A 60948-nucleotide genomic window follows, 5' to 3' on the forward strand; every position below is an offset into this window, starting at 1 on the left:
TCTGGTTAAGTATTTTTGCATCATCAATAATTGACCACTGTTACAAAAGTTCAGCACAGTCAATTATCAGGATACATTGACAGGGTCATGCTGAGATCTTCTCCACGTATACAGAATTGAATGAAAGGCCGGATCCTCTTGACAAGGAGGTTTAACAAGTTCAGAAGTTAAGAAGTTAAGAAATAACGGAGCAATAGATACACTGACACGCCTGATATATTTGCCTTTTTCTTTGGCTAATATTTCGTTCAATTTTTGACCAGCTAGTACCAGTAACGTAGGTAAGAATTCGTCCCGATAAAAAAGAGCTTAAATAAATTGTAGATAAGCGCTCTGTAATTCAGGACACCATTTCTAGAAGAAATCAAATCGACCATTCAAGCTTTGCAGGATCGTAAGGCTCCGGGCACGGATGGCCCAATATAGAGGGTCTGTTAAACGGGCATTCATTGCCGAGTGCTTGTATGAAAAAATTCAATGCTGGCTTCTTTGCCTTTGCTTTTTTTGTAATAGACTTACTGTACCGGAGTAATTCTGTAGATCACTGACGCACATCAAGTGAGAACGACTAAGCGTATTGTTCAATATCTTTATGCAACATAGCTTATATGATAATTTCCAAGGCTGCATGCTTTTCTTTGCAGACAGTAGTATTTAATTTATTATGGCAGAGGCAAATGTGTGGAATGAAAATCAGTAGTATCCAAATCCTGTTCATAATTCACATGCAGTACTGCATGCAGTTGGGGTCTGTGTTGACCAACTAACCCTTATTCATATTTATCTGGCAAAGCTTTCAATATGGTGAGTCATTCTTTTTTCTTGTTTGAAAACTTACGCCCGCTTACTATTGTGTAACTTATTCATTGCCGAAATTTTATTAGGTTTCAATTTGATTATATCTTTTTCTAGATCCTCTGCCACACTTGTGTATTTATACTCATGTATTCCTGATGGGAGGTCGCCCAGACAGTCTTACTTCGGGACCTCCTACTGTACAAACTTTTTTATGCACTTATAATTGACTTGTATTTCGTTTTAATAAATCTTCAAACCTTCATGCTTTTTATCAGTCTTCGGGAGAGCAAATATTGCGGTTGACGTCCTTGAAAGCAAACGAAATTACAATTTCGTAAGGAGCCCATTATAGGACTCATTGTCAATCAAAACTTTAGCAAAATCACTAAACTTATATCATCTGTTCGACAGAAATACCCGCAAATAACTTTTTTGCCGATTCGTAACCTGATCACTATAATCTATGTGTTAATAGCAATAATAACACAGCTTTGCCTGACTACTTGTCTTTGCAATATGTAATACACGTTTTGCATTGGACAGATCAAGTTGCCTTTCTCTGTTCTCATAAAAAAAATGTAGGAGTTGGCATGCAATGAAGCAGATTTGTGATATCCAACGTGCGGCTCTTGAGACTGGAAATTGAAAGGGATTTTGGAGAACAAAATGAAGTAAAATACGTCTTTTTAGAGGCATCAGGTGAGACCCCATAGACTTAAATTCAAGGGGGTATACTAGCACCAATATCGTATTAGGGTCAATTATTACAATTCACGAGTTTGGTCTGCGAAGCGCCAAAACTAGGCACTAATGAGGCAGAGCTGTCTGCGTTCACAAAACCAGTTGTTGTCAATGTCCCTTTGGTTGCTACACCCATCTACGTACTGCAATATTACTTTGGCAAGTACTAATGTACGGGTGATGCAAAGACGTTTGACAACTTTCTGTAATGGTCTCAATCAGTGACTATGAGTCGAGATAATGCCTCCCGGCCACGAATAAAACATGAACCCGTATTGTAGCATATATATTTAAATTCCATGGGCAGTGTTCTGATCTAGGCCTGCCAGCATGGCTCAAGCATAGAAAGTATAAGCGAGCCAAGAATAGGGCTAGAACACGGGCCTATCTAGCAAAGAGCTCAAATCATAGGGGCCCCTGGTTCAGAGGGCTCTGGCAGTGGCGATGCACAATGGTATTCTAAAATGAAATGCCATCCAGAACCACAACCATCCCCATCTCCCTTTCTAAATAATTTGAGGCCATTAGGCATTTTACGTTCTGTGCAGTTTCTCCAAAAGCTAGACTACAGAGGTGTTCATAGATGCCTTGCCTCTGGCAGTGATAGATTGGCAGCTTATTTCGCCTTTCTTGGAAGCCTTGCAATAATTCGGATGCAAAGAACACAAATGCAGTTGATCCGAAAGCCCGTTTTGAACTCGAAATTCCACGTTGAATTTCAAAATTCGCCTCTTCCCAAGGGAACTCATGTGACATGGTTGGTGAAGTGCCGCTTGTGTCAATAGCAATATTAATGTGTATCATTTTGTGTTCTCTCATAATTGAGTGCTTTCTTGAATGATATTCAACACCCTCTGAAAGGACGTTAAGATCATCCCATATGATACAAATATTTTACATGTAATAAAAGGCGCTGGGGTTCCATCTTATATTTTTCTCTGGTATGTCTGTTGAGACGGCGAAAAGCCGCACAACACATCGGTGCGTTTAGAATCCATGTTCAATGGGACGTTAGAGAAGAGTATGCGTTGGTGCTGAGCAGGGTGGAGGTAAGCACTATGCAAGCCGACTTCCTGTTTGGCTGCCCTTACTTGCACTGTGTATGTGTGTGCGTGTCTGTGTGTCGACCGGAAGTTTGATGTGCGGCTGAGCGATAGCAGGATGTTGTTATGATTATTTCTTGAAGCCTCGCAGAATGCGACCCAGCTAAGCACGGCTAGAAGTCAGGCAGCATTGGGGTACTCACATGCAATAATAAAAAAGGGCAGCAGTTAAACTGTGTTCCATCGAGTTTGACGAACTCTCGAGAACTCAGTGCAGCTCGCATCGAGCACCTTCTTTAACGTTGTCATTCCTTGTTTACTACGGGCCTAGCCTCTAGTTCTTCCGGTGTCTCTGCGTCTCGCTTCGCTTGATTGCTTTGCCGTTGTGGGCCAATTAGTTTTCCCGACACGGTATACTGGCTGGATGATCCGGTTTCATTCTTTGTTTGCCATACTTCCAATGTAAAGCCTTATAAACCGCATGGCATGGCTTTCTCGCTCAAGAATGGCGAAACAGTAATCGTCAGTTGAAAATAGTCGGCAAATTCATTTGTCCTTAGGAGCTAAACTGAAGGTCAAAATTATGAATCTGGCAAAGGTTGCCCTTCGTTTCCACTGCTTAGAGCTATTGATATAAAAACTGTAAGTGATATGCAAGCAGTCCGCCTGGCCCCAGATGCTATGTTTTAATTCTCCTTGGCCACTTTTCTTGTTCTGATGAAAATAACGTTTCATTTTCGGAGGAACTGTGCAATGCTGTTAGGCGAAGACTGCTGCCAAGTGGCAGATGCACTACCTCGCATGACCTTAGCGTTTGGCAGGCCAATTGCCATCTTGCAGGCCATCAGTCAACATGGCAACAAAGTTCAATGGATAGTCCAGATGTTGATAACGTAACGAATCCATATAACCTGTTTTAATGCTGATTGGTAGGCAAGGCGTGAAATCATGAGATGAAGTGGTCTTTTTCAAACCAATAATTACGGAAATTTTGTAACTTAGACCGGCTCTTTTTATAAAGCCAACGTGAATTATATCCCATTATGTAATCTTGTGTTGGCATTCAGGAGCCATTGCTACCCAGGCACTATAACAAAATTTAAGGCTCATTAGGAGGACATGCGGAAAATGACAAATATTTCAGCTGTATTATTTCTTTCGTTTGTGTGCAAATTTGTTTCTCCATTCATAAGTTCATCACCCAACACCAATTGACGTTTGATATGGAAAAAGGTGGCCTAAGGGGGCCGTTTCCTAAAAATGACTTTGAGTGGTGCACCAACATTGGTCGTTTGCGATCACGTAAACTTTATGCGCCTTTGACCAATCAAAAAATTTTTGCCTCTGACGACCGGGGTGTTTTATGCAATGGGAGCTGCAATAGCCTGGCATTGGAATCCTTCATTGATATGATTAAAATAATCAAAATAAAAGAGAATCCCTGCTTAACCTGCGTCCAACTTGTTGATAGTTGAGCCGTATAGCCTGTGGCTACAAACCTCGCCCCGGATGCAGCTACTGCTTACCGTGGTTAATATCGGGATCAGGGCAGGAGCAAACTATTTTGATAAGTGTCAGGAATCTTGGGGTTGTGTTAAGGTGCCAACTCGAAAACGCTCCTCATTCTGTAAAATAACTGTCGTACTTCATTTATTAGACCAAAACTAGAATATGCATGCATAGCATGGGAACCGTACACCAAGTGAAATATCAACCGTTTTGAAAAAAATTGGAAAAAAGGCAGTTGGGTTTATATTTAATAAATTTTCCAAGCTTTACTCTGCTTCTCAAATAATGTTAGAAAGTTCTGTTCCCACACTTAAACCCCACCGAAAACACGTGGTGCTTGAATATTGTCGGTCCTTATTATTCACAAGTGTGAAATTAACCCGCTTATTTATATATTGCCTGCAGTAACACGTCGAGGTAGGCATCATCATGCTGATTCACTGACCCCCTAGCTGGAAAATAATGCTGGAATGAATGGTCAAGTTCTCGCTTTTCCCTGGGACATATGAGACAAGACTAACTTTGACAGAGGGGAATGCAGTGTGACTAAAACTATATAAGCTTATATCACTTTTTTTATTGATTCCTTTTTTTATATGCATCCATGCCCCGTGCCTGGACCCATGGGTCTACAATATGTAATATATTGTAATTAATTGTATTGTAATTAATTAATAGGACAGTTGTAAAATCCCAGCATCTTCTAATGCTGCAAGTTTTGCTTAGCACTACTACCTCCATTTGAGGCTCAGTTTACGCGGATTATAAATAATAATAGCTATTATGATCTGAGCGCTAAACGCTTATCAGACTTGCTAGAATATATAGAAACATAACAGTGAAGTATGCATAAAACTTGAGCTTGCATAGGCTGCGCATAAAGCGGAACCGAACAGAAGTCTGCATGCAACAGCAACTTGAGCTGCACAGGTCTTCGAAGGTTCCTTTTACGCTCAAAGCTAGCGTGGTTTTAATACGCTGATAGTGTCTCCTGAAGTCTAAGAGTTCATAGAATATAAAGATAGGTTATCGCACGTATCCTTCTCGCCGATAGGTCTCTGACTTATTTTTAAAATGCCGCCCATTTTTCATCCATTCTGGTGCGGTCCTTGTCGTGGACTCCAACAGTCATGCTAAAGTAGGATGAGGTGCAAGAACTTCATCACTGTAAGACTGTCAGTGTGATATGAAGAATTTTGTGAGAACCTAAGTGTAGTTAGATTCCAAGTGTATAACCGAAGTGTAGCTAGTAGTTAAGGAGCCTTCTCCGCAAACCCAGACTGACAAAGGCAATAGCGCTCACTGTCCGTGCAGATTTATCTTTATAATATTAATCATCATCGTCATCAACACGTCCACATAAGCAAACACTATTCCCGCACCTCTCCAGTTAACCGAAATGTACACCGGCGGAATCTTTTTATATCAGCAAACGTTGAGATTCCATCCCTACCCCTTTCTGGAACATTTAACGATATGTGACGATACTTTGTCGGCGGGTTATCGGGGTCGGAATTACAGAAAACGTGGTGGCTCGCGTCGGTTGCGATGCCGCCAGCGTCATTTCAACATGACGGTCGCTATTAGAGGAAGAAGTTTCAAACCCAACCCAAATCCTGCCCGGGAGGACTGGAAGGCGACCCTACTCATCTGCTCCGTCCTAAATCCCGAAAGGCATTGGTCAAACTAGCAATGATGACAGCGAAAGCCACTGGGGTCCTACCAGGGCTCTGCATAATGTTTGTGAGGGGAAGGGCACTAAGCCTGACCGCATTGCAACCTCTATGTAAGTCTTTTAATAAACGTTTTACCACCACCACCGTGGCCTAAAATATGTCGCTTATTTCGAAACAAAAGTGTCTGGAGAGCCGAAATGGAAATGAAACCATCTGGGACGCTATTATCGATAAAAAAACAAATTTTAATGTTGCAATATGTTGGACGACTGCGGCGTGCCTTTTTCATTTTCTACATATTAGTAATTGTATCGCCGGACTTAACTTGTGAATGTACGGTTGAGCTACGAAGAGGACAGATGGCGAAGAAAACATGTTCGCTTTCAAGGGTAATGTCTGTAGCACCGGCGTACTGTGACAAGGATAGCAATGTTATTACCAATATCGTCAAAACGAAGTGGTCATCACAAGGTAGTCAAGCATATTGCAGCTCTGTACGATAGTATATAACTGCGCACTGTAAACAGCAAGTTTTCATGTCTGTCTTGCTTGTCTCTTCATGTCTCTAACGCATACATGTCATATGTGCAGGCTAATTTGGGATCTTATCTTTCTGCGGCGAGTACACATGAACAACTGAGCACGTACTGATTCTACATGATACCAGTATGCGGAATTTAAATCATGCCTATTTCATCTGGCGCCTCCGTATTCGTGCTCTACCGTGTCCATAACGTATATCTATTTTTTTTTGGAAAGAAAGTATCCATGGCCCGAATTTTATATCGATAGGCGAGGACCCGCTAGCCATTCCCGTAATAAATGCGCAGAAGAATGGAATTCATAAAGAGCACTAAGAGTACAAGCAGTTTAAGAAGTCTTCTTTGGCTGCGCTATCAAAAATTGAAATTCACGAAGGTTACACGAAGGAGGAAAATTAGATTTACGCGCTCTACAATAACAGTAAGGAAACCACATGCAAACTTACATGAAAAGATACCTTAAAGACAACAACAATACATACAAAAGAGCATGAAAAATATTTGTGATGGTTTTCTCTCCAAAGCGCAGCGGCTCCAAATGTTTTTGGCATAAATTATATACTATATTCCACATGTGCTTCTTAACGTTTACTATTCAAAATTATTGTCTCATAGCCTAGCTGATTCGGTTTGGGACGCTAAACCCATAAACCTAACAAATTTTCAAAGTAAAGCACTTCTCAAGTTGTGCCAAGTGCCTAGGAAGCCTTTATATAAAATATTGTGCACATATAGGGTTGGAATGTCGACACTTTAAAATCCTACTTAATATCCTTTTCTTACCCAATTTTAGAGAGGCGACAGGTAAAGCGGGCTGTATCAAAATGTATGTGAAGCTCCAAAATAAGAATTGGGCTAGGCAGTCTGTCTGAGTGTGTCTTGACATGTTCAATTGTTTATTGTGTATTCTCCTCTGATTTAAGAGTTTTGCGCGAGCTATAGGACAAAAACCATAGCCTTACATGTGAAAAAAAATATTGCACAGTAAAAAGGAAATTTTTGCCGTTGGATATGAGCCTCTGTTTATGCATACTGTTACAAATTATATCAATTTAAATCAAATCAAATTTTATTTTCCTTTTCACAAAGTACAAGGATAGAGCAGCTACAAAAAAACTACTGCTACCAGCAGTTTGACGAGGCGACTGCCCCCCTCACGACAGCAGCAGAGGCATATTATTGAACAATCTCACTATCAAAATAACAAAGGAGCGTAAATATATACTGTCATACGAGTCAACTTACACAATGTCACAAGAAGGGAACTTGGGATTGACAGGATGAAGAGGAAAACCACGCTGAGTTCACATTTCACATCGTTGCATTATTTTACCCCAGGAACAAATGTTTCAAACATCGTTTAAACATCGTAGTGATATCAACGGACTGATGAACATAACTGTTGAGGCGAACCGGCAGAGTAAAGGTTAATGACTGAAGAACATAGTTGTTTGTCGGCGTTGGCATATAGAACACATCTGGGTGACGTGTGTTATATTTCTGAACAGTTGGCTTCAGTGTGGCGATGTTGTAAAAATGGTTATTATTTTTTACGCCTGTGGTGTACGAAACGGTAAGACGGTAGTTATAATAATCACAGACATTACTGACTGCAAATGGTTTAAAACGTTCTTCTGTGTGGGAATCATACTTTACGTCAGCTATAATTCTTATTACTTTCTTTTTTAACAACAATAATTTGTTTAAGTTTGGTTTGGTTGTAGTTCCCCATACCAAATGAGCATATGTCATATGGGGTAGAATTAGAGAATTTTAAAGCAGCAGCTTAATCTTCTGTGGTCACGCATGCCTACATTTGTTTATTTTACAAATAGCTCTGCAAACTTCGTTGTTGTTTGTGGGGTTTAACGTCCCAAAGCGACTCAGACTATCAGGAACGCCATAGTGGATGACTCCAGAAATTTCGACCACCTGGGGTTCTTTAACGTGCACTGACATCGCACAGCACACGGGCACCTTGCTTTTCGCCACCATCGAAAAGCGGCCGCCGAGGCCAGGATTCGATCCCGCGTCCGTGGAAACATAGTCGAGCGCCGTAACCACTGCGCCACCCGGGCGGGGCAACTCTGCAAACTTTTTTGTAGGTGCCGTCAACATGTTGTTGAGATGGATGAAGAAGATGAGAAACTAGGAGTAGCAGAACGAAGAAGACGTGTGTATTAGTTGAGGTTCCGTCTGGCTCGAATGTACCGTTGTTTTGTCTGAGTAGCGTTGCTTTATGTGGTCTCATCAAGAGTGTTACATTTAGTGAGAGTACGGTTTGATTTCCCAACATCGCCCCGCCATTGACACACCCCTGGAGCCTCCTCGTAGCCGCCACCTTGCCGAACTTCCTCCCCTGCTCGTTAACATACCGTCACCGACTGGGCCTAGCTCTGTACTTGTCACCCCTTCAAGTTAGGTGGCTTCCGGTCTTTATCCACCATACTGGGAGTCTCCCCTTTTGCTGGCGCAGCAGGAGAGGATGCTGAGGACTAGCTCCGCCACTACCAAAGGGGGAGCCGCTAGATTTTTTGGACTCCTCCACTCAATTTCACAACGTCGTGTTTTTCCAGACTGAAACTGCCCTTATCTGGTTTGAAAATCATGAGGACACGCTGATGACCAGGAAGCGCTTTATCACTGAACTGAAACAGTGTTTCGGCGCCTGTCAGCGCAAGAAACGCGCCGAGCAAACCGTCGCCCATCGCGCCCAACTACTCGGCGAGACCTGTACTACCTATACCCAAGAGGTTCTGAAATTGTGCTAGACCATCTACTCTCGTATGTCGGATGCGGACAAAGTAGGACATCATTTGAAGGGCATTGCAGAGGATGTTAATAACTTTCTCATCGCCAAAGATAATATTTCGACTGTCTCCGCTGTCCTCCGCCACATCCGCACTTTGGAAGTTTGGAAGGCTGACCAATGTGACAACCGTCGCCAGCGTTGATGAGAATGTCTCTGCGGACCTAACTTCCACTGTCCGGCAAATCATTTGTGAAAAACGCATTCGGCTCAATTCCTACGGTCTCCATACCTCACTATGGTCCTGCCGGTCGTCTTTTCTGTAGGAACTCTCCTACACGCTGCAATCGCAGCCTGAATACTCTTCTGTTAAAGCAGTACATCGTGCCTCTTCCAAAGAATGGTCGCGCCAACATTTCACAAGCCCTGTTTTTTTTAGCCATCCTGATCAGCGTAACGATCTCCGCTCATGATGACCTAGGCGCCCGCCCAGGTTTACAGATCAGCGAGGTCCTGGCTATTTTCGCCACCATAACTTTGAGGCCTTCCCGAATCAAGCCCTTCTCCGCCCTGTTCCTGTCTGTTACCGGTGCGGTATCTCGGGCCATATTTCAAGACAGTGCCGCCGTCGTCCACCACCACGGTATGACCGATCCACGTACCCAGACATGCCCAGATATCACCACTAACTTGGCTCCCCTCGGTACTGGTCGCCTTTTCTACACGGCCAGTTTCTGACTGGTGGCGTACACAACCACTGTTCGGCTTCCAACCGGAGTCCGACTCCACCGCCCGCATTTCGTGCCCGCCGCTCGCCGTTACCGGATCGTCGCTCCTGGTCACCACCCCCGGAAAACAAGGTACCGCGGCAGATGGAGGTGAGGACGCCGGAGCGTCGTCACCGCGCCGTCCCTCCCAGTACACCACATCCGGAAACCTAGCTGCCGAGGCCGATGGAGGTCAGGCCGCCGGAGAACGATCGCTACTCGTCGAAATACGAGTTGCCATAAAAATGCTCAAAAATAAGATATATGTTTCTGTTGACGGTATTTCCACAACGTCGTTAGTGGACACGGATGCAAATGTTTTGATTATGAGCTTACCGTTTAAACATTGCTGGGGCCCAAAGTAATGTTTTCTTGGGGCGCAAATACAAATGTTCATAGAGTTGGTGATGGTTTGTTATGCCTTGCTGGAGTATGCAGTGCTAAGCTGTATCTTGGAGGAACCGTGTTTCGGCGGAATTCGTCTTACTGTGCCACTCCACGCATGATGTAATTAGCATTGATTTTTTGTGCCTCTACCGGTTGCCACTTGCCACGACGGATTATGACGCGGACAACCTCGATAATTGCATCGCTGCCTAATATGATCAATTTCCAGATACTAGTGCCTTCCGAACAGAGCAACAAAACGACCAGCATGTTGAGCCATTCTTTAAAGCCGCTCAGGACACAATTCCGTATAGCCAACTATTTTCACGTGACAGCTTACGATAAAAGAAAGTTTACTCAGACACTGGTCATCGATTCTTGCGGATAGTGCCTGAAAGCATCCATCTTTCTGCTTGAAGCATCATGCAAGATGATCCAGCTTAGGTACACCCGGGATATTCAAGAACTTTGCACCGCACTCAGGAGTGATTCTACTGGACATGGATGCGCCACACGATTGACAAGCTGTCCTCAGTGCCAAAGCCACAAAAGTCCTACTGGTGTGGCCCTTGGATTGCTTCCCCTTATGCAGCCACTGAAGGCTCCTTTTGATAAAGCCGGAATCGGCCTTTTGATCCCTTTTCCAATGTCGCCAAACGACAATCGTTGGATTGTTGTATGTGGGGATTCCTCTTATTTTTCTTCTCTACTTTCTCTCTTCTGTCCGCACGAGCAGTAGAGGTGTCTCAGCTACAGATCCAGTTGCAGGTCGGCACGGAGGCTAGGCCTAGTGCTGCCGCTGCCACGCTGGCAGAGGCAGCTTCGCCGGAGTTGCTCGCTGCAACTCCTGCCCTGCCGTCGACACCTCAACCTGACCATCGGCCTCAAGTCCAGCTTGGTGCTCCAGGTTCTTCAGCACCAGCGCCCATTCAGCCTTCCCAAAATGGACAACAGCCCGTAAGTGAACTGTTCTCTGGGCGGAGCACGGCTATGGCCACTCAGCTAACACGACGAGATGCACATCCAACAGTGCGTCCTGAGGAGACAAGCTCTTCAATGGACCTATCGGCTCCACCATCCGTATCAAAGAGCACCCGTGCGCCTTACAAGCGTCCTTCGGAAGATAATCAATCGAATTCGTCCTCGGCAAGTGGTGGCTATCAAGGAAAGCGCTCCTGCTTAACTATCGAAAACCAGGTTGCACCTACACCGGGATCGTCATCTTATAAAGTGGCGATTAAATCTCTAGCCAACAAAAGCCTCACCGATATACCAAACAGGATCATCCAGGCCAAATTGGACGCGTGCCTCGGAACCAGAGGTTTTCGGGGCTTCACGGCAAGGAAGAAGTCAAACACTATAGCTGTGTGGCTCCCGACACTTACTGCGGTGGAACGTGTCCGAACGCTTAGTTATATTTCAGTCACAAGTGAGATCTCAGTGCCTGTGCAAGTGTATCTAGTTGAAGGCTCCGACTTGCAGCGTTGCGTTGTTTACAACGTCGACATAAACGAAGATCAAACCACCCTTCAACGTGAGCTGTACTGCCCAACGCACCGAGTCATACAGGCCCGACACATAGGAAAGGGGCGTTCCTGCATGATCACCTTGCAAGGCCCTCCGACACTCCCAGCTTGTCTGTACTACTACGGCTGCATATTAAGGCCACGGCCGTATAAACCGAGTGTCGTTTACTGCTATAACTGTTTTCGGGCAGGGCACATGCGCAAATCTTGCCCCTTTGCTACTGCCGATGAAGGTGCGTCTGAAGGAAAAGTTACGTACCGATGCGGCCTCTGCAAATCGGACGACCACGAGATAACATCTCCAAGTTGTCCCACAAAGCAAAAGGCAACGCAGAAGGCTCGTATTCGGAACACTAAGCGTTGGCCAATAGAGGACATGACACCGGTGCAGACATCCAATCGCTTTGCAGCTCTTCAGTGGAATGATGACGAGTGGCCAGAGCTTCCTGAGCCCGCTTCGAATGCACCTCCAGCTAAGACAAAGTCTAATGATACGGTGCTCAAGAAATGCCGTCGACAACAGCCGATACAGCAGTGTACTGATCTACCAGACGACGATATGGCTGTAGTGGATGAGCAAATCAATCGTCTCTTAGCAGAGGTCTCTAAGCTCCGACAACACCGCGAAATGCTTGCTCGACGTCGGCGAGTTGCAGAAGTAACCGCCAAATCTAGTAATTGCCCAACACAACCGCCTTCATTCCGCGCAACAGGGTCATTTGCTGCCTCTTCCCAGTGTACCACAACGCCCAATGATAACTCTGCAACATCGCTGCTCCGCTATATGGTCAACCAGTTATCCAACCTGACATCTGTGATACTACAGCGCTTGGACTAGCACACAAAAATGGCGAAATCCGGTCGTCCTGGTGTACTACAGTGGAACTGTAGAGGCATTTCCACGAAGGTTGCCGAGCTCAGGACCCGACTGCGATTTAACAAGCTTCGGGTGTGGGCTACGTTACTTCAGGAAACGAACGCCTTGCCATCTATTCCTGGCTTCAGCGGCTACGTGTCTCCTTCAATGACCGACCGTCGCGTGCAGACTGCTTCTCCCCCGGGAAAGGCGGCGATATATGTTGAAACGAGTATTCTTCATGTACACCTTTCTCTCGAAAACTGGTGCACATCATACCAAGAGGTAGTAGCAGTTGCTGCGAAATTTCTGAAAGGAACCGTTGTTCTTGTTTCTTATTACGTTCGACCAGCTGGAGGCGCCTCTTCCCGTATTAATCTTGGCTGGTTATTAAGTGTTCGTCGGCAATACCCCGGGTGTCCAATTTTAGTCGGAGGCGATTTTAACGCCCCTCACCCAGATTGGGGTATCCGACTGCAAGCCCTCGTGGTAGGCGTGTGCGGGACGCCTTCACTGATGCCCTGTTTGTTCTGCTTAATCACCCTGGGACAGCAACATGGCCTGTGCGTCACACACATAGTGCTGCCTATGCTCCAGTCTTGACGTGGTGGTTGGGCGCAGGAACTCCCTCATGGCACATGGAGCCGGACTGCTGGGGAAGTGATCACCACCCTATCTTCATCGGTCTCCATCCCTCACGTCACCGCCATTTACGCCTCAAATTTCCTGAGATTAACTGGGACAGCTTTCGCTCATGTCTCGACAGTATGTCTTCAGATTCGCCGTCACTCCTTGTTGACCGTATACAGAGAGCACTAAACAGCGCTACGACTACTACCTGGATTGATGTAGGTCGACCGGCACCAGATCTCGGCCTGCTTAACTTGTGGGCAGCCCGCCGTCAAGCTGAGCTGGCTGCTACGCGAGACCCTACTTCGGGGCAGGCACGTACACGACTGAATTATCTTACCGCGAAGGCTCAGAGATATGAACGCGATCTATCGTGACGCCAGTGGCATGCATGGTGTGAACAATTTTCTGATAAATCATCGAATGCCTCACTATGGCGAATGTTTCGTGCAATGGAACATGGTCGTCGTTCTACTGACGCATCAGCAACAGCATGCTTTGCGGCTAATCTGTCGCCGGGTGATTTCGCCAAAGAAGCTGCTCGAAAATTTTTCCCAAAATACGATATACTGCCTCCTTCAGCTGTAAACCTTAATTTGGCAGGTATCCCTGCAGACGTATAGAAATTACCATCTGCTGCCGACGCAGATGGAATTGCGAGCCCCTTTTCGATGTGCGAGCTGCTGGCTGCAATTGACGATGCGAAACGGAAAACAGCGCCCGGCCTGGACAAAATTCAGTATGAGGTTTATAAGAACCTCAGTACTGCTGCACTTCCTCAACTACTAGACACCATAAACAAAGTGTGGCTTGATGGTGTCGTACCCGAGAGCTGGAAAACCGCTGTCGTGATCCCTATTCCCAAACCTGGGAAGCCTCCAACGGACCTCGCCAACTTGCGACCAATCTCCTTAACATCAACGCTTTGCAAGCTCGCAGAGAAAATGCTAGCCACACGACTTTCTTGGTGGCTTGTACAGCACGGTTTTTATCACCCTGCTCAAATTAGATTTCGTCCATACATAGGTACAAAGGACGGGTTGGCTGTCTTGGCCTCAGCAGTTCTGTCATCTACCCGCAGCCGCGATGTACGTACGATATTAGCAATGGATGTTGAAAAGGCATATGACAACATCAGTCATGCTGCAATCCTGAATGCCATTGACATGCTCCATCTCCCTCCGAGAGTACGCACTTTTGTCGCATCATTTTTGGACGGACGAAAATTTGCAATACGCCTCAGAGGTGACACTGTTGATTCATTCGTTTCACTACGTGGCGTGCCCCAGGGATCAGTATTGTCTCCGACGTTATTCAATATTACTTTCATCCCATTGGCGTGGCGCTTACATGATATCCCTGAAATCAAGTTTTTGCAGTACGCAGATGATATCACGGTATGGAGCACTCACCATGATCTTCTCACTCAAGAGGCCGCCCTTCAGTCTGTATTGGACGTAACCTCTGATTACGCATCCTCCATTGGCCTTCAACTTTCTCTGTGTAAAACTTCATACACGTCAGTCGCCAACCGCTGGGGACGCCGTAAACTTGCCTCAAATCCAATTCGTCTCTCTCTATCAGGCACCCCAATACAAGAAAGTTCGAGCCTGAAAATTCTGGGCTTAACAATTCACCAATCAGGATCAGCGACTGCTTGGCTCTCTCAGGCAAAAAAGCAAGCACTTCAAACTATAAGTTTAATAAGAAGAATTGCACCTAAAACAGGTGGCGCTGGCTCGTCTGTTGCACGCCAGTTAGTGAGGGCGGTTCTGCAGCCCCGTATTGTTTATCAGGCCCAGTTACAGCATCTTACAAGGGCACAATGGGATCGCCTTGAAGCCGTAAATCGAGAAGCTATGAGGACCATAACATGCCTTCCACGAATCACACCGGTCGTAGCGTTACAGGAGAATGCGCAGCTCAACACCATCGATGAACTGGTGCAGCAGCGCCGAGATGCTCGCAGACTCAAGGCCACGTTGTCACATTCCACGCAAGCACTGAGGGCGTATGCAACGTCACACATTATTCTTCAGCCACCTGCGCCAGTTCTCCCTCCCTGGAAATTTATACAGTTAGGAGACAACAAGCCAACTGACATCCGCAGACCGACGTCTGCCAACTCTGCATCGTTGCTACGCCAGAGATTTGAAGAGCAAGATACTAACCTGCCTCAAGATTCCATAGTAGTGTACGTAAATGGAAGCCTGCAAGGCTGTGAAGCCAAAACGGCAATCCACTGTCCACGGAGACCTAGCCTGAATCAGACAACTACGTTTCAGCTTTCGGAACCACTTACATCTTTCTGCGTTGAGCTTGTGGCAGTTCAAGAGGCACTCTGCTCCGTGACTTCTATAACCATGCTCCCTACAGCCAAAATTGTCATCCGCACTGACGCACTTCAAGCAGTACGTCTGCTCCGACGTGTCAGCCGCTGCCCTAAAATTTGCCAGGACATCCACCAGCTTGCGGCACGCATCCCACAGTCAATACGCATTGAGTGGGTCCCACGGGATCTGCTGCCTTCCCAAAGTCAAGCTGATTTTGCAACCCGCCTCGTGAACCAAGACGCATCAATCCCACGGCTTCTCGAAGTCGACGACGCTACCCTCCTTTTGTCAAGAAAGGAGCACCTCCGGCGCCGCACACGTGCACTTATCCCTCCGTGTGCGATATCCCTTCCCTGCGGTCTCACCCGTGCAGAGGAGGTTGCGCTTAGGAGGATCCGAGTCGGTGTTGCCCTTACACCAGCAGTAACTAGGACGTGGTCATACTTCCAACACTTATATCCTGACCCAGGATGCCCGATCTGTAACAACGAAGATGTCGAGGCCGACATCCACCACTTGCTGTGGGACTGCCCAGCACTCAAGCCAACACGAATCCGGCACCTGAGAATAGCTGGCCTTTCAGCAACCAATCCTGCCTCATACGTCACTTGGACGCAGGGACCTCATCATCGCTCACTTCTGGACTTCATAAAATCAGCCAACCTTTTTCCATTGATCTAATCATTTATTCATCCTTCATCTCATAACCTACTGATGCCCTGAGGCAATAAATATCGACTTAAAAAAAAAGAAAAAAAAAAGATCCAGTTGCAGTCCCGCGCGTTTTCGTTTCCTTCTTCTTACAGCCACAACAACAACAACATAGTGCCTTTCGTCGCATCGCGCTTTAGTGGCCAAAGGTGCCCTCTACAATTTTTTGATACAGACTTAATACGACGGTAAATCCATGATCCAATACATTATAGAATGGGAACACGTGAACTAGAGCACTTCTAGATATTTACTAAAATGCTTGCATTAAGAAAAAGTATATTTTTGTAATAGACCAACAGTAGCTAGCAGGTGTCACGTTTTCTCTATTTTGGTAAAATCTATTCTGGTAGATTAAGTGAAAGGCTGCTTGCTGAGAATTTGTTAAAATGTCCTTTGTACGTAAATGAAATCGAACAAGAATGGGTAGGATTTTTCAGCATGTAGAAAATATGCGGTGTAGACGTTTTTTCATTATTTGCTTAAAAATTCTTGAAAACACTTTACGCCTATAACTAAAAATGTGGAACGCTGAAGCTTTTGTAACCAACTAATTAAAAAAAATGAATTTACGGTCGTGGCGGACGATAATAATTCGATATATGAATTTAAACGGCTGTAATTTCTACTGGCTTCCTCAAAAAAGAATACCGAACACATGAATGGTGCCATTGAATGGTTGCTGAATAAAAATTTCCTTGCTCGCTGTGAGAAAAAATTAGAGTTCAATTGTATTTATTAATTTTTTGTGTTGAGAAAAAATGCATCATAAAATATACCCCCACGCAGCTGGGGATCCCACAAACGCCGAGATCTCCGCTAACTCCCATAAATTTCTGCCTTAAATATTTTGTTGCTACTCTATCCCTGTGATTGAGCGCCAGGTTTACTACAGGAGTGCATGATGGCTACAGCCGGTGTGTTGTTATGGCATGCACTGACGGCCCACAAAAGGGCGCTGACACCGGCGCTGCTTTCTTTTTTTTTGTTTTGACACGACGTGAGCCAGATTATTTGATGCATGCAAAGTACTGTAAGAGTTGATTACCGAGGAGGCGGCCCCGAGAAGAAACGTCTGAAAATACAGTGTGTGCCGCTTCTGCAACCGCCGACTCTCACACGAATTCCTGCACTCAGCGCCGTGATCTCCAGCTGTGCCGCTCAGCGCCCGCACTGCTTCGTCAGACGAAGAGGAATACAGAGGGCTTGCTGCATCGGTTAGCGACGGTCGCTCTGCTTTGTGTGTGCTTCGACTGCTCTGGATGCGTGCGAGTCTGAAGGTTTAGCTTGAGTGGGTAAGTATATAAATTGGCTTTGTGCCTGGTTTGGACCGGAAGCTGGAAAGTAAGAATACTCTGCCTCAATTCGGTCATTTTTTATTTTTCCTCTGAGGATGCAGTGTTACCCGAAACTAAAGCTCACATACTCAAATATCAAGACCGAGATCAGGGGCTCTCGGATTGCTATTGCTTATTTTGTTTCTTTGCAGGAGAAGAGGCTTTAGTTGTAAATGTGTTGGTCCTTCTGAGAATGGAGTTATTGTGATGAGCATTAGAATGAGTATGTTTCTTTTGCGGCTATATATTTTCCAGCTGTTTTATATAGTAAGCGCGGCATTAAAAATAAAGATGCTTTTTTATTAGTTAGGAAATTGCTTTTCCACTGTGTTTATCGCAGCCCCTCGCACTTGGAAAGCAAGTACAATTTTATACAAATAATTTAAAACTTACGTGAACAGCGACGACTACGGAAGGGCTTTCTTCCGTGTTGCGGATGCTATTGCGCTATTATTTTGTTTAGTCGGTGCAATTTACAAGTAAGAATAACGTGTCACCTTTTCTGTACAGCTAACGGAAAACAAGAAATCCTTGTTTTTTTTTTCAAGCAGGCGTGAAAAGATACAGTTTCGTATAGTTGACTCTTTAATTGTTGTTGTTAACTTCATATTCAGCTAGGTTTCTTTTCTCTCGCAATGGTTCGGGCCTTCGCAAGTGCGTTTATTTCTATTAATGTGATTTATTCTGTTTAGTTCATTACGTATTGTGGCATCCAGTGGTTGGTCGTCTTTTTTGTTGCGTAGGTTTCGGCGCTGTCGTCGCAATTGTGTTCGGTGTTTCCCGTCTCTCTTCTAAGAAAATTATTTCATGGAGCGAAATAATGATCACCAGAAACAAGAAACTAAACGTTTATCCACCATATGTTTACGTACTCAGTACGTAACGGGGGTTTTTATTTGTCGTCTAAAGCGCAGCGAGTTCATGGCTCACCGACAACGCTAAGAGCGGGAGCCTGCTCCGGTTCCTCACGGAAAACCATTTACATGAGTTTATATAATATGTCTTATGGCAAGTTTGCGTACAAAAAAAAAAAAAAAGAAAAAAAAAGTTCCCCAAGGAACATCAGCACACACCACTATGGCTTCTGTTTCTTCTTCTTCTCCCCAGCTTCTTCTTTCGTTCTGACGACCCGAAGCACGTGGCACTTCCCCCCTCGCAGACGAAGCCCCAGGGCAAGCAGTTTAAGGAAGGTACCGGGGATGGAACCTTTTAACCGAGCCACATGCACCACCTGAGTCCGGCGTGAGCATCGGCCACTTTCGGTGCGGCGTGAAATTGCATAGTTCACGTCACTCAGGCGTTCTAAAATGACAAAAGGGCCGCTATAGCGAAACAGCAGCTTCTGGGCTAAACCACGCTTGTGCAGCGGCGTCCACAGCAACACTAAATCAGCGGGCTCATAAGCGACATGTGGGCGCCGGTTGTCATAACGCTCCTTCGAACGTTCCTGTGAGTCCAGGATGCGGAGGCGGGCAACGCGGCGAGCTTCTTCGGCTCAAAGTGGGGGCGACAGAAGGCTCGTTGCGGAGGGAGAAAGGAAGGATGGTATCAAGACAGCTGCGGGGAACTCTAGCATACAGGAGGTAAAGCGGACTGTAGCCAGTCGTCTCATGCTGTGCAGTGTTATAAGCATATGTAATGAAAGGGAGGATGTCATACCAGTTTTTGTGATCAAAGTCCACGTACATCGCCAACATAGTGGCCAGAGTGCGGTTGGTCCGTTCAACAAGTCTATTCGATTGCGGATGATACGGCGTAATGACGGTAATAGCAGGTGCATAGACGAAGGAGTTCTTCGATAACTTCAGCAGTAAATTGGCGCCCACGGTCACTGATCAGAACTCGAGGAGGGCCCTGGCGCATGACGAGAAATCGTAGAATAGGGATACTTCGTAAGCAGTGGCTTTGGGTATTGAGGCTATTTCTGAATATCAAGTGAGATGGTCAACACATACTACTATCCACCGGTTACCGTTCGAAGATCGCGGAAAAGGATCCCAGAGGTCGATGCCCACCTGCTGAAAGGGTGAGGTTGGAGGCGCAATAGGGTGCAGCGGTCCCGGTGGACGGGAAGTAGAGAGCTTGTAAGGCTGGCACTTGACACAACTAGCTACATAGCTCTGAATGGCTTGACGCATTTTCGGCCAGTAAAAGCGTTCCTTTGTGCGATGAAGGGTACGGGCGATATCGTCGTGAATCATTTCAAGAACGGAAATACGGAGGTTTTCCGGCACGACGAGAAGAAAGCGTGCACCTCCGGAGTTGAAATTCTTCTTGTAAAGCAGGCCGTCATGAAAGCAGAAACGCGCATCTCTTGAACCTTGATCGGCAGAGAAGAGCGGTGCCAAAGTCTGATCGTTGCGTTGTTCTCTCTGGAACAGTTGAGGGTCAGGAAATGTTGCCGAGATAAGAATAAGAATAAGAATAAGAATAATGTTTATTTAACATCTTGAGGATGTTGGGTGCGCCGGCAAAAAGCCAGTAGAAAGGCTTGACGAGGCCGACGCACCCTACAGAGGCATTGCAGTGGTACATAGCATAATATTATTTTTAGAAACAAGAACAAACATAAAACAATCGAGTTTTCATTATTTATACATTCGTTCATACTGTTTATTTAATTCATGCGGGAGAGTGTAGCTCAGCATTTGGTAACCATAATTTGTTCGGATCTTAGGTACAAGCCATTTGGGTGTCGTTTGTGTAGTGTATATTGACTCTTTGCGTTGCAATCCTGACAGTTTTATTACCAGGCAGTTATTATTGTGAACACCGATTTCATACCGCCGCAAGAGTAATGTTTCGTATAATTGTGGCAAGCGGATAAATTGAAGTTCATTGAAAATTGGTTCAGTGTGTCCAAGTCGGGGAGCATTCATAACATTTCGAACGGCTTTCTTTTGAAGGAGGTATAAGCGGTTAATATTAGTAAACGTCGTGGTACCCCACACCAAAAAGCAATACTTAACAACAACCAGATAGGCGCCAGGTAGTCATCATAGTTGTCATGATCACTACCAGTTAACGAAAGCGGCAAGCGTGACAGACAGTCAGCGTCAGCATGTGGATGGCCGCTTTTGTATGCCACAGTGAAGTTAAACTCTTGTAACTGCAATGCCCATCGAGCGAGCCGGCCGCAAGTGTCACGAAGATTTACCAGCCAACAGAGCGAATGGTGGTCAGTGACGATGGTAAAAACGCTGCCATATAGGTAGGAACGAAATTGTTGCATCGCAAAAACTATTGCGAGGCACTCTTGTTCAGTAACGATGAAGTTACGCTCCGCCTTACTCAACGAACGACTAGCTAAGCTATCACGTGATGATCAGTGCCATGACGCTGGATGAGCACAGCACTAACGCCCACGCCACTAGCATCGGTGTGAACTTCGATGGGGCAGAAGGACAGAAGTGACGTAAGATAGGTCCCGATGTCAGAAGGAATTTGAGGTGGCGGAAGGTAGAGTCGCAGTCAGTAGTCCAATTGAATGGTGCATCTTTGTGCAAAAGGCACGTGAGCGGGTATGCGATGTCAGCGAATCTGGGCACAAAACGACGAAAATAGGAACACAGTTCTAAAAAGATCCTATATATATATAGGAGCAGATTTATATATATATATATATATATATATATATATATAGGAGCAGGTTATATATTACTGAAGAAAACAGTCTAATTATGTAATGTTAACATTTTTTCATTTCCCGCGTTTTTGTCTGTACTACCTTCCGCCTACCTATACAAGCTTTAGGACCGTCATTCGTTGCTTGTCGAGAGTGTAAATGAGTGAGTCTATGATGAATGAGTCCCGATGAGTCGAAATGAGTGAGCTCGAATGGATTATGAGTTGAAATGAGTGAGTCCAGATGAGTCTGAGTTCCGATGAGTCTTGAGTCGAACTGAGTGAGCGCAGATGAGTCGTGAAGTAAAAAACTGAGGGAGTCGAGATGAGTGAGTTAAGATGGGTCGTGAGTTGAAATAAGTGAGTCCATGATTAGTCGGAGTTCAGATGAGTCGCGAGTCAAAAATGAGTGATTCGAGATGAGTGAGTTCAGATTAGTCGTGAGTTGAAATGAGTGAGTCCATGATGCGTCCGAGTTCTGATGAGTCGTGAGTCGAAGTGAGTGAGTGCAGATGAGTCGCGAGTCAAACATGAGTGAGTGAGCCCAGATTAGTTATGAGTCCGAGTGAGCCCGAATGAGTCGCCAGCTTGCGTGAGTTTGAGTTCATGAGTGTGAGTGAGTCTGGGCCTTGTGAGTCTGAGTGAGAGTGAGCCCGCAGATGGACCAAATTTTTCTAAGTGAGCCTGAGTTAGCACAAATGATTTTGCAGACCTATGACCGACAAAAAACCCAAACCTTTAATTTGATGCCAGTCTTAGATGTTCATATCAAAGACGGTGGAAATACGACAGCTCTGAATACCAACGCATTAAAATGCTCCTTTATTATTTTTCTTTATTTCTAAACTAGAAGAAATCACTCATAAAAATAGCACTTTAAAGTAAGCAATAATAAAAATATGGTAGAGTAAAACAATAAAATGTCGTTAGGCTCTTAGGGCTTCCAGTATGTAAAGTTGCATCTCTTCCTCTAACAGACACGAAGCTCAAAGAAAACTTTTGGGACTAGAAAAAAATTTTCATTCGTAACCAACACCGGCAGCTTGTTGTGACCTTTTGTAATTTGAAGGCCGAGGGAGTATCGACACTATGCAATTAATGAAGATGCGTTCGGTTTTTTCTAAAATGTCACTGAAGGTAACAATTGATTGAAACCGGGAAAATTGCATTCTTCCATAGTCAGGTGTTCGTGGCAGTTCTCTTTTATGCACTAAAGAAGACATGAGAGATGAGAACAAAGTGCATATAGGTGATATGACAAGGGTTTCGCCTTCGTACGAGCTAGAGCTACAGCGGCAGATAGGGAATTTAACATTACTTAAAAAAGCCACTAAAAATGAAACTCTTGAGGAGTTTTTAAAGCGATAGCCTTATTACCCCAACTCGTGCCAATTCCGGCGACGGCTAGCGTTTTAACTTCAATGAGACAGAGGACAAAGTGCGGCAATTAGCAAAGAGCTTCCACCACTCATGTCGTGTCGCACGTCCTTTGACATTTGACTCGAAGTGTGGCCACAAGGAAAGACTATACAGTTTGGTTTATGGAGTTTGACATCTCAAAGCGGCTCAGGCTATGAGACGCCGCAGAGAAGGGCTTCGGAATTTACAACCACCTGGGGTTCTTTAATGTACAGTACATTCAGTTGCATACGGGTACCATCCATTTAGCCTGCATTAAAAAGCGACCGCCGCCGGCGGCCGCGAGTCGATCCTGCGAAATTAGGCACCACAGCTGAGAGCTCTAGCCATTATACTCCAGCGGCGTGTTTAAAGACCATGAAAACTGTCTCCATCGGGAAACTAACTACTATCCTCCGGTCCCCAGCCGAGCTTGAAAACCATTACTCCCCACTGTGCTTGGAAGAAACTGGTGGTATGTCTCCTTGTCTAGCATACTGATGAGAGTAGTGCTGACAATGAGGATGACTTAGTTGTAATGATAATTGTGATAGTAGCAATGATAATGACGCGGTAGGTAGTGTTAACTATATCGATGGTGTAATTGATGAGAACGACGGGGCCTTAATTGATAATAACGATTGTGATGCTTGTGAGCAAAACGAAACGTACCCAAGCCTAGCGAAGGTTTCGCTTCGTTTGATTTAGAAGGGCTACACCACAGCACTTTTTAAGGCATGAATTGCCCGCCCATAAAATACATTCCAACATGCCAATTAAAATAATGGGCAAAAAATAAATTATTTCACCCAAACCGATCGACAATAAAGCAGCAATAGTGTGAGTACTTGATGAACGCAGATTAATTGATTGAGCATGTGATATCTACATAGGTGTGTTACTTGCAGCATAAATGTCAAGTGCCGAAAATTAATGACCAGATCACATGTAGATCTCTACTTCAAGTCATAAATTTTGAAAAATGTCTACAATGGAAAAGACAGCAGTTATATCAACATGGCACAAACATAACATCCATTAAAGGCCATAAAAAGCCCGTGTGCTGTAGATGTAAGTGCACTAAAACAATCCCACGGGAAAGATATTTCCGGTGCCACAAAACGGCGTCTCTCATCGCTTTAGTCGCCATGGACGTTAAAACACCATGAGCAAAAAACAAAAGGTGCATAAATTGAATTTTAGTTGCACAAAATGTGAGATTTCTCTACTCATCATTCCTTCAAAGAAGGTACTGGTCAGTTTGAAGACCGTACAGCATAGTTAGTGCTTTCCGTGATCAGGTCTGCTAAATGTACGGCTCGTGCTATATATAAGCCTGTATATTTGTTATAAAATGAGCCGGAATCTGTACGTTTGCTTTCCTTTCAATGATTTCTGTAAATCTGCAATTATCCTAAATTGAGAACTTATACACGCTGAGACAAATATCCGAAAAATTAATTCACAGAGGGGTCCGAACGCATATTACAGGTAATTCTGTTAATTTTATTTTGAAGCGCCTGATATAGGTATGCTAGTGAAGGTTTCTCCAAATACGAGACAATACTCTGTAAAAGGTAGAGAAATGAATGGTAAATATGAAGCTGTCTATTACTGTTATCGAATCTGCAGTATAATTTAGCCACAATACACTTGAAATTTATCCTATATTTACACAATCGCAATTAATAGATCTATATTCAGAGAAAGTTGCATACAAAGTTTCAAAGCTAATACCAATATCGACAAGGTAGCCACTCACAAAAATATAGATTTTTTAAAAAATGTTTTAAAGCGAGTTTGAAAGATAACAGCCCAAATTTTTAGGCATTTGGTAATAAATAAGTATTCAAGGCTTAATGCACTAATCTGATCAACAATTAGTCTATTTTCTGACGAATTCCTGCCAGAATAAATATCAGACCTTATTTTTATTGGTAAAGAGTCACAGTTATTATAAAAAAGAGTAATATATTTGCTAATTTATTATTTGAATTTGTGTGCAAAAGCCGCATTGCATATGTTCCGAAAATGTTGTACTTCGGATATTAAGCTGCTATCTCGATAGGATTATCGTTAACAAAGCGTGTAAAACTTAAACCGAGTTTGAAAGCTAACAGACTGAAATTTTTAGGCATTTGGTAATAAATACGTATTAAAGAAACTCCAGGTGGTCAAAAGTTGCAAAGTTCTTTACCGCGACGTAACTAAGTAGCTGAATCAATTCGCTCCAATAAACTCTATTAAACAGTGAGTCAACTTAATTAGGTGTTATTGCAATATTAGGTGTTATTGCAATATTAGGTGTTATTGCAAACGAGGAACCAGTAAATTGGGCTTCCAATAATTTTATTGGAGAGGGTAGCGAACATACATACTGGATATGGTTCATACTGACTCATAGGAGTGCCAAAACAATAAGGGCGGAAGCTCTTCAACGCCAGAAGTGCGAGAAAGTGGCGTTTGATAATGTAATAGATAGCCTTCACTTGTGGTAGCAGTCGACAAGCGTAGTCGATGACAATGTGGTTACCACGCTGCCTCTGTGCAAATATGGTACGAGTAGCATGACCAGTGACAGATGTACCGTTGCGGACAAAAGTAAACGGAGTACGCTTTCTTCTTATACCGATTGTCATGCGCTGTATAATTGAAACTGGCGGTCGTGGTATGTGCGAACCGATTGTAAACGTCAGTGCCATTTCACTAGGAGAAGTATTTTTTTCTTATCTCTAGTCTAGAAGGCGTGATTTTAAATTGGGCAGAAAAGAGGGCTCCGTTTACATATGCCCGCACCCGTAGGTGGATTCGTAGCAGAAAGAGCAATGAAATGAGCTAGCAGCGGTGGAGCCTAAATAGGAGACCTGAATGCGTGAGCTTTGTAAAGGTATCAAAAGAAAGGCTTGTTTCATCTTTAGAGTACAGGTAAGGGGAAGGAATTCCAAAGTCTGAATGAACCAGCGGAAGTACGACCAGGGCCCCAAACATCTGTGTGCATACTTTGAGGCATGTTAAGTAGGCAGCTCAGGAACGGCAGTTTTATCAGGGTTCGGGTTCACATCAGTTGCATCAACCAAGTCAGCTTGGAGTTGGATTTCGCGGCGGCTGAAGTTGCCTTTTTGGTGTTAATGTGAACGCCAGCGTGACAATAGGCAGTCGTGATTATAAAGGACGACGTAGGCCGCTTGCGAAAGTAGGCAAAAAATAAAACAGCTAGATCGTCTGGCTTCCACAAACACGCCATGGATTGTGCTCTATGAACGAGAGCCCATCTTTTCCTAAAGAATAAAAGGAGAGTTCAAGAGGACAAATGAGAATAATTTGAACTGCCATAGGACTTCAAGGGTTACAGACGTGATTTTTTGAATTGACATTCGCTGACAGCTCTTTTCCGGTAGACACAACGCATGCCAATGAAAAACAAAAGCGGGTAGTTCTCGAGTGAGGGTAGACGTGTAAGCTTTTATCATAGGAAGTTCTTAGAAATCGAAACAGGTTTAATCTTCAAGTTTTTTTTTTTCTCATTTAAATAGAATGGGGATGATCAGTGTCTGCCGGAAGGTTCAGTTATGCCCGATAGAATCTTGCCAACCTACTGATGAATGACGGAGCCCTCAGCAGGAGTGACACGATAGGGTCGTCGATATAAAACGCTTGCGTAACGCGTATTCAATCGATGGTTACCGATGGAAGTTTGCCCTTTAGCACGGTTCTAAAAACAAAATTTGCCGCAATGCCAAGAGTACGCTGTGCCCAGACTGAGGCCGTGGCTGCAGGGCAACAGCTACGAGGACTGTCAAGGAACAGAGCAATGAGTGCGACCCTATGGTGCAAAACACTGGTCGAGCGTTGGAATGTGTTGTAGGTGTTTCGTCATTTAAGGAAGAACAATATAATTGGAGAAGTGACTTAGGTGAGTCAGGAATGGCGGTGAACGAGGCTAAAGTCATACAAGACAACTTGAAGTGAACTGAAAGAAACTCGTTAAATCCGAGCTTAAGCATGGCATGGCGTGGTATTGGGGCTGTCAGAGCAGGCACCCAGGTCAATGAAGAATGCCAATGAATCAAAAATAAGGACAGCATACGCCTCTAAAAACTCGATGTCGAGGATCGCATCACGAGGGAGTGGTCGACGATGGTGAAGAGCACATTGCGGTATGGCCGAAAATACTCCGGCGCCCAATCCCACAATGGCAGCGGCACGTCCATCGCTCACACGAATTCGCGATGAAGCTGGCGTCGCCACATTCTAAAATGCCGAAGAACAAACATCCGAGTTTTGGCCGCTAGTGTCGAAGGTTGCAGTAATAGGAACCCCTTGCACACGGAGATCCAGATCGTTGTGGCGATTCACGATGGTGAGAAGACCCGTTTTGGGTCGAGTAGTGAATGCTTTGCTACCTCCGGACGATGAGTTGGCTTGCTCTACTAATAAGAGGTTGAGTAGTTGGTAGAGGGTGGACGGCAAGTTTGCCGTGAAAGGAGACGGTGTATCTGAGACGGACGGCAAGTTGGCGGTGACTGGGGACGGTGAACCTGAGATAACGGCCGCTGGCTAGAGCTGCGTTAGGCAAGAGTGTTGAAGGGAATAGAGGAGTCCTCGCGGGACGCTGTTGCGTAGGATATGCAGTCGTTTACAATTAGAGGGGTGAAAGCGAACCGGTGTGGCAGTGGCGGGAATCATGACCGGTACTTGAATAGATGAAACAGGCAGCCTGATTGTCCAAGGCGTTCCACGTTGCAGCTTTAAAGTAACGGTAGTGGGCCTATAACGCCGGGGTTTGGAGTTGAAAAAGTGACCACTGGAACAATGGATTAAAAAAAAAAATCAATGCCAGGGGGTCGGCCACAGGTAGGCCCACGTTTGCGACATCCCATATGACAACGGCTTAAATTATGACGATTGTAACCTCAGTCGGTTGAGGGTGAAGGCGACGGGTGTCATAGCACTAAGACCTCAGCGAATCATCCTGCTTAAAGTTGCCGCACATACCGCTACGTTTATGATGCAGGTCCCTGCATGAGAAGGCCACAACCAAGATGTGCATTCGCTGAAATGGACGCAATACGACGATGTTAAGGCTACTCGAAATTATGACATACCTGGAGGATGATTAAAATTGTTGTCAGCGTTTACTAGCAGAATGTAGCCCACATTAATTTTGGCGATCGTGCTGTCCACTCTACATCATAGGCCTGAGGCGTTATGTATGACTGGCAAGTATGACTATGTGAACGAATGTGCTTGGAGCTAGGTCATATAACTAGGCGGCACTGAAGGCCTAGTTACACAGAAAAACCGGCTTTGGCATTGTCGCCTTTGTGGACGTTGTGATTGAAAAATTATTGGAATGTCTCTGGCAGGTTGTAGATAACCGGTGAGTAGTCATCCAGCTGCGCGACATGACGAGATTACATGCGCTGGCAGGTGCTGCCTTAAAGCTCTGCGTCAAACAAACCTCCAAAATGTACAATAAATGTTTTCACCACCACCATCAAGTGGGGCGTCGCCTTTGAGTGGAATGATGAGATCGGAATGCAGCTTTCAGTACCATTGGGGTCCGATTTAGGCACGCTGTACCTGAGCCACTCCTACGGATTGTTCATTGGGTTCGCGCCCAATATCCTAGTAGCTTACAACTCAATGTAAATAGTTTGCATAGAATGACAGAGCGAAGCTTGAGATTGAGTAAAGAATAATCCGCAAGGGACGCCGGCATATTTAGCCGCGACAGCTGTCACTTCATATCCTTAAAGGCGCGCAGATTATGTTGAACCGCAAGAAAGAAGAATATTGCGTTCATCCGTATTAAGGTCTCATTCTAACGGGTGAGCTTGCTGGCACGTTCACACAGAGCATGCAAGTTCTGCACGTCAACGCCCCAAGTACCGCTAATGGTGCCGGGTTGGAGGGACTGCAACGCGGACATTAAGCCAGTGGCGCTACTTTGCATTCGGTTATGTCGTACGGAACAGTGGTAGAACCAATCGCGATGCCGGTCTGGAGATCAAGGTTGTCGTTATGGACTAGCGTTAAGTGCGTCCGCCAAAATATAAGACTGGTTGCTGAGAGGTAGGCGAGATAGGTTACCACAGGAAACAGTCTGAAAAGTCTCGGGGCAGTGACGGCTGCTTCAGCGGAGGAAAAAGTATTAGCGTTTGTTGCTACTAATGGTCCCGAATGACGTGAACCTACGTCACGGACTGTTGTCTGACGTCACTACTTTTCGCAAGTCATCCTAAATCAAGTGAGAGCCATTTGGAGGGCACTCTAGTGCGCCGTCGTAAAGGTTTTTCAATATATTATGTGTCGCGTGGCACTTGTTACCATGACTTTGTCTTGTAGTAGTATGGACATTACGTATACGCAACTCTACCTCAACTATAATCCGCCTCTAAATTTTATGCCTATGGCATACCATGATCACATGAGTAGTCATGATTATACGACCTATGTTTCATACTTTTAGTAGTACGCTATAGGGCTAAGCATTGCAGTTATAACAACAGAAGTTGACTGATAAGATGATATAAGCCTTCATGCGACGTGACGCAGCTTTTCGTGAGCCCGATTTATGTTGACTTAGTCTGCGAACAACCTCAGTGACGGTTTTCATTTCTCAAGAATCATACCATGTTTTCGCCTTAACACCCCAGTTTTACAGAAAGCGTCCTCGATAGCAACAACACAGCTCCGGAACATCATCCTCGTCATGTTGGGACTGTATACCATGCCGCGAGATCGCCACAAAGAAGCTAACATCGTAGTGGCGCTAGTGTGCATCAGCAACCGGCGGCACTCGCAGCGGAATGCGAGCCGCCGGATTGTTTCCATGCTTTCGTGACGTTTCCTGGTGAAGGAAACGGGACCTCGGCAGGGTATGTGTGATTTACAGCTTGAGGTATTCGCATATGGCCAACAGCGCATGCAACTTACCAATGCCGCAGAAAGAAATTGCAGATGTTAGGAAAACAAGGCTCTCAAAAGGTTGTTTTTTTTTTCGGAATTAGTGCCGTCGTTCAGCAAGCGTTGTCTTTCGTACCGGGCTCACGGACATCGTATTTTCGCTGCGTCAAAGTTGCTGCGTCTGTTTTTGCTCGCCTTTTCTGCAGTGCGCGCGCGTGTTGGAGTTATAAGGGTATAAGAAAGGCGAGTGTATTAGCACTCCCAGCGACCAAATTTCTCATTGTAATGCATCATCACATGGCGCACACGAGGGAAAACTGTGATCTGGAATTTTTTTTTTTCTGCGAACAAGCTATTGCGAATGGAGTTTTCCACTTTCACCTATTCGTTTTGAAGGCAGAGAGGAGAGCCTGTCTTCCACGACAGGCTGTAGGAAAAAATAACTTCGAGGGGTATGGTAGTTGTAGTTCTAACGTCTTTTATGTCCGTCCACACGCCATCTTTCAGCCCTGACCTTCCATATGAAATTACATGCGGCTTGATTCGCTTATACAGTTCTTGACTCAACGATTAGACTGATAAAATATAGCACTGACAGGTACTCCCCGAAGTGTTTCAACTCTTACTAGAGCTTTTCTGTTCTGTCTAGGCAACCCCGGCTTTCCCCCGAACTACTACTCAAACTGAGATGACGCCTGTATTGTACTACAGGAAAGCTTGCTATTTGGTGTGAAGCGCAGCGTCAAATCGGTTCGCCAAACTTATTATGAGCTGAACGCTACTTAAGCCAATATCAGTGCATTTCATCGTGTCACCTTGCGCCAATGACAACAGCAGCAAAAACATGGGAATTTTGTTGTGCGGGCTCTTGATAAATGGCAAAGGGAAGTGTACGTTTATAACAGTTCCGCTAAGCTCACTTTGTACGTAAGCATTAGGCACGCCACAAATTAGAATCTTGTGAACTCAGTCGCACTCAATCACGCTCAAGCTGAAGCGACAATGCAGTCGCTGCGAAGACAGCAAATATCTTCGTATACATGTGTTTGTGGCCGTACATTAGCCTTTAACAAGGGAGACTCTACATTTATCGAGAGCGAGCCATTGTAACGGAAACAGAAATTCGGGGTTATTTCGAAAACAAGTGCTCAAAATAAAGCCGTTCTGAAACAAATTATTAGCGATAGAGGTAGAGAATTTTAGAGGTAGAGAAATGAACGGGTAAAAAACACCGCATTGCGACCCGTTCCGTGCTTTAAACTGATAAATAAATCAAGAGCAGCCAGGTGTTACCCATTCCTCAGCTGGTAAAACAGCTGCCAGTGGGACAGCGACTGATACAGCTTAATTTTGTGGGCATTCCTGGAGAATGCGTTCCGCCTGCTAACGACGCACACAGATGTTCCCTCCTAGACAATGGCCTTTTGCTCTAGGTGCCGCTTAGGAGCTAGATGGTGGCGTGTCGAGGAACAAAAGGATTTCCTTCATATTCATGCTACTGTCATGATCCATTCACCGTCCTTGTGAACACAGCAATGTGAGTAGTTGACCTCACGTGGAATCTATTGCTATGTGACTCCGTTCGCTACTAACGACAGGTTTGTGCCGGACTGACAAGTTAGTATTTATCCTAATAGCTATTTTAGTAGCCAAACAGTGGGGTATGTGTATCGTGTTTTACCTTGTCCTATCTACAGGAACATTTAAGGGTTTGGCTACATGTGTTTTCTCAAACGTTTTCTCACTTTGAGGAAAACTTTTCTAATTCCCCGTGTTACGGATGAGCAGTAGTCTTCAGGAAAAAATGCAAACGAAAAGGCATGCGAGGTTTAACTCCTCGCCAGCTAATAGACGCCGTACAAGCGGACTCGGTATTTTTTACCACCTGGGGTTATTTAACGTGCACTGACCAAACACAGAGAGCTGGAGACCCTTGCGTTTCGCCTCCATTGAAACGAGACCTTCTTGGCCGCGACCAAACCCTCGCCTTTAGACTTAGCACCCTTATCTTTGAGGAACCACGATAGAGGCTTAGCAGCAGGACCAAATGTATACACCCCTGGCTGTATTTTTAAAATGATTAAAATGACAGTAAAAGACTAGGGCTACTTGACCAAGCTTGTGGGGATGTGTCAAAAACTTCTGCCCCACTACACAGGTCCTTACCGTGTACTACGCCCAGTGACCGACTTGACCTAAGAGATTGCACCACTCCATCCAAAGTCACCGACTGCTACACCCACTTCCGAAATCGTACATGTCGCCCGCCTCAAGCCATATTACTCCCCCTCCACACCGCACGCCTAATACGCACCGGGACGTTGCCTTTTGCCGAGGGGGATGGTGTTACCGGGAAACGCGGGACCAAAGTGATGTGCTCACTGACAAAGACGACGACCGAGGAACGCGGGCACGACGAAGCGTTGAGAAAGAGGACGACGCTGAGAGAGTGGATACTGCACGACTACTGAAGTCTTAGTGTCGAGTTCAGCCCATCGCAGTGCCGTTACATTAAGTACATCCCCGTAACAATATTGTTACGAAGCGGCAAGCCGATGAAGACAGGAGACAGAACATGACCGATGACGATGGTAGATGACGTTTAATGAATGTTCGCGGGCCTAGTGCGAGCGCTCCTGCCCGCGCCATTGCCCGCTTCTTCTTCCTTGTCTTCCGTAACATGACCCGGGGCCACCGAGCGATCGTCCCGATCGTGGACGAGGAAGTTTAGCGATGTTAATGATTTTATGGCATGATGATGGGCGTGTCTGGATGCTTGAAGAAGAGGAAGAAGGAAGAATAGAACGGCTTGCCGGTACGATGTCTGATGCGTGGGTGATCCGCCTCCCTTGGAGGTGTCAACCATCCGTCACCAGAGTCCATGGGACCGATCGCTCGAGGGCACGTCGAGCAGCTTGGGCGGGGGTTGCGTGTTCGTGTCCATCGGTTCCTTCGGGTCATTCGGGTCATTCGGGTCTTTCGGGCCCTTCATCTCGGTTCTGATCGGTATGTCTGTTCTCCTTGTCTTCAGGTCTGGGCTGGGGGCTGGGCGGTGGTAGTTGTTCAGGTCTGGGCTTGAAGGGCTGGGGCGAAGCTGCTCGGCGATGTCCCTGGGCCCTCGGTGATGGTCCCGGCTTGGAGATGGCCTCGATGCCCCAAGGCGAGGATGGGGATGTCGTACGCCGCACCTCCAACCAAATGTTACGAAGCGGCAAGCCGATGAAGACAGGAGACAGAACATGACCGATGACGATGGTAGATGACGTTTAATGAATGTTCGTGGGCCTAGCGCGAGCGCTCCTGCCCGCGCCATTTCCCGCTTCTTCTTCCTTGTCGTCCGTAACATGACCCGGGGCCATCGAGCGATCGTCCCGATCGTGGACGAGGAAGTTTAGCGATGTTAATGATTTTATGGCGTGATGATGGGCGTGTATGGATGCTTGAAGAAGAAGAGGAAGAAGGAAGAATAGAACGGCTTGCCGGTACGATGTCTGATGCGTAGGTGCCATTGCCCGCTTCTTCTTCCTTGTCGTCCGTAACAATATTATCGCTGTGTTTGAGATGACGTGTGGCTAACAACCTCACACGCCTAGGATCGGCCGCAGGTATAATGATCCAGCATCACATACACGATATGGTGAATTGCTCAGTTCACTTTAGCGCCGTATGACAGGCGCTTCACATATAAGAGGTAATAAGGTAAATAGAAGCGCACTAGAATTGCGGAACAAGCATACACCGTGAATACAAGCCCTAAGCACACGCAAACACTGATGGCTTACAGACTGGCAGAGCACATGTCCGCAGAAAGTAGGGTTCACTGCTGCGCCGCAAGTTGGCGACTCTGATCGATGCGTCCAATTACACGAATTACAAAACTTGGCAAAGAACAGAGCATACATCGTCAGAGTCGACTGCCGCTGATTACATATTTTGCACTAGTTTGTTCCACTAACCAGCGCGAAGTAAAAGCACCTATTCATGTGTGCACTGTCACACTGGCAGCACCGTTTGTCGACAATGGGTCGTTTGAGAAACATTTGATCCTTTCAAATGTTCTGCTACAGACGAGCATGGTGATCAGGACGATGCTTGTGGGTGAATCTTGAGGAGCTGGCTCTGCACCAGCGCAGCATGCGGCACCAGAGAGCAAACATGAAAGTGTTTTTAGCGCTTAGGCTTGCCTTCTGTTCGCAGTCATTTTCTGCTAAGACTGGACGTCCTGTTCTTACGGTGGTTCAACAATGGGTGCGAAAATAAGTTCGTGCCTAATTTGCATTTGCAGGCGCCATTAACCTTGTACCTTCCATCCCCGATACAAATATCTCATTTCCTAAGCAGAAGCGAAGAGAAGAGACTCTTTCGTAGTTGACAGGAGGAGCTTTAACTCTCTCTGCAAGGATTATAGGGATAGGATGAAGGCGTGCCCAAAGCTGCGTCGCCGAGAAAAGGGGAACGAAGGGAGCGAGTACAATGCGAAGCTGCTCGCCGGACGCGATCTCGGTGTTCGCGTAGCGAAATCGGCCTTTGACGAATGTATCGCAGGGCATTAGGTTCGGCGCTCCCTCTTATCTTAATACATACAGAGGGCTAAGGGCGAGCGTAGGAGATATTTTGCTTCAAGCCTGAATACAAGCAATTATTCACACCATTTCCCAATTCCTACTTAATGATCTATGTCACCTTTAGGTCTTGTTCAAGCAGCCCGCAACGAATTTTTCACTAGGTTGTGCCCGTCAAGGTACCTTGCGAATGTTGTTTAGAAGACTAGACATGAAACAATGAGCGTGATACACTCTACAGCGTGTAGGGTTTAGGCCAAATTTTCACCTTAATCTTGTCATCGCTATGCATTATTAGCGCATTCGTCGAATGGAGAAATGTCTCGGGGCGTCCTGGTTGGAGGAAACGCCGAGGGGCGTTCATGAATCGGAATCAGCCCTGGAAGGGAGGAACGGCTGTTTTCGCCACTCTAAGCAGTGGAGGTGGAACATCGAATTGATGCGGTTTTTTGAATACGGGTGAAAACATACGATTCCATCGATGCATCGAGGCTGACGATAATTCAGTCGCTTAGACGAAGCCCATCACGTGTCACGCCATGTCATGGGTGCGCGTGCCAAAACGAGCTTCATTGCTCTGCTAGACCAAAGAAGCATTGTCTGGCAGAGCAATGAAGCTCGTTCTGGCACGCGCAAAGAGGCATTCTCTGGCATCGGGTGGTTTAACTGCGCTGGCGCTCTTGCAGAAAGCGGCGCTGCTGCAGCGCTGCAGAAGGATGCCGGCCAGATATTCTACAGTCCTGCAAAGTAAAGCTTAGTTTTGTTATTTACGTTGCTGTTACCGTGCTACCGTATCTCAGCCTCTCTGCGGAGTGCTGCGAAGCTTCATAAATTCACAAGTCTAGCATTGTAGCGTAGCATCCCAGGCAGAGTAAATGACCAGCCCAATATTGCAAATGGATTGCCAACCCACTGGCCTAATGTAGAACCGGGCATTCCCTACGCACTCTCAGTATTGGGCCTATTGTTTGTGCTGCATGGGTTGGCTCTAGTATCGTAACACGGCAAGAAAAGAGAAAATGAAAACAATGTAAGACGCTTCGGCACTGAGTACCAATATAAATATTCGTGAGGGGTCCAATTTGTATGCAGTGCGCTCTGGGGATATTAACACTGATCTTTGTAAATATTTGTATATTAAAGTTTAGTTGTCATGGTTCAGCTGATCATCGCCTGAGCTGTTTTGAATATGCATGGGAATCTGCAAACGTCCTTGCCAAACTATTGATTAGAGCGGATACTAGGCAACCCCTTCAAAGCTGAAATATTTGATTTATGTGCCTTGAGGATATTTACCGGGCAAACTGCTAGGCCATCGCAGAGCACCTATAGCATTTTGCGTGGCAAAATGTCGACGCTGTTGCCTTTAAGAATTTCAGACCTTGCGCACACCGCATTTTCCTTTGGCACGCCTTGACTATTTAAAATCCTCTCGCACCTTCTTTCCCGGCAGTTTGCGAGCTAGCGTCAGTTCTCTGGAAGGATAAAATAGACCTCAATAAAGTTGTTTGCACTCCACGTATTCCTTTCAAGCGCAGGTGTCGCCACCATCGCCCGGAATAGAAAACGTAAGCATGGAAACAAAACCTATAACTCTATAACGACCGATGATGCCAGTACGTCGAGCAGCTAACGGCTTTACTGTATCACGAACAGGAAATATAAAAGGATCATATCAGTATCAATCGTTTAACAATGTATGTGCATTTTGGTCGATCAGTACACGTAGATCTTGCGTGTCATGCTTGAAGGAAAAACTGCCCTCTGTTCAGCGTGCACATATAAAATAGAGTTCTTAAAGGCTTAGTAAGAATCACCAGCAACCAACCTTCTTTTGAGTCAGAGGTACACCTGTCAAGAAAGAAGAGGAAAGCACGTAATTGGTAGTTACGTGCGGTGTACCTGAGCAGTATTCTTGGACCGGAAGTACTTTTATTGGCATTTCCTGGAAATGTACTATCGTTTATAAGAGATGGTATGACACAGGCCAGCTTAAAAAGCTCCGTATAAGCAGCCAAACCGTTGTGCTTATGGGCAACGTCCAGGCCGTGACCAAAGTGCACGTGCGAAAGTATGCGCTTCGAGGCCTTCATGTCGAAAGGAAAGCAAAAAATCATTTTACAATATTTGTGGATATCACACGTTCCCATCGCGGGTGGAACAAGGCGCGACAAGACCATAACTTGCCAAAGGCCACATCATGAGAGAGAGAGAGAGACCCCTTAATAAAGAACAGAGATTTTAGACGGCGTTTAAACTCCGCTGTCATGCTAGTCTGTACAGGAGGGAATTGGAGAGGGAAAGATTGAAAAATAGTGGCGAGGAGATAAAAAGAAATGAAGGAGTAATGGTATAAAATGAAATGATGAAAGGCATAGTCCGATAGATGTGCTCATAGAGTACATAGCGTGAAACATGCCGAAGGGTAGACATTGAAGGTGAACTTGGAATTTGTATGAAAGTCCGACTTTTTTAAAATAAGTAAATAAATAGTTCATTGCGAGTCTCTGTTGCCTAGGGCCGTCTAAAAGACACAAAATAATGTCCGTTGATAAAGGCACTGGTGAGAGCTTTTTCATGCTATGTTTGTAGTACGCACACTCATCAGCGTGCGCGCAGGACACTCAAGCAGGACATGTTCCAGTTTCAATCAAGCTACAGTTGTCACAATGCGGACTGTTCATTTCACCGAAACGGTAGCGCAAGCTATTTGCATATGCACAGTTCAGGCAAAGTCGGTGGTAAAGTTTCCAGTTGGCGAGCAAATCTCGGAGGAAGTCTTGATCTTATATGTGGGTCAATCGAGTAAAGAAATTGATAGTGATTTGTCAGCGAGCTCTAAACCCGATACTTTGCTTCGGCAGCAATGGTTTTTGCCAGTTGGGATGCATCAGAATTTGTGAAGTTGGTACGAATGTATCTATAATGTTGGTGGCCTTTACGAGCTGCTTCATCGGCTTTTTCATTGGCTTTAATGCCACAGTGGGCTGGTATCTACTGAAATATTATGTAGTGGCCTGCGGCAATAGCCAATTGTTGCAGATAAGCGATGTCAAGGGAAACAAGCTGATTATTGGTTTTCTTCAGCAGGTTATACAGGATTTGCAGAGATGCTCTGGAATGCGTGAAGATAACCCATCGTCTGGGGGTCTGGCGCAGGATCATCATGAGCTTCCCGTTAAGAAGAAACAAAAGAAAAATTAAGAAACAAAAACGTAGCAGAACAGAAAATATTTGTCAGGACAGCTGCCAGAAAATGTTTGTATTTTTCAACAAATTTTTTTACAGTGTACATACAAAGATAAAGATCATTAAAATGGACTCAGATTATCGCTACATATACAGTCGGGACACGCACGCATATATTTGTTAGAATTCAATTCCTAACATGATTTAGTCTCATGTTTTCACCTTGTCGAGTTACTTACTATCCAGTCGAGAAAAACTACAGAACCGTCTCAAAAGTACGACAAAATATTCTGCATTTCCGTCGTAAACGTGAGATTTTTCTATATTTCTGTAATTTTTCAGCGGTACAGTTCTGTTGTATGCAGTTCTGTATCACTTTTCTGTTGTAACTACAGAAATTGCTGATGTTATGACAGAACTTTCTGTTGTCACAACAAGCTTCCCGTCAAAAACCGCACAGAAATTCTGTCGTAACAACAGAACATTTTCTCTACTTCTTTCCGACTGGGTTACTTCTGATAAGCGACTTCTGGACTTCCCCAAAGAGGTAAACGTACTGTATCATGGTAAACAGTAACAGAAATTAGGTAAATCTATACTTTTCTATAAGAGATTTTCAGTATTTGCCCAAGGCATTCCAAAGCGCAGCATCGCTTTACAATAGCGCAGCCTTCGTTGACTAGTCAGGGGCTACAGCGTATTAAACGAACCGGTGCCAGCTGAAGCCTTCCGCGTCAGGTACAGAGACAAGGCCGTTTCTCACACACGCACCCTTGACACGACATATCAGGCTGCAACGGCGGCATGTATACAACTGAATTATCCTCGCCTCAGCAGCCGCACTACGGACTTTGCCATCTTCGTTTCCAACGACGAAATAGTTTACGTTGCGTTCGTCAGCACGTTATCGTACGCTCTTCAAACCAAAGTTGCATTAAATTTGGGCGCGGACTACCTTAAGTTCTCGCCCTCTTTTTAAACGTCCTTAGACATGAACTCGTGCCCTTCGTTAAGACGCCTTCAAGTAGCGCACTTTCTTCTCCGCTTAATAATTTCAACAAGGGCGTGACCACACCCGGCACGGGCTTCACCCCACACAACGCTTTTCCAAAAGGCATTGGATCCTCGTTGGTCATAACCTCAGTATGTCTGCCTTAGCTAGAGGGTGATTAATATTTTGACAGCTCCACAAAAATTGCGCCATTTCGCCGTACTTGTCAAGAAAAAGCTACCGGCAACAATAAATGAAAAACGCCATATATATAGAACATGTACGAGGGAATGCGCAGGACACCAAGAGATTTGGATTAGAAAACATGGAGAAACCTAATATTTTAACAACAATTATAGCGATAAAAACATTCAGTTACCTTAAATCAACAGTCGTAAATGGAGGACTCAGCCATACCCTAGAAGCGGAACAAATTCGATGGTATTCTATAGGTTTGAAACAATAGCGCACGGCATAAGTGAAAGCCTGGGCGTGATGCCCTGCATCCGACCCTTGTAAAGCAGACGTTGACCTCCAGAGCGTCACCTTGACATACCTAGCTCGTTCCTCGGCATTCCCTGCTGTTTTAAGTTTCAATCAAGCCACATATGTTTGAAGTTTACTTTTGACGACATAAATCCTAGAAGCCTTTACGCAAAGCAATTCCGGCCTGCACTCTCCTCTGATGGGGTTGGTACAGGTGGGTCACCGCCGCTTGCGGCGGGGGCTAGCCTGGCGCCGAATTTTTATCTGTTCTAGGCCGTCATTGCACACGCCACCGCTGGTGGTGGACGACGGCTGTTGTTGCGACGCGCGTCATTTTTTTCCCTCTTCCTTTTCTTCTCTATATTCTCTTCTATCTGCACGAGGCAGCGGAGGTGGCTCAGCTACAGAGCCAGTAGCAGGCCCGTGCATTTTCTTTTCCTTCATCCTACAGCCATAACAACAACAACAACATTCGTCATTTATGCACAATCACGCAGATCTCTTGTTCCTCCCCTCTGGCATTCAGCGACGAAGCCCGACTACGCGAGGCAGTTCTAGGTTACAATACATTTATTTACACGATTTCGCACACTTCATATCTCACTCACAGTGGCGCCTCTCTACTCGACAGCCGAGTTCAGCCTCTTTTGTTGCTGTCTCCTCACCTGCTGCGCCTCCTCTGACCCCACTCTCCCCTCGAGGGTACTCCTCGCCGAGTCTTTGGCTTTTTGCGTAGCTTTCAATTTCACTTCGATCGTAAAGGTTGCTGGAAAGCGGCAACCACTTCAGCATACGTCGCTATTCCAAGACGCGGACCACCGTCGGTTAGGGAGACAAAGGCCAGTGCACTCAGCGGAAGCCAATGCATTTTTTATTCCTTGCTGCCTGCTTGAGGCCGGGTTTCCGACCCCCATCGCAGCTTCACTACCCTAGTTCTGTGGGTTTCTTCCGTCCATCAACGCTTGTTGGACGCACAGCATACGCGCAAAAAGCAGAGTATTTTCTGCCGGTATTTGGAGCAAACTACAGCGCGCATGAGATGCCCCTTCTTTGAGCGTCCTCGCTTAAACGCTTCTGCCTTTTATAGTGACCGTGTACACTACTTTTCTACAGCAGCCCCGTGATTTTCTTTTATTGTGCGTGCTGCATACGTACATAGGGCCCGAATGAGCCATTTCGTTGTGCCAATGCGTGGCTGACTACAAGACTCTCTACTTATTTCTCTTTCCTTCTCTACATCCCTTCCCGAGTTCACAATACATCGGTGAATTACTATCAAAATAATATTTCTGCTCTGATTTCGCTGCCAGAGTTTTCAGTGTGTTTTGATTGCAGACGCCGTGTGCTGCGAACGTCAGTTCTCATTAATTTTGCATACCGATTCTCAAGTTGACGAGTGGATTGGGGTAAAGCTAGTGTCGGTGGGACTGAAGCCGACCCAACGGCCTTTGTGTTAGCCCGCTTTTGTCCGTTCTAGGCGCCCGTTACACGAAAAGTCGAGCAATGGTACCACACTCTGATGCTGGGGAATACGCAGGAACGCCTAAATGAATATTCCCGATTTCCTTCCTCCTGCTTCTTTTAGGACAGCTAAGAGGCAGGAGAAGAGATGCTGGGACGATGCGGTAGTGTATGCATTCTCGATAGCAAAGCGGACCCGCCGAGTCAAGTCACCCTCTTTAGCCGATCGGACCCGGCTCGAATCGATTATCACTGAACAAAATCTCCTAACCTTCAGCCGCTTGTGGGTTTTACCCCGATGAACCCACTAAGGCGGACTTGGTCGAGCCCGTGCAAAACCAAAACTCTTTCCTTTTTGGCTCACTTATTTCCTTTCTCAATTTTCTTCTAGCTTTGTTTTCCGTAGTGTTTGTGTGGTATTTTTTTTATTCTTTCGTGACGAGTCCACACAACCCTTTAAAAGGTTGAAGCAAATGATCCAGTGCTACCTTGAAAAAGGAAGCGCTGTGTCGGTCTCATTTTCTTGTCTAGGCTTGGTGCCGTTGCGCTGCACCAATGGAACAGATTTTTCTTGCATTGCCTTCGCCTCTCGTGCCCGCATCTCGACATTTACGCTTCTCCAAAACCTCACCGCCACTGCTCGCCTATTATTCATCTTTGCCTTATGGGTTTCACACTTACTTGGCCGACCCCGCAGTCGAGGACGAGACGTGCATGCACCGTCCGCGCTTGTAGCAGGTTACCGAGCAGCAGCAGGCATAGATACATCATCCGTACTTGCAGGAGACGAAGATCACTCATACGATCGTCTCGCACTGCTAGTCGGCAGCGAATCCATCGCACTCGCAGTTACAGAAGCGCATCCGCTCCGCGTCAATTAAAATTTGCAGAGCAAGCTTACAGCACGGGTGCTTGGCCGGATGGCCAGTGATAGTGTGAGCTGGTGGCGCTACAGTGTGGAAAGAGTGCGAGAGCGGCCTGCGAGCAACGTGATGGCGCCATCTACTCCAAAGAAGTCCTATTAAGTCGATTTTTGGTTGGCGTCGGTGTGATATGGACCACCAATTGTATGTTAGCCAAGGGCAAAATTTACAGAAATGTACTCAGTTACTCACTTAATTTCTTGTAGTTCTTTAGTAGTTGCTCTCTAATGGCATAGCGTACAATGATGCTTGCACAAAAGACCCCTTTGCTTGAAGGGAACGGCGTGAGAGTGTGTGTGTGTGTGTGAGAGAGAAACATTTATTATGAGCCGGCGTGAAATACTGAGCCCTAAGTGGGCAGCCTCCTCAGTCCAGAAAGCCGGGGACTCGATGCATCTCCCGAGTCCGGTTGACCAGACTACGCTGATCCTTCAGGCTGGGGCTTGACAGCAGAGTCTCCCACTGCTCTTCGGTTATGGCCATGGTGGTTATAGTACCAGTTGGTCCCTTGCATCCTCACTCCATATGTTGTAGGGTATTTGGTACGTTGCAAAACGCGCATTCATATCTGTAGGTGGTGGGCGAGATTCGGTGTAGTAAGGTGCCGTGAACGCGGCTGTTGGTTTGGATTTTTCGGAGGGTGACTGCTTCTTCTCTGGTTAATATCTTGTGGGGTGGGGAATATTTTCTTCTGTCAAGTCTGTAAAGCAGGAGGATGTCAGCATATTTCTTGGGTACATCATGTGTGCTCCGAAACCCCTCTGGACGTGGTGCCCGGTTAGCATATCCTCGGGCTGAGGCGTTGGCGGCCTCGTTTCCTTCCAAGTGAGTGTGTCCCGGAGTCCATATAATGTAGGTATCTGGGAGGTGATGAGTCGTGGTGCGATGGAGGATTTGAAGTGCTATGCTGGAAAGTCTTCTCTTTTTGTAGTTTCTGCATGCAGACTGTCAATCAGTGAGAATGGCGACGTGTTCTTTGCTCGTCGAGACCGCCAATGCAATTACGGCCTCTTCGGCTGCGTCAGTGTCATTTGTTGCAATAGTTGCAGAGGTCTTTTCTGTAAATGTGGAATCCATGACGCTAATGGAGTGGGCTTGTCTTCGCGGGTGTTTTGCTGCATCAGTGTATTTCGTTTCCGGATGTGTTCCGTGCGTTTTGCTCAGGGCCCGAACTCTTGCCAGGCGCCGGTCTTTGTTGTATGTAGGATGCATATTTCGTGGGAACAGTTTTTTTTTTTTACTACAGAAATAATGTACATTTTGTACAATAAACAAAACAAAAGAATTTTGCTTTATCGGTGGCGTGCTGGATTTTGCAATCATAAAGCCGGCAGATCGAATTCCGGTGTGTTCGGTGTACATTACTTTTATTTCTTTCATTCATAGTGGAGTTTCGCTTTACAACTGGCATGGACAACAACGCCGACACCTGATTTTTTTTTGTGACACTGTAGTTACGCTATCGCATAAAAATGGCAACAGAAGTTCACTGATTACCTTGAGCTTCTTACTGAACATGTTAGTCACTAGGGTTAGACAGCTTGTCTCTATTGTAAACTTCTAATGAGGGCGTTTTAAACTATTGTAATACAGTTTTAATAACGCACCTGCGTCCTGATCTAACCATTACAAAACGATAAGTGCAATATCTCATTACGCGTGCGAGACAAAGCGATAATGGTAAAAATACTCAACCTGATGAAACGCAGTTGCATATGGCGTCTTGCATCACATGGTTACGAAGATGCAGTTAAAAATGCCACGTGACAGTATTTCACTTTGCCGCATAGCAGATTGCCTAAATGAAACACACCTCGCGCCGCTCCCCACCTCAGTGATTCTTCAATTTGGCTGCCAGACAACAAAACCTTATGAGCATCTCCTGTCTCAAATGGGTGTGAGACAGAGCGCTATAATCACCATTTGCATCACACAAGCCAGGAGCTGCGTGCCGAACGCGGTAGTCTTGACTACGTAAAATGACGACATGGGGCTGAAGTTTCACAAGCCTATATCTGAAATCATACACGTGCCATTGAAATTGTAGAAACTACTATAGGCTTCGAATGTCTCTTCTTAAAAGTTTTAGACATACATTTACATTATAACTCTAGCGAATAAAAACAATAAGTATTGAGCTCACATTATATATACATTACAGCATATATAATCTGGATCAAAATTTTCTCTACCGTATGTCTGGAGATTTTAGATAAGAAACACGATTAAGCGAATCATCATCCTATTTTTCTAGCACATATCAAATACCTAAAATCTAACTTTCATATCTGTAAGTATGATCCGAGACTACTGGCTGATACGAATTTTATGCGGTTGCTTGGAGTATCGTGGTCCACTACATGGCGGCCCTAGAGTCAGGGGCTGTACTGGGACCTCTAATAAACGACAGATCAAGGTCAACGTACAAAGCAGCAATCATTCACAGTAAGGTAATTTAAGCGTAGACTATAGATAGGTAATATAAAAAATTACAAAAGTTGCACAGTATGGGTCGATCTGGCTGCATAGCCCGTTCAACAAAAACGAGTTCGGTTTAATGGGGTTTGTACGTTGGAAAGAGAATCTGCGAAACGTAAATGGTCAGACCATATATATATATGTATATATATTCAAAGTAAAAAGTCGTTGGATCCAAGGTAACCAAATAACTGAAGATGGTCACGGCAAAAAACTCTTTAATATTGACATTTCGGCCGGGGTCTGGCCGTCGTCGGAGTGAACAAATCTGAAGTTGGGAAAGGCTTTTAGGCCAGCATTTACCAAGAAATATAAGTAGTAACAGAGCACAAAACACACTTGGCTGCTTTGATACAATCAGTAATGATACTAATGAAAAGTACGAAAGAAAAACTCGAAAGATGATAAATACGAACACACATGTCAAAGTCAATTAGTCAGCGCGGCAAAAAGGTCTGCGCACCCGGGCTTTCGGTTAAACCTGCTGAGATAGTATCAAATTTATGTATTAGATATGACTCACGGGTTTCTCTGTCATGATGCGTCCTAAAACCTGACTGCAAAAAAAGGAATGGTATATATAAATATAAAATATATATATATATATATATATATATATATATATATATATATATATATATATTGTGATGTACTTAGCCGACGACGAAGTGAAGAGTGCAGGAGCGAAGGGGAAGACGACGGTGGAGACATAATAAAGCAGGGAGTTCGAAAGAACGGCCGTGTTTCTGCTTGGTATTCGGCACAATATATATATATATATATATATAAAGGTAAATGAGGGGCTCGTTAATAAAGTATTTAAAGGAGCAAACAATCTACGAATGCAAGCCAAACGTTTTTTGTATGTTTATATTGTTGATATTTACAGGAATTTGTCTTATGAAGATTATTGGAATAAAGAGCATTAAATGCGTTGTTTTTCCTTCCGCTTTGAATTTAAAGATCTTTTGCTCCAATAATCACCATAAGACAAATTCCTGTAAATGTCGACAGTGTAAACATAAAAAAAAAATCAACGTTTGCCTGGCATCGTAGACTGTTCGCTCCTTTATATATATATACAGAAATGAGGCAGCGAATGCATTATGAACCATAACTAATAAAGAAGTTTTAAGCACGCTTAAAAACATGACTATTTTAATTTTAATAACGTTTCTATTGGGCCCAGTCTTCATCAGAATGTTATAAGATATTTTTCAAGCGTGTATCTTTTGGGGTAGTGAAAGGGTCAGACACCTTTGTAGATAGATGGTGAGCACACACAGTGACAGTGACACCTGTTGCTAGGGAAAGAACCGGCATTGCCAGCTGCATGTTGCTTACTGCTGACAGCGAGAAAACAAATGGAAATGTATGGCATTACACACTGTAGCAGGCAGTTCAAATTTGGGATGTTGCCGTTCCACATATAGTTAGCGGACTGAGATCTCAGCGCTTTTAATGTGATAATATGTTTGTTCTGAAAAATACGACAGGCATCCTCACGAGCAGTGCTTTGGAAAGTCAATTTCCTTCTTTTATAAAATTGATATGGCATTGCTTTGCGCCTGGATTCGAAGCCTTATGCCAATTACGGGAGCCGACAAAATGATGAAATGAAACTTTGAATAGTAGGCTTAGTAAAGTAGTTATGTAGTTAAAGGAATGTTTATACAGAAAATGACTATCGTGGCTGAAAATCTACTCCTGAAATTTGGGTAAATTTTACACCTCTTGTTGTCAAATTTTTTATGAGTGTTTAGTGCAACACAAGACACACATGCGTTTGCGAGTCGAAACATTCGTGTCTGCCGTAACTTACTCAGAACCGTTGACTGTGTGTAGAAACAGAACGATTCTTTCCTTTATCGTGATTCTGGTGTGAACTTCAAACGCAGGGTTAAATAGAAGTTAAAAAAGGCAATAAAACGTAAAGGTGACAATATATGACCTACCAAAACTCCTGCAAATGCATACTTAACCGCATTAGGCAACTGCAATTATTTAAAACACGTGGGGCACTGAATATTAGAGGCACTGAATATCCGCTTTTTACTGTTTCATGGATGCCATAGTCCGTATACTGAGTGAACAAATCCGGCCGGCTTACAGTGGAATTTTATATTGCACCCTCTTTTCCACCTAAGCTTTCTTTCAAACATCTCTTCAATCATGATATTTTTGTGCGTCCATATATGACTGAATATTGGCACTAATCACAAGCATAGGCACCTATATGGCGTGATGCATATCTCGATAAGAACGTGTTTCAGAGTGCTCAAATCAACAAAAAGTCATCCGCGCCGATTGATGGGTTTTTGTACCTCGAGCTCAGCTACTGCCACATACAGCCTACGAACTCATGCTAAGGAATCGTGTCGAGGCGCGATCGCCAAGTCAGACAAACTGGCGCCAGTAAACATCTTCGCATTTGTCGGAGACGACGACACTCTACTCAAAGCGCGTGATTTCACAAGCCTTTGCGCACGCACAGTCACACACTCGAACACTCGTGACATGATGTATATCTCAACGCGAACGGGTATTAGAGTGCTAAAATGGACAAAGTGCCTGCCGTGCTCGTTCACAGGTTTGCGTTCATTGCAGTTGTTTCGGCAACTGCACATGACATGGGGAGTACGCAACAGATGTTTTGTGGAACAGAATGCCTAAGACTGCCACAGTTTTAATGAAGCCATGCGTATGATGCATATAAAACACATGTTCCACAAAATCAATTTTCATGCATTTCATCTATGTAAAAAAGAGACAGAGGCTTTAAGACGTAAAGTGTTATTTTTTTTTGTTTTTTTTTTTTTTACGATGGGAGCACGTTTAGTATCAGTCACTCGTTTCTGCAAACTCTCATTACGGGATCAACAAAGTTGTCTGCTAGTCATGGTTGGTAGCGGCTTAACCATTTAAGAAGCAGAGTAGTGATACCTTGGCGCTAAATGTCCAGCTCCGGTGGTGTCGTTGTAATAAAAAAATCGTGATTGGTCGTTCGGTGATGATGTCACAGCGACGGAACCTGGATTAGAAATTTCAAACACTGCTCAACGCTCCTAGGACGCGACCAATTTCATGTGAAAATAAGCATAGCTGGTAATGCGAATAAAAGCTCACTAGATGTTTAAGATATTTATGTAAAAAAAACGGTTATCAACCATGCCAGGAATAATTCAAGAACTTCAGCTTTTAAGGCGCAGCTCAAAGCTCAGACTTCAGATTTTACCGTCAAGTGGAAATTGATATCTATATTGTGTGATTTCCGCTTAAAGTGGCAAATAGGAGTGTATGATAATGCACTGTGCGTAATTAAAAAAACACAGATCGCCATCCCGTCATACCCCAACGCAGTCAGAGCTTAACTGAATTAATGTCTTATACATATAAAATATATGTATAATGAGAGTTAAAGTGGTCATTTAGCCCAAAGTTGTAGTCAGTAAACTACCTTGTTTCGAAGTGAGCCTGTATGTGTGTCGCAGGCACCACATTGACAGATACTTTACCATACCACTTTCTTGATTACTTAAAACAATATCAGGAACGCTAATACTTTTACGCTTTTTGCAATTCCCCAAAGCCCGCTCCCTTCTCTTACTTGCGCGCAATGATTCTTGGGAATATAGCCAACATAGGTGCCAGACTTAAAAGCAGCAGGGCACATGGTATTTTTAAGTGATTTTGGATATCCCCACCAAAAGCTTACCGGAGTGGACTGCCGAAAGTTCTGCGTCTCGTCGTAACACATGAGTTACTTCGTTTACAATTGTTGCATTGTACTCTGTGCTTATAGGCACACTGGTAAGAACTGCAGGTGGCCTTTTCATCTTCGGTTTCGTCAGGGAGACTACGAATTCGACATAACGTTGCATGCCGCGGGAACTGGCTTCAGAATAACAATGTGTATTTAAGGTCTGCATTTCCTGAATGAATCAAACGATTTTTGTCTCGAATAGTACATGCACATGCCCTGTAAACAAACGTTTCGTTTCTCGAGAAGGGCACATAACAGGATACTCACCGTTGGAGTGACTTCCCCGAGAGGTATATCCGTGTAGTTCTAGCCTCCCAGCACGCAGCATTTCATATGGCAGTACTTGTTGTTGGGCTAGTTGGTTTGATTCCATGCTTGCGGGACTCGGCGCACAAAGACAGAGCAGAAGAACACAACGGACGACAGGACAAAGCGATGATCAGCGCTTCGTCCCCTCGTCCTTCTTGTTCTCGCGTGCTTTGCCTTTGTGCGCAGAGCCCCTTAAGCATTTCATATGGCACAGCTGAGGGGACCCAACCATACTTCGCGAAATACAAGGGTGCACTGCTCGGCGGCGGCAGCCCCGACAGGACCGGCCCGTCTAAAAGTCTCAAGTTCTTCCATCCATCGCCTGCTCGCAGCGCGCGCCTAAGGTCTCTAGCGCAGGCGTCGCGTAGCGAAGGCCACGCGAAGGCGAAGCGTGGGAAACCGCAACCGCAACCAGCTACCGGCTACCGCTTGCCATATCACGTGACGGCTATGACACATCCTTTACCATACCACTGTCTTGATTACTTAAAAACAATATCAAAAACGCTAACGCTTTTACGCTTTTTGCCAATTCAGCAACGCTTGGCTTGGATACTGAATCTAGAAAAGCAGATTTCGTAGGAGCAAACTTAAAAATCCACAGAAAGAAGGTGGGTGGACTAACATTTGAAATAATGACTAAAAGGGTGCGATTGTTCCCCCAGCCGCACTGCTGTTGTATACTGAGATCATCTGTACGAAGTTATGCCTGAGTACATACCGAGAAGTTCACGTATACACATATAGATGCAGCCGCGGTGTTTACGTACCTGCCGTGGACATCTGAAGACGCCACCAATAGCACGCTGACGCTAGGAGCTGAGGACGGTGCCGGCACTTTGTCAGCATTGGCGTAAGCACTGTAACGTTAAAATCAAAAATTATATTTCGCACCAACATATGGGGGGTAAAATGAAAAAGTAGATAGAAAGCTCACTAATATGCGGAATATGTACCGAGAATTGCGAAGTCTCTGTTAGATAGATCGCGTTTCAGGTCTAAATGAGTAGCACTTCCTCTACCTGTCGGTTTCAGTTGCAGTGCACTTAATCAGGCGTAATGAATTTGGGGAAGGACAAAACCCCGCACACGCGGCCTGACAAAGCTACCATTCCTCATAGCAGCTCAGTACTTTGATTGCAGAGTAATATATACAATAAAATTCAAGGCATTGATTATGGTGAGTTAGCATAAAACCAACGTCATCGCCATATTTCAACATCACTACTTGGTACAGTATACAGACACAGAAGGAAAGATTTTTCAAATACTGTGATTCTCTCCTACTTTCCTTACATTAAATAACTTCCTTTTTCTAATACATCAGTAAGTGCCTCGTTTGCTGGAATATATGTACTGTCTTTTGCGAATATATTCATGATGTTTTTATGTAAAGCGAAGGGAATGGTTGCATCAGTGAATATTTATCAAATAGGAATCTATTTAGAAATGTTGGAAACATATATCCTCCTGTCTAAAACCTGTAATTTGGTCTAGGGCATGGTGGCCTCATTTATGGGGAAACAGGTTTTGGTAAATTAGCCTTAATCAGTTATTCCAGCCTACGTAATATATATGGGCACTTTTTTAATCACACGACAAGTGCGGCATCTCGACCTACGCTTAGGAATGGAAAGCTTGTCATGAAGGTTTTCTCATTAGGAGGACATTAAGCAAATAAATAAATAAATAAATAAATAAATATATATATATATATATATATATATATATATATATATATATATATATATATATATATATATATATATATTGTGTGTGTGTGTAATGCTTTTCTAATGAGAAAACCTTCATGACAAGATTTGCATTCCTAAGCGTCGGTCGAGAGGCCGCACTTGGCGTGTGATTCACAAAGTGCCTGGTAGATTACGCACGTTGTATCGGTAACTAACATGCGCTTGAACCTATGCAAATAACACAAATGACTTTGTCCCTTTATTGCCTGATAAGCTCATCCCATTAAATAAACTTCTTTCAGTCAGGATCGTTTCGGTAATTACGTCTGTCAAAGAAGCAGGCATTGACTTTCGCCTGCAGGAGCTAAAGTAGGGCGTGGAAGGCACAATAAAGGCGGGTGTCATAACACTGCTCCGGGCGCCCCCTCATCGTCCGCAGGAAAATATTCGAACAACTTTTAGGCTTACATTTTTTAGGTTTAACGTCCCAAAGCGACTCAGGCTATGTGAGACGCAGTACTGAAGAGATGCAGAAACTTCGTCCAATTGGGGAACGTGTACTGACATCGCGCAGCAGACGGGCGCCTTGCTTTTCGCCTCCACCGAAAAGCGGCCGCCGAGGCCGGGATGCGATCCAGCGTCCTTGATCACAACAGCCGAGTGCCCTAGCCTCTGTACCATTGCGGAGAGCTTCGAGAAACGTTTCTTTTGCAACATTTACTATTTTTATTCTGATATTTTAAACCAAAAGCAAATATCTATATAAAACTCGTTTCAATTACGTTAACTAGCGGCTTGGTTTGGCATCAATTATTATCAAAAAGTTTTCATTCCAAAAGTTTCCAGAACATTGCTGGCATGGTACCCGAAGGATAGTTGTGTCAAGATAATAAATAACTATTTTAGTCTGGACCTTGAACAATGTTATAAGCATCGAATTATACAGCATCAATAACATTTGGGGAGGCATTCTTGGACTAGCCTGCGAGTGCTACGCGACAGTTTGAGAGAGTGACATGGGGTAGCATCTGCTAATGAGCAACTTTACCTTACTACGCGTTCCTTTACTCTATCACGCAGATTGTGTGAGCCGAAGCGGCCGTAAATGAGTTCATTGCTTACCAGTGAACTATCAGCAAAAATAACATTGAGATCATGGCTTACACTATAAGAGAAAGTTCTAAATATCTATGTAATCATTTCCTGTTGATGGAATAGTTTATCTTGTGTAGGAGCCGTATGATACATCAACGCGAAGAGCTGCCACATGCGTCCTAATATCTACCAAGAGATCACAGTGCTTTGTAGGGAAAGTGATACTGGAGTGCTGCTGCGACTACGTAAGAGGAGCTAGAGAAATGTAGTCTTCTTAACTAAGGTTTGAGGCTTGCTAGTGCTTACTTCCAGGCAAATATAAAAAAAAGAGTTCCGTATACTGCCACAGGCAGCGTGCTCAGCTCCAGATCAATGGAGCTGACGTATTTTGCAAAATTTTGAAGTCCATGGCTCTTTTCACATCTACAAATATATTGATGGCCTTTGCTAATTTGACGTCTAAGAGACTTTTTTGGTTCTGTGTAATTAACAAATTATTCCACATCAAGGAAAGTTTGCACACAGACACATGTTTTTTGCCCTCTACGTCATACAATCTTTTTTATTTATTAATTTATTTCTTGACATTGGTGGTATGACATCCCCTACCGACGCACAGATTCTGTCCCGTCATGAGCCTTAATGAAGGCTTTCGCCTTAAAGGCGTAAATAATTATCACTGGCAGAGCCTAACTACCATTCGCTCTGTCTCTAGATTAACGCGGGCGCCATGTTGTTCGGCGTGTCAGCCACGCTGAAGACGAGCGCGGCGGTGTGCCTGGTGGCGGGAGGCTGGGCTGAGTGGCTGCGCCGACAGACGGCCGTCACGGGACGTACCCGAGGAGCTACACTTATCGACCTGGCCCATCTGGTAAGAGGGGCTGCAGCTATGGTCGGAAATTATCTGTATACTTTCTGCGTACGTGGTGACCCTCACGTAATAACGAACTCAGCATTTACGGAATCGCAAGAAGAATTACTATCGCATAGGTCATTATATTCATGGTTTGTGCATACTATTCGCTCGGAACATTTGGACCCTAGAGCTGCTTATATTTGTTTAAAATTATATTTTACTTAACAGCCAGTTGTAATCCAGGGGTCTAAAAAGGAAAAATGTGAAGTGGAGAGGAGGCCGCAGTTTTTAGCAGCACGCGACTAATCGAACTTTTGACACCCCTAGGCCGTAGTTCTGAATGCAGCCAGCCATAATATAGTTTCCAGACTTATGTTATGATTTGGGAAGCCACCTGCTATTTTCAGTGCGGAAAAAATCATCTTTCGCAACAGCGAAAAAGAAACAATATGAAGCAATAGCTTATTTTAACCTAACCTTGTACAATCCTTGTTTTGAAAGTGAGTGTTTTTTCTTCGACAGCCAACACTACGTGGCGTTGCTTACCTCATTAAAATGTTAAGCCGGCTGAATACAGCTGAGCTGCCGAGACGTATATGCACACCCTTCATAATGTTACACAAGCGCTAGAGCGAAAGTTTATCAACACTTGTAGCAACAATCCTGTTCCTTGAATGGTACCTGCTCCGAAAGCAACTTCATGTATGCTAATGAAAGCTCTCAAATGCTTGTCACATTTTGCGCAGGTACTCACGCTACTGTCAGCCATCGCTTACATCCTCAGGCTGCGCCTGTACAGTGTTGAAGAACGCCACATATATGTCGACGCTGTAACCGACTTTCTAATGGTCACCGCACTCGTAAGTTACAAAGCGGAGCGCGCCGTTCATATTCTAAACAAATGTAGGGTTAGAGCTCGAATTATTGCTTCAAAATGTTGCTAAAGAATTATGCACGCAGCTTGAGAACGTTCTGGACGCGTCCAGCACACTGCTACTGCGCATGCGTGAAATACGGTCTTCATGCGACTATTTTCATGCCAGAATTTTTGACTTGTTCATTCTTTTTCCTCCCTTGAATATCTAGGTTGAGAACACCCAGAGAGTAAATATTTTCGAGCAAAGCACTTACTTCTTTTTCTAACACGGACTCTTTGAAAAATTGTTTTTGGACACGTGTAGCCTGAGCCATTTTTAATTCGGTTTCTTTGTTTAATCCAGGGTCCTGATTTCGAGATTTACTTTGTTATCGAAGGTATCGCCAGATCCTTGCATCGAGTCATCTTATTGGTGGAAACGCCGGAACCAGTAGGCACTTCCGGTTCTGGCATTTTCACCAATCATATGATTCTAAGTCAGGAAGATAGCGACGTTTTCGATAACGATGAAAACTGGAACCCAGCTTCTCTGTAACAGAAGGCAGATGTAATCAAAATCACGGGAAAAATATTACGCGCACGCACAAGGGAGCTAAGCATGCGATGTGTGAGACAAGAATGCAGGTTCTTTGAAAGAATGCCGGTTCTTTGAAACTTTGTTCGTCCAAATGCACTTTTTAATTTCCTTCAAAGCTTTCGTGCGACCAACGCGGCCGCACATAAATGCGAAGTGGCGCACACACGTAGGACAAGACTTTCCATTTCAGATTGGCACTAACTCTACTTTCCTGATAGTAGCGAGCATTCGGGAGGCTCCCTCTGAAATATGTATTTTCGTGTACTTCGAGAAGGCATGATTGCAATTTGAACACAACACTTTGCAACCTAGCTTACGCTCGAACCTTTACATTTACGCGACGGTGGGTTTGGAAGATGCAACTGTAGGATGTTGTAATTCTAGGAGAGAACGTTAAGCAGCTTTAAAAAGTTGCTTGTCTTGCCATCTATTGTACTAAATTGTCGAGCGAACCTGTTCGTCTTGTGGCTTCAGTCATAAGGTGACAAACATGCGTGTGAGCTTCACAGGGGCCACAAAAGAGAACATTCGTCATATTACCTTCAAGCAGCATTAACTAAATTTGCTACTGCTAGTATATAGTAGTCAATATTTTGATTTAGTTATGAGGTTCCGGTCAGAACCTGTATAGTTCCCGTTTCTGCTTAGCATCTGGCCTTTTTTCTTTTGTTAATACTGACCGCTACCTGGTTAGATCATCGCCACGCATAAAGGTACAGCGCTTAAATATCATATTAAAGAGCTCACGAACTGGTTAGAATATTATATCGCCTGAGCAGCATTTTTATTAAAACTAAAACAAACTGAAATTCTGTTTTTTTTTTCGCATGCGTCTCGGAAACATAAAAATCAACGCGAGCCTCTATGCTTTTCACAACAGAAATTAGGACTTGTATTTGCTGACATTTTCATTTGCGATGATGGATAAAGACGGTCGAATCACCATTTGAGTGTTGACATGGGTTAAGGCTACGAATGTTTCTAAAAAGAGAATGTGAGACCAAAAATACTTTAAAAAGTTGTTTTGAAGGAGAGCAAACCGAAAACTCTCTTCGGTTTGCTTCCGTATTTTTTTGCAAAGAAAGAAGAATCGTTCTATGCTTTTTTTGCATCCTGAACAAAACTCTGGAGTCGAAGGCGCAAGACCTAATTGCGGTACAGAAATTACCAACGTAAAGTGTATGTGAAGCAGATTCGGCTCTGGGGTGTCGGTGATCATCGCAATTTCTTATCGACGCTTGTTCCTTCCTCTCATTCGTAGCCGCGCCAATTATGTTCTCTTCCCTCAATCACTGATTTGCCCGATGAAAATTTCAAAATATTGTTTAACTTTACAGTTGTGGTCCGGCAGCTCTGTACTGCCAAGAAGTTGTTTTTCCCACTTTTTTGTTTTTTGCTTTGCTGGAAGCATAAAAAGCTACGATGACTGTGCTGCGGCGCTTAGAATGCGCATGTGTTATTCTGTTCATATTTTTCCCATCCAAGTATGCTTCTCATAAAACGCTGTTCATCGCCTATTTATATGCGACTTTACTCAAATTTACATTCACTGGGAATAAGCAGGACTTTTTCCAATTCGCCACATATATATCACACATCTGCTTCAATATAAATATGCGCATGTAATGATTCCTCAGTGCCAACACCTTTGTCCTCATGTGATGATTTGAATAAAACGTCTGATAACTATGAAAAACCTGCATGTTGAATGGGGATGCTGATGATGTTCTGCTATTAATGAATCATTGCTATTAAACAATTACAGAAAATATTGCTTTTTTTCTCGGATTAAACGCTTCCTGAAACTGGACAACCTGTTTCTTCGCAGCTGTTGCTGTTCGCTCTTTCACTGTACAGGTTCTTCACAGCCCAGTACACCTCTGGATTTGTGCTTGTTGTCCTCATCATCATCGGTCTGGCGTCTATTACTGACTTTTTAGTGACGCTGCACAAAATTGTTCAGGGGAAGGTACGTCAGTAGATTTTGAGTATCTTGCCACGGTGCTTGTTTTAATTCAAATCAAACCTTGTCTAGGAGCGAGATGTGTTTAGAGAAAAATATGCAGCAACAACTGCCAAAAAGAAAAAAAAACGGTGAGGCTGGTAAAGCACGAATAAAGTGTTAAGTGAAGATATTAATTCAGGCTTGTATAAAACAGTTCCCTGAAGGGTAAAGTGCCAAATGTTTTACGGTCGATTTGCAGAATCTAATGGGGGGAAAAATATATGGCTGCCTATAAGTGATCAGGATAAAAGCGATTTTCTGCCCATCAGCTCCAGACTACTTAATTAAACTGCAAATAAATTAGACTTACATAACAAGAAAGCGTCCGCTAGGCATGGAAGCAATGTGAAGCTCTCAAGAAATCAAGATCGTAAACCAATAAGGCTGCTATCCTGCCTCCTAAAGCACATAGATACATAACCTTACCCCTTTCTGCCTATTTCTCCTTACATCAGAAGTGCATATCGACATAGCCAAGGTATCTATTAAGAAAAACTAAAATCAGCTTTGTGCTGTGCCACACTTAGATGTGGGGCAAGTGTGGAATATTTGAATATGGTGTTCATACGTTGATGGGAATCTACTACAACTGTGACGCGTAGAAAAAAAAAAGTTTTTAAAGCCTCTCCCCTAGCAGCGAGTAGTCAAAACTGCCACAGAAGACCAATTGACGGTGGCTTCGAAAGTTTTTTTGACGGAATTTATTGAATACTGTGAAATACTTTTATGAACAAAGTGTAAGCTACCGGTAGATAAACAAAATTTGTTACATGAAGTCTCGCGCTCACAACGAATTTTTAATGCTCCAAGGAAACCAGAAGGTAAATTTTTGAATATTAGTAACAAAACTGGAAGCCTGCCCAAAAAAGTTCTGCAGTTGTATTTGTTGTATCGCCGCTTTTTTCTATTTAACGAATATTGTTACAAACCACCTTCAAACGGTTTCTCTAACATTACTGAACATTCAACGAAAAAGTGAACAAAAAAATGCAAATGCGGTCGTAGCTTTTACTGTGCAATAAGGTTTGGACGCAGTGCAAGCTGAAAATCTACTTCCAAACGCGCAGCACAAATCCCTCTGAAGCTGTCGCTTGCTCGGATCACTGCTAGCCTTTGTTGAGACCTTATCGCATTAAGGCATTAATTTTGTTGGCATCAGCCAGTATCTTCACACCTGTTTTGAACACAGTGACGTTGGCACGCCAGCTATGTTTATTAATGGCAGTAATATATTTCGCACTAGCTCTGTGCGTCACCAATGCCTTATACAGCTTTTAAGGGTTCCCTAAAGAGTATCTATGGTTTTAGCAGCACCCTGGTACAAAAGTGGATCAACCATTATTATGGAGACTTGGTTTGCATGCCTTAATGTAATGTTCATACTTTCGGTTACAAAAACCTCTGCTGGCTCACAGTAAACCAGAAGTATTCAAACGGTGAAAAAAATCACACTAGATGTTCAAGTACCTGTTGAATGCAATGTTGAACTACTGCACTTAGCAATGCTGAAAGCGGCGCTCCCTGGCCATGGGTCAGAGTTAGGAAAGCAGCCTCAATGACCCAACTTTGGTCAGGAAAATGCTTCCAATTTCTTTTTCGCTGTATCAACAGCACACCGAAGATGGACGCTTGCAATTACGACAAAATGGAAGAGAGGCAAATACTAATCCTTTCTGTGGGAACGTTGCGGCACGAAGTCATTCAGAATGTGCATTTAGTGGGTCAGCGATCGACGCCAGTCCTATTCGCTCCTTGTTTCTTCGTCGGGTTACATCAAAACCGCCGACACTGCTGAACCCCAAAGTGAGCCAGAAAGGGCCATCGCTGTAGACCGAACTCTTTATTAATGCGGGCTTACGCAATTATATAGCTTCTTCAGGCGTCACTGGCCGCACCGAGATGTAATGGGAATTCGTAGAAGAGGTTGAAAATTTTCAGGATCCCGGAAGTACTGCAAACACTTCATAGATATATGAAGGAAGCCAACATTCGCTGGCACATCGTAAGCTGTAGAGGAGTTTTGATTTCTTGTTATTTAACGTGTAGTAAGATTGTAATTTTGAAGATAATCGATTATAAATCGAACAATAAATGGTCACATGTCGCTCGTGGGATCCCAACTTACCGACATGTGGTTGTTTTTTTTCTACTTTATTGTCAGTTATCTCCACGATTAGAATATTATTTCACCTTTATAAAAATAAAACGTCTCCTATGCTTTTCTTTGTGTCCGTGGCTGAAATCTTTCCCTTTATATTTATCTAAACTGAATACCCTAATTTCCCAAACTTCCTTTGTCCGCCGAAGTCTATATGCATACTAGTTGCCCTGACTTCAGAAGCCAATGAATATGAGCCGAATTTCTGGGCTCGTCCTTCTTTGGTGCACAAAGACAAATTCGTGCTCTCATATTTCAGGGACTTTGGCATCCTACCTCGTCTTGGACAAAAGCTGAATCATGCCTAGCAACAGTGTTGATGTTTGCGTCGGTTGGAAATGCGTCCCTCTACGCACTACGTGACAGCGTACTCCTGTCGCGTCGGCTAGGGAAGGCAAGTACGTCGGCCTTTTATTCTGATCACTTGAGAAGCACTAAATCGCCACAAAAAACAATGAAAACAATGTTTTAGTTCTGATTTCACTGCATTTGCAAGATCATTTATATCCGTAAGAAGCCTACTTGGTTGATTTATCAGCTAATACGCAGGCTAGTGTTTCCTACTACCTTAATTTACATTCCATGTGTAGCCGTAGAACTTATTGGATGCTGGATGAGCAAACATAACGAGATAAACTGAGCCAACGCGTCCCTAAAGTATATCTGAGATAATTTTGATGGCCATATCTTCAAGCAAATTTGTAAAGGCGCGATTTTAGCATTTGGATCAAATCAAGAATGACTGCGTGAGTCCTGGTTTTCCAAATATTTAAAAAACAGGGCGTATTCACACAGCGCTGTGGCTCACTGGGTACAACCCTCGGCTACGGAAAAGCAGTAACCTTACTCCAAACGCGATCGCAGTGGCCGCACTGATGAATCCGAAAAGCAGACACTTCCGTGTGCTGAGAGGTGTGGATGCACGTTAAAGATCGTCAGGAAATTCAAAATATTCCGCAGCTAACGACTATGGCAACTCTGTCTTTTTTAATCTCTTCTACTTTTCTCGCCCCCCCCCCCCCCTTACGGCGTGAAGGGGTATCGGGGCTCGATCCCGACCGCCGGCTGCTGATTTTAGATGGAGGTGAAACGGATAGGCGACAGTGTGTTGTGCGATAGCTGCGCACGTCAAAGGTCACCAGGTGGTCGATATTACTCCGTAGTCCTTCATTGCGGCACCCCTTTCCCTTCTCGCTTTCATTCCCACTTTCCTCCCTTCCTTTACGGCGCAGTTAATGTGAAAGTAGAAAATGTGTGGCAGATACTGCGCCTTTTGTTCCCTGTAAATCAATACTTATTATATTATTGTTTCTTTCAAAAACCATTTTAATAATTACTGTCAGGCCGCTTGCTCAAGTATTTGGACCCTCGACGTTCGAACTTGAGGACGCTTGCCAGCTTCTAGACACAGCAGTCGCGTTTCTAAGGCAGCGAAAAGGATGACGCCCGCGCACTCTGCGGTTTCAGTACCATGGCTGTTAATTGGAACCGCCCAAATGCGCCTCTAGCATTTGGTACACGGTTTGTCAAGCAGTGATCAGTGGTACTTTTGAAAACTAGACATACATTCTCGCGCCGACACCACAGAAGTTCGAAAATTGTTCTGGAATTCGACATAAGACTCTTTCCCTTATTCATGTCAAGCTCAGTCCCAACCTTCATATCCTATGGAAAGCCTTCGAATCACACGGAAATGCCGTCTTTGTTGCCTTGTGATCGCAAAAGCCATTACCTGTTTTCGAAGAAATGCCTCCGGTATCAAGCTAACCACTAACAAAATTAAGATCTAGAATATTTTTCAACTGCTAGTGGCACGTACGGTTTGAAGGCTCACCTGCCTAAGATCAAAGTTGAACGTCACGTATGTACAGAAGCGCTTCTGCGCAGGTGCTGCCCATGTTACCATTTCTCATGTATTGTCGTGATATACCGGGAAGATTTACTCACCGTTTAGCACAATTTTATTTTAGCAATATTGCTGAGCTTACACATATATATTCAATTCATCCAATACCTTACAACTAGGGCTTAAATGCTGATGAATGTTAGGTGTATAAGAAGACAGTTTGCCTGATTCCTTTACAAAGAATGCTCGATCATTGACAAAATCAGGCATCGGTGTAATATCAAAGCCGTGTTTAGCGAAATTGCCACACCACATCTTTATTTTCAGAAGACATATGACTATGTGGGAAGAAGTCGCTAGATACAAGGTGTGTCTAGAAAGTCTTCCAAATATTATTTTAAAACTCTCACCGCACTCGGATTGGTTAGTTTAGGCTGGGGGAACGTTCTACATTTCATCACTGTCTAGCGCAGACTGCTCTGAACTCTAGGAGTGTTATGATCGCTTTTTTCCGCGTACCTACTGATAGTGCCCTTGTCACGACATGTGATGGTATCCGCACACAACAACGGCACGCTATTAAGGTTTGTGATAAACGTATTGAGAATCTTGCCAATACTTGTCAATTTATTCAGCAAGTCTACGGGAAATTTGCTCTGTACTATTCTCATAGCACCGTGAACCGCCAAATTTCGAAATAGCAAACCTTAGAGCCCCTCGCTCTAAGAAGGCAACGATGAGCCAGTCGAAATTAGAACAATGCATATGGTCTATTTTGACACCAAGGGTGTCGTTGACAACGCATTTGTACCCCAAGGAGAGGCAATAAACGCTGTCTACCAGGTGGATGTGCTCGAAGGACTGAAAAAAAGGTCCTTCGAGCGGGAAAGGAGATTGTCGATACCTGGGTGTTGCACCAAGACAACGTTCCCGGCTACGTTCTCTGTGCGCTCGGACGTTTCAGGCCAAGAACAACTTGGCGACGCTGACCCGGGGCCCTCTATAGTCCTTACCTGGCTCTGCTAGACTTCTTGCTGGTCCCGACAATCACGAACGCCCTGAAAGGTCTCCGTTTTAGGACATTGAAAAGTATCTAATCCGCCATGAATTCGTACAGTGCACGGCGGAGTCGCTGGTAAAAATGTGTAGATGCCAAAAAGGACTTCTTAAAAAAAAGTTTGAACAATTGTAACGATGCCTTGAATAATTTCTTTTACATCGATAATTTTACTTTCCCGACACACCCTATATATGAGATAAAGCCCAAGTTCAATAACTGCAGTAATATGAGGTGAGTGTTTAAGCCCGGTGGTTACATTTATGGCCACCAACTTGGTAAGCTTGTAGGTTTCACGTTCACTGCTCATAGTTTGTGGCGTCACACGAGGAGTTAGTTTTGCTCGTTCTTTTCAAAGGACCCCCTCACTTCCTTCGCACGCATCGCACTTTCGCACGCATCGCATATCAGTGAAAACAGCAAGAGAACAAAAATCACAATCAAGAAGTCAGGCCGAGTGAAATATATCTGATAGGGTTTGCGCCAATAGGTGCCCTTTTCTAGAAGAAACCATTGAGTCTATAGTCAGCACCATCCTCATATTCTAGCTCTACCGGTGCCTACACTAACATATACCATACCAGCACACTTCACGTGCAGATTTACAGCAACTAGCCTGACCAGTACGTGCGCGTCGAAGCCTCTATATCTCTAGAGCATCGCGCCATCAAAAACCGCTTTTGTTTTTATTGTAGAGATACAAATTCAATGAGGCTGTCTCTCTTTTTTTTGTACATGTAATTGTTTTCGTAGAGCAATGGACACATTTGTTTCCTATAGAAGCCTGCATAACTGTCCGTAAAAGGCGCAAGCTTCCAATACGTGTTTTGAGAAATATGCAGTTCAGTATACCACACAGTGCTTTTTCCTAACTTAAATGTTTTTTTCCCGTAGTACAAAGTGCCTGAGGAAGAAGAAGCAAGGTCCCCAGTCGGCGTGCTGTTTTGCTTCAGCATGTACAGGTATGGAGTTCGGCGCTCGTAAGCGCGTCAATTCCATTTCTTTTATTACAATCATTCTGCTGCAGCCGATCACAATGTGAGGCCGATACAAGTCGTTTCGTTCATTTCTTTCGTTTCTGGGGT

The 60948-nt window shown here is 44.5% G+C and overlaps 1 protein-coding gene across 1 annotated transcript; it reads left to right on the top strand.

Annotated features, from left to right (window-relative positions):
- Positions 1 to 17458: 17458 nt before the first annotated feature.
- On the top strand, positions 17459 to 59832 carry LOC146178877 (uncharacterized). Its single transcript, XM_084580059.1, has 5 exons — positions 17459 to 17563; positions 51203 to 51358; positions 52090 to 52203; positions 54626 to 54766; positions 59593 to 59832. The coding sequence occupies exons 2-5, from the start codon at positions 51218 to 51220 to the stop codon at positions 59830 to 59832; spliced, it is 636 nt and encodes a 211-aa protein (XP_084436185.1). The 5' UTR covers positions 17459 to 17563; positions 51203 to 51217.
- Positions 59833 to 60948: the final 1116 nt, after the last annotated feature.

The sequence above is a fragment of the Amblyomma maculatum genome, chromosome 9, assembly GCF_055883805.1.
Source record: "Amblyomma maculatum isolate TAMU_Amacu chromosome 9, ASM5588380v1, whole genome shotgun sequence".
NCBI lineage: Eukaryota > Metazoa > Arthropoda > Arachnida > Ixodida > Ixodidae > Amblyomma > Amblyomma maculatum.

What these genes read in the sequence shown, in the direction of transcription:
- LOC146178877 (XM_084580059.1), top strand. Translation starts at nt 51,218, where the DNA reads ATGTTGTTCGGCGTGTCAGCCACGCTGAAGACGAGCGCGGCGGTGTGC. An exon ending in TTCTAATGGTCACCGCACTC is followed by an intron (nt 52,204 to 54,625) that starts GTAAGTTACAAA and finishes GTTTCTTCGCAG; the next exon opens with CTGTTGCTGTTCGCTCTTTC. An exon ending in ACAAAATTGTTCAGGGGAAG is followed by an intron (nt 54,767 to 59,592) that starts GTACGTCAGTAG and finishes TTTGACACCAAG; the next exon opens with GGTGTCGTTGACAACGCATT.